Source organism: Mytilus galloprovincialis, chromosome 11, assembly GCF_965363235.1.
Source record: "Mytilus galloprovincialis chromosome 11, xbMytGall1.hap1.1, whole genome shotgun sequence".
Taxonomy (NCBI): Eukaryota; Metazoa; Mollusca; class Bivalvia; order Mytilida; family Mytilidae; genus Mytilus; species Mytilus galloprovincialis.
The window spans coordinates 40,763,042-40,833,775 of NC_134848.1; the positions used below are offsets into that span (position 1 = coordinate 40,763,042).

The 70,734-nt window shown below is 32.2% G+C and overlaps 1 protein-coding gene and 3 long non-coding RNA genes across 6 annotated transcripts; all 4 read right to left on the minus strand.

The window, feature by feature from the left end:
- Positions 1 to 3,279: 3,279 nt before the first annotated feature.
- On the minus strand, positions 3,280 to 10,254 carry LOC143052180 (uncharacterized). The gene is made up of 6 exons (XM_076225143.1): positions 10,171 to 10,254; positions 8,805 to 8,843; positions 8,009 to 8,091; positions 6,253 to 6,324; positions 5,171 to 5,303; positions 3,280 to 4,096 (listed from the first exon to the last, which is right to left on the minus strand). The coding sequence occupies exons 1-6, from the start codon at positions 10,178 to 10,180 to the stop codon at positions 3,942 to 3,944; spliced, it is 492 nt and encodes a 163-aa protein (XP_076081258.1). The 5' UTR covers positions 10,181 to 10,254; the 3' UTR covers positions 3,280 to 3,941.
- Positions 10,255 to 21,293: 11,039 nt separating this feature from the next.
- Positions 21,294 to 25,861, minus strand: LOC143052181 (uncharacterized). Its single transcript, XR_012971020.1, has 3 exons — positions 25,049 to 25,861; positions 23,260 to 23,377; positions 21,294 to 21,546 (listed from the first exon to the last, which is right to left on the minus strand). It is a non-coding gene; the product is annotated as an uncharacterized LOC143052181 (long non-coding RNA).
- Positions 25,862 to 30,303: 4,442 nt separating this feature from the next.
- LOC143052182 (uncharacterized) lies at positions 30,304 to 40,747 on the minus strand. Of its 2 annotated transcripts, none has more exons than XR_012971021.1 (5): positions 40,565 to 40,747; positions 34,321 to 34,383; positions 32,787 to 33,338; positions 31,587 to 31,715; positions 30,304 to 30,728 (listed from the first exon to the last, which is right to left on the minus strand). It is a non-coding gene; the product is annotated as an uncharacterized LOC143052182 (long non-coding RNA). The 2 variants fall into 2 exon arrangements; XR_012971022.1 differs by lacking the exon at positions 40,565 to 40,747 and adding an exon at positions 34,577 to 34,700.
- Positions 40,748 to 49,773: 9,026 nt separating this feature from the next.
- On the minus strand, positions 49,774 to 60,662 carry LOC143052184 (uncharacterized). Of its 2 annotated transcripts, none has more exons than XR_012971024.1 (3): positions 60,467 to 60,662; positions 52,592 to 52,656; positions 49,774 to 52,337 (listed from the first exon to the last, which is right to left on the minus strand). It is a non-coding gene; the product is annotated as an uncharacterized LOC143052184 (long non-coding RNA). The 2 variants fall into 2 exon arrangements; XR_012971025.1 differs by lacking the exon at positions 60,467 to 60,662 and adding an exon at positions 59,879 to 60,190.
- Positions 60,663 to 70,734: the final 10,072 nt, after the last annotated feature.

A 70,734-nucleotide genomic window follows, 5' to 3' on the forward strand; every position in this document is an offset into this window, starting at 1 on the left:
GTGTGCATTTCAAATTTTCAGAACATCCCATCACACCATTTGTTTTTTCCAGAAAATTAAGATATTTTGTCAAATGATATTAAACCTAAAACCGTGCAACAATGCCCTTTTGTACGTGTATCAAACATATTAGAAAGTACATAATCACAACTTACACGTGTAAGTTGAAAGACAAATTTCAAGTAAGCGCCACAAATACCTAGAATCAATCAAATAAGTTTTATTCGTGTACACAATTTTCTCTATTCTATATTTTACCATTATTTCTAATCTATATGTAGAAATTGACTATAAGGGTCGGTTGAAAACAAAACTTTACGACAAAAGAGATGCTTTCAGATTCCCAATTTTGACCTTTTCATTTTTTAAATGAAGATCGAGTTCAAAATGGTGAGGTTGACCGTTATGGAATATCCGTTATATATATGATATCGGATTTGTTCTTTATGTCATAACTACAATCCCGTTCTTCAAGAATGTGACCTACCGAATTAGGTTTTTTACCGACTTTGTAATAAGATGAGCAACACAACAGTTGCTACATGTGGAGCAGGATCTGCTTACCCTCCGGCCCACCTAAATCACTTACAGTTTGTGATGGGGTTCGTGTTGTTCTTGTACCTCATTTTATGACATTTTGAACATGCATCATTGTCAATATAATGAAATTTGATACGACTGTCGTACAAGTGAGAGGTTTAGCGCTATAAAACTAGGTTCCATCCACCATTTTCTACATTTAAAAATGCCTGTTCCAAGACAGATATATGGCAGTTGTTGTCCATTCGTTTGATGTGTTTAGTCATTTGATTTTGCCATTTCAAAGGACAGGTGAAACAATTGTATGAAACGAAAAAAAGATGAATCGTTCATTTATCCCATGACATGTATTTTAAATTCTCATTATGGAAATAAACAAAGAAGCTGAAATCGCAGGCAGCAATGCAAAACCTATTTCTGATTACAATTTATTATTACTTGTATAATCATAAATATGTTGACTTGTTACTCGTAGTATATATTGTACAATAATAATTGATGAAATGTTCTTTGAATTTAATTACAAAATATTACAGGAATATAATATACCTTTTTTCATTGAATTATTAAATTTATTGTAATTTCAAGCTATTGTTCATCGGGTGAAAGATCGCAAGAGACAATTTCATCATGTTAAAACCTTGTATTAACAGAACATTTTTTTTTCAAAGTTTATGATATTAAATAAAATTATGTTCAATCCAGTTTTGCATCATTATTTTAGATATAGATTATTGTGCTGGTGTTACGTGTTACAATGGTGGGACATGCATGAACGGATTGACGAGTTTCACATGTAATTGTGCAGAACATTATACAGGAAAACATTGTGAAATAGGTAAGTGGATAGTTGCTTTCTGAACAGTCATGCTAGTTATGTATCATGATAACATAAATTAAATCATATGTCACGAAACAAGTGAAACGTTTATTTGTTCGTCCTATGCGAACATAAGCTGTTGAGGTGTAGAGTAACATTTCCTCTTCCGTATTTTTCATATATAATTTAAAAGAGGGACGCAAGATACCAGAGTGACAGTCAAACTCGTAGACTGAAAATAAACTGAAAACCCAATGGCTAGAAATAAATAGAATAACAAACAAGTAATAGTACAGAAGACAAAACATAGAAAACTAAAGACTAAGCAACATGAAGCCCACCAAAACTGGGTGTGATCTCAGGTACTCTAGATGGGTAAGCGGATTCTGCTCCACATGTGGCACCCGTTGTGTATCTTATTTATAACAAATCAATAAAGTTTCAACTGCTTGGGAAATAGTTATATATTTATTGATAATGTTGATTTCAAAAATAGAATAAACCAAAGAATGAATTCATTCGTGCCTTAATTTTAATGTTCCCAAATAAAACATGCCTATGGAATACATAATATACAGAAAGAAACAAGCAGATAAACATAAAAACGGTTGGAAGTGGAAGTTCAAATTGTATGTTGTGAGTTGCGGTCTACTGTTAAACATATGTATACAATAGTATATAAAGCATGAATGAAATGTCGAAAGCAGTTTTTTAAACACCTTTTAGTTAACACATGTACTTTAACAATGAGCACAACTAATAAAATATAGTCAGTAGTAAAAGGCTTAAAAAACAATAGTTGAAACAAATGAAACAACGTATTTCTTACTAAAAAAAACCCAATACTCTTGCGGGGTTTATTATTGTTAATGAGCCCCCAAACCTCTCCAATATACAATACTTAGTATTGTTAACTTAGTAAAAACAGTATGAATTGATTGAATCATCACAATGACACGGATCACAAAACAAATTTGAATCAAAACAAAAGACTTAAAGTACCGGTAAAAGAAAACAAATTCGAAGACCACACTTAGTCTAACTAATGAGTTTATTATGTAATATGTGCCATGGTTGATATATATACTCATCTATTGGAATATGAGTGCTTTTACAGGAATCACTCATGTATAACAAGCTTAATTATTTGTTCAAATATTCATAGTGCTAGTTCTGTTTTTCTACTCATCCAGGAGTTCAGTGCAGCTTTTCCGTGATATGTGCGATCTTTAATGACCTGACAATGATATCGTAACTAAGTTGAGACTAGAATAGTTTTGAATAGTGAATACAAGTAGAGAGATACACTCTCTCAACGTAAGGTATGGAATTGGTTTTTATATAAGTAATATATAATTGCCACCGCTGATGTTGATAGATATTCAGAAATAGTGATACAAATTCGTATTTGTATACTCAGCAGACACTTTATGAAACAAGTGAAAATTACAACCTCAGTTAATACATTCATTTCAATCATTTCGAAGGAGTAAATTTTCTTTATAATTCAAATAATTTCTAGCTGTGTTTCAATAAAATACAAATTTTAATAGTTTTGTTTCATTGAAGGTTATGAATGAATAAAGACAACAGTATTATACCGCTGTTTAAAGGTGTAAAAATCAATTGAAAGGAAAAAAATTCGTGTTACAATTAAAATTGAAGGAAATACATATGAGTAAAACAACAAAACAACAAAAACACTAAACAATGAGAAAATTCATATTTTTTTCTTTTACTAAGACTGTTTCACACAGTTATGATTTATCAGCAAATTATTTTGCCGGATATTGAAGTGCGGATTCAATGTAAATATTCTAAACACCGGATGCTGAAAACAATCTTGTACTTTGTTGTCAGTACTAACATAGAATTAACAGCAAGAATTATATGGGACGACATAGATGTTATTTTCAAAGGTGACATGCTGACTCTTTCTCTCAATATCTTATTTTATTGAAGCTTAATCGCTATCCACAGTTTTTTAAAACGTTAATGAATGTTGTAGTTGTTCTTGTTCTGAAGATACACGCAATGTGTGCTACAAAATGGTAATTATTGACGATTTGTTTGCATTAATTGAAAATCAGATTTCATTTTTGGAAGAGATTCAAATAGAACTCATATTTTGCTCATGTTATTTAAAAGTAGTTTTCAATTTAAATTATACCACGCAATCAGAATAATATGTTCCAACTTAAGTGTAAGCGTATTATTTTTATTAACATATTAGACCTAAAATGGTAAAGTTTGTTATTATACAATCAAATGCATATATGAGCAACATGTTAATAACTTGATACATCATACTTAAGTCAACGGTGTATAGTACGCTACCGTTTTCAAACAAAACGTATTGAGTGATTTGGTTCTTTATATCTTTATATTTTGGAAAATATGAAAATGAGCTGTGGAGTAATTTTTTTCCATTTTATCCTGAACAAACGTGCCAGTTGAGCATCTCAAATATAGTGTACGAGATATGGTGTTGACTGTCAGAATCCTATCAAACTATAATAGTAAATGAGAAAATCCTTTTTTTTCTCACATAACCTAAGGGGTACTGCCTATTCTCAATTTTTTAAATACAATCACTGACCGTCCAAGATCCTTTTTTTGTTACCATGTCACAATAAACCTGTACAGCAGCTGCTGTCGCATCAGGGTATATATTATATACACCACTTGTTAGATTATCTCCTTTTATTTCCGAACATTCTCTTGGTAAAGCACTCCCTAAAAGGTTAAAGGAAATCAATATGAATAAAAAGATAATTTGCCATTGTATAACGCAAATTATGTGATAATTTGCATGAAATTTTGTGATAATGTGCATGAAATTATGTGGTTTTTATAGATATCAATGTAGGTTTTAAAAACTGAAATGCTCAACATTAACTTTCTTATCACACGTTACTTACATTAACTCCCATCAACTTGAGAGCTAGTGGGAGAGGGTCGTGAAAAAAAATCAGTGATCGACCAATTCTGAAATGCCCATTTTATTGAAATATGTAAATGTTGTCAAATCTTTTTTAAAGGCAAAACTAACATGTATATCAATCGTGGAATTTTTTTTTTTTTTTGCATGTGCATATGTTTAAATTGTTGCCTTAATTATTTAAGTCAAACTCATCTAGGAGAGGTCATCGTATAAAATACTTTCTATCTCTTGAATCGCTGCGCTTAAACTAAATATCTATTGGATTTTCTTACAAAAACTGCTTTCAATTAGCGGGTGAGCAAAATGAGGAATTGTTCAATATGATAGACCATGCTAAATATAATATGCTCAGATGGATTTTTTTTATTCTTAATTGTTTCAATGAGAAGCAGAAAAACCGAAAAGTTTTGAGCAAATAAGAAAATAATTTCGACAGTTAATGTTGATTCGTTTATAGACGATCCTCGCGTCTGGTGTACACATTGTTAAGCCAAATATCCCTTATGAGTTTATTTCCTATTTTGAAACAAAAATTATCTTGCACCTTCCCATAAACACCATAACGATTTTAGAAGAATAACAACTAAAACCAGGACACAATGTCTTCCTCCATTTTACAAATAGTTCGTTTCTATGTATGTTGGCGTTTAGTTTTGCTTGCACTTCAGTGTTCCTTTGCTTTACTATTATACTAGTAGTTATATTTTTATTTCCATCGGTTTTAGTTTGTAACTTGATTTTGCTTTCTCTCAGTCAATTTATGACTTTTGAACACCGGCAATACTACTGTTGTCTTTTTTACAGAATATCAAATCAAGATTGACATTTATGACTGCTCATTTACTCAAAACATTACATTCACTTACCGTTGTTTGTCGTCTGGTCGCACATTAAATAACGATTGCATAGTGAACCGTGACTACAACAACTTGTACACTTTATATGGCGACCTTCGTCTCGTCTTCCTATGACAGGAGCTGTATCTATGCGTCTACACGTCTGAAATAATTCCAATTTTTTAAACATCGATGTTCATTCTATTTTTCGTTAAAAAGAACAACATAAAGACTTTAAATGCATAGGAATCAATTGTTTTCAATTCCTGGTTGAACACGGTATTGTACTATTTTAAAAAGAAAGTTTACAATAACTTGTACAGAAGTATTAAACAGCGCAAATGTTTGTAGCAGTAAAGATCCTCCTCAACATATGTGTTTTTGATTTGGTTTTTTACTGAAGTTACTCCGACGATACCATAGAGTCTAAACATATATGATTATTTTAATGTTTCACAACGAGAGATAATCTGATATCTCTCAATATTAACTTTAGTTATACAATTTAAATATGATAACTAAATAACGAGATTTGATATCAAGATTTACACAATAATTTATCCGATTCTTAACTGTTGTTAAACACGTTTTTCCAATAGTGAACATCCACAGAGTGTTAAATGAAAACATGCCGCGAATTGTTGATCTAATATTTTGCTGTACCAGTATGACGACATATATCCTGTTCCGGCGTCATGAGACATTTAACAGTAGACAGTGGATGCCTTCAAATATAATATAATTTTACAAAAAGGTTTTTCAGGTAAAGCGTGTCTCGCTGCTAATTTACGAAGAGCCAATGGAAATGTCGTAACAATACCACATGCTGCTGTACAAGTCAATCAATTGACGCAGATTGAGTTACACTTTTTCGTACCTGATCACAACAAAAATTATAAAAAAGTAAGAAATCTGAAGAATATAAAAAGAAGATTTTTAAAACATTTGTTATATTGAAAGTTCCCTAACGAGAGAAAGTAGTAACAGATGAGGTGGATAGGGTATTTTGGTTCAATTTATAATGTTAATGTGCTAAACATCTGCACTCTATTCTCACTCAACGTACGGATTTTTTATTTAAACAGGATAATTCCTTCATAGTCAAGACTTACAGGCTGAGACGAACATCCATAATCATACAAGACTGATCCTGCTCCGTTCACATATTTGTGTTGGTAACAAATCTAAAATATTTAAATATAAAATAGATGTGATATCCCATAGCCATTCCAAAGGAAATCAACACTTTTTACCGATAATACGCTCATAGCATTTACAAATATGTCAATGATGTAGATATAAATATTTCCTTGGTGTGAATAATAATATATCAATAGTTATCAAAAGTACAAGGCTTATAATTTGTTTCGCCAGACGAGCATTTCGTCTACGTAAGCCTCATCATTGACGATCAGATCAAAATAAGTTCAAAGCCAAAGTACAAAGTTGAAGAGCATTAAGGACCCAACATTCCAAAAAAGTCGATCACTGTATTTAGATACGTTATGAATTGTTTATGTTTTTGTCTGTCTCTGTAAACAGTATGATATATCATTAGTTGGTGTGGTTATTGTCTATTTTGTTATATTGAGAAAAAGGTGAATTATTAAACCCTTGCATGATCTTGCATCAACTCTACGTGGGATTCGTAGATTCCAGTTTCTTTCATATTCCATCATTTCTAAGATATCAAGTATCAGTCTAAATTTTCCGTACGTGGTCATGGTCAACCTCTTTTGAAACCCAACATTATACATATTCATTATTTCAATTTGTTCGCGTGCAAAATATGAATAAAACATTTGATATTGAACCATACTAATGACTATCTATCTAAACTATCTATCTAATGACACACTCAGTCTAACTGAGCGAATTGTATATTTTTTTTTATAATGTTTAAAAGAGGGGCGATATATACCCGTGAGACTTTCAAACTCATAGATCGAAAATAAACTGACAAAACGATGGCTAAAACAGACAAAATAACAAATAATTCGTGGAAGAGCAGACCAGATTTTTTAATGGTTGAAGACTTGTAATCTTAGTTATCACACACAAAAAATTCTAATTTTTCGAAGATATGCATTTTTTTATCCAACTTGAAAGACTGTCGTCAAGTACTTTTAGTAAAAAAAAATAGCTATTCGAACACACCAACTCTGTTTTTATGATTCATTAGATAGATATTTCACTTGACCATATGTAACATCTTTTAGTACAGTAATTCAGTACTGTTATGTAATAAGGTCAACCTGATATATAAAAATGATACAATCTGAAGCGAGATGATGTATCAAATATTCTTGCTAGTTACGTTTTCAAGACAAAATATTCAACTCAAACACGCCATAACATAAAAAGGTGCACTCGATTGTCTCTTTCAGATACAATTGCTACCCTTTTTTTCTTTTTTTTTTTCTCGAGTCACATAATGGAAGGGCAGACACGAAAATTACTGAACTAATAGATCGATATGTTCTCCGTCCGTGGTAAAAAAAATCGGAGGTTATGCATTTTCTACAGCCACCTTGATAGATACCCATGTCGTCGACTTGATATCTAATTGTTCTGCTTAACTTTGTAATAGATAAATTGAAACCTTATGCAAATGGTGTTTTAACATAGAACACTTCTTACTTGAGAAAAAAAAATGTTATTTTATTTGTTTCTATTAACTTTTAAATTTGTTGTTACTATAGTTAACATTACAGTAAGCCTTTATCGCCTTTTCAAACAAAGAGCTTTGATTCTTTTGTTCTATTTCAACCGGGTTTCTGACTGACCCGTCCTGTTGGCCATGTCATTACAAACCCAGTAAATAGTAATGAATTAACCACTTGCTCACAAATCCTTTTATATAGTTACCTCATCATTCTCGCATGTCATAAACTGTTGACACTCTGTAGCATTCTCTACAGCGCTGCAATATAGACATTCTATGTTTCCATCTGAAAAAAAAAGATGTTTTGTCAAATCCATCAAAATTATACATACATGTATTGTGCATAACACGATAACAGAATAATAAAAAAGTTTCCAAATGGTATCCATGTAGATACGTTGACTATATCTTCGAATATTTTGTAACTTTTGTGACGAAAAAAAGGACTCGCTAGAATTTTGTTCATCTTATCTTGTTAACCGCAACATCATTATGTTTACACAAACAAAGAACGAACAAAAAAGTTATCACAACAGCTATGAACGGGAAAAAACAAAAATAACGACAGAACAGTCGTCTTTTTTAATGTATGCATCAACATCAACACCAAATCATATTAAGACATATATATATAAACAAGGCATAGGACAGATATATTAGAACATACAACCATAAGGGTACCTTAAGACATAAGACTGCAAACAAAAATGATACCATCATGCGATTTGAAATAAAGACTCGACTCTACATGTACCAATCTGTCACACAAATCAAAACCAGAAAAGAATCAGTTTGTCATTAAACTATTTTCTAGATTTGTTGTACATGCCTGTATATTGGTTTCTTACATTTATTGTACCTGCTTGGTCGATTCACTTTTAACTATCTATGTATATATAAAGATAGAAAATTTTGTGATCGTTGATAGCATTTTTAATTCTGTAAATCAAGATAAAATCTAGCCCTTCTTTTTGATCATTCTGGATTATAAATACTCACAACTTAAATCAGTTAGGAAACATACGACAAGTATATAACCTGAAAAAGTATTATTTAATTAACAAATATATGTACATTTGCTGTGTATCTTATCTTATCAAATACTTTGTCGTTAATATTCAGTAATTGAAACTCTGTGGTCAAGTTATTCTTCCTACGTTTGTAGGATCAACATTTTTATTGTGAATGGTGAAAAAAAAAAGAATCCAATACGATAAACATCTTCTACCATTATGTTTCAAGATAACGTTAGTTCTTATATTTTGAAATTATTTTCCATCGATTAGCTGACTAAAAGGTTAACATTTAGTTTGGCATCACGATCTTCAAACGCGTTAGGCTAATAAAGTGAGTAAAATACCTATTTGTCAAAGAAAAGAGGGACAAAAGATACCAAAGGGACAGTCAAACTCATAAATCTAAATTAACTGACAACGCCATGGCTAAAAATGAAAAAGTCAAACAGACAAACAGACAAACAATAGTACACATGACACAACATATAACTAACTAAAGAATAAACAACACGAATCCTACCAAAAACTAGGGGTGATCTCAGGTGCACTGGAAGGGTAACCAGATCCTGCTCCACATGTGGCACCCGTCGTGTAGCTTTTGTGATAACAAATCCGGTAAATAGTCAAATTCGGTAGGTCTCATTTATGAAAGGGAAGGGGATTGTAGTTACGACGTAAGGAACATATCCGATATCATTTGTGAAACGGTTATTCCATAACGGTCAACCAACTCGTCATGTCGTCCGTAAAATTTACAAAGGGATGATTTCAACTTCACCATTTGGAACTCTTGGTAAATGTCAGTTGATCAACACCTTCATTATTGTTTGTGACATGTTCTTCTTTACTATGGTATATTAGTCAATAACAAATAAGAACAGACATACCACTTTTATGTAGATATTTTAACCAAGATCAAACCTTTGTATAAATCAGTTATTATAAGAGAACCCACGCATTATTTATTACCAAATTAAGTTAGCAGTGAAATAAAGACCATTTGGAATAAAGTTGTCACATATTCATGATATCATACGTCTTTTTTTGTTGCTGTTTGCACTGGTGACAGCACTGCGTGTTAGTTGTCTATTGAGTTCAGGAAAGCTTTTATGAAGATAACATTTTTTAAAAGATTTATGCATCATGTACATTGTATATTCGATATGCACATAAAACGATGTTATTCATTAATCAATCTTATGATCTGTTTGTTCATGATGCATAAGGTTGAATGTATTATCCCTCTTAACATATAAGTGGACTATTCAAATTACATTTACGATGTTTTTTAAATGTTGAATCATTTTTTAATCGATCTCATTTCGTAAAAGCTAAGTGTGATATCTTACCAAACATCATCGAACGTTAGTCCACGTATAAAAACCGTGACGATATTGTCAGAGAATATAAGACGACTTACGTGTCAATGCCCTACAAATCAGACAAAACTTGATAAAGAAAAGTTGATAAAATAAAGTGCGTTAAGTGAAACGTATGACATATAGATCAAAAACAATATATAAATTGAAATCAAATAAATGGCCCGTATTAACGCGTAATCAAACAATGCACTTTGGATAAATGCATTTTTTGTTTTATAGAAAACAGTTAAATTTTGTAAGAAATCGCTTTATTCACAGATAATAATTAATATGTTTCTAGAGTTGTTACTTCAATCCTTTAACCTTTTCTCAAATATTACCTAACGAATAAGACTTATAACTGGTTTTGTAATAACACGAGCAGCACGACAATTGCTACATGTGAAGAGCGATCTGAATACCCCCTCCCCCGGGGCACATGAGATCATACCCAGATTTTTGTTGGTTTCATTTTGTTCAATCTGTAGTTTTCTATATTGTGTTTTGTGTATTAATGTTTGTCTTTTTTTTTCTTTTTTAATCATGGCGTTATTTATTTTTGACATATGAGTTAAAATACTCCGCTGGCATTTTTTCACCACTCTTATTCTGTACCGTACCCGTTTCCTTTTCTTTAAATATCCCCAATTGGATTTTTCTGTTTTCTGTACTATTGTTTGTCTATTTGGTTTTTTTTTTAAATCTTCAGCCATGGCATTGTATGTGTTTTTTGAACTTATGAGTTGAAACGTTCGTCTGGTATCTTCAGCCCCACTTTTGATAGACTCTATCCGTTTCCCTTCCTTTAAATTTACGGAGTTAGAATACGAATATGCACTTAAGAACCTATTTATATCACGAGGTTGTGATTTTTCTTAATGCAACAATAGTTAACCGGTGTGTTAAACCTTTCAACGATACCAACGTTTGAGCACATTTTCTGTCAATTCCTGTGACCGGGGTGACTGATCAACAATGCTGACGTGTCTACACCAAATCATTTGGACAAGAGAAATTTTGTTTGACTTCCCAGTTGAGAACTTTCCATTGCTATGTAGCAACATTTCAACATCAATAATTGTCCCGTATCTTTTCTTTGAATGAACCTTCCGAATTAAACTTATAAGCACCGGGTTTGTTCGAATATGTACAACATGTGGAACAGTACCCGAGATTCCGTCAATTTTTTATTGGGGTTTGTGTTGCTATGTCTTTGGTTTCTATGTTGTTTTTCGTGTAATGTTGGGTTTTTAAAAAAATTCTAGCCCTGGCGTTTTCATGTAATTGTCAATTTATTGGTTTGAATGCATCTTTGATAACATTCACCTCTCTTTTACACCTATCATCCAAACAGAGAAAGGGAAAAATGAAGCGATATCTTATCTAAAAAGATTTTGACGTATGGTATTATAATGTAAAGATTTAGCGTAAACCTTCCAGTGTAAACATCACTCGTTTTTGTTTTAAGATAGGATTAAAGTAACCTAACTTTTTGTATTTCTGTTTTAGATTTTTCTTTTGTTATTTTTAATTTCTTTCTTTTTCTATCTTATCTTATACATTATATCCTATCAGATGACCCTAGTCTACCTCTGTTGCGATTTAAATCTTTAAATTGTGTTTTTTTGGGCGTTTGCAGTTGGACACTATGTTGTCCGTGTTGCGGTCACTTCTTTTTTTCAAATTAATTTTACTGAGTTCTAACCACATTCATAAAGGGCACTAATTCCACTCATTCAAACCAAAAACACTTCCCAAAAATAAGTGGTACATTTTCAATTCAATCTTAACATAATTCGTAAAATATACTGATTTTACCTGTTATAGTGACATGTATCAAACAAAAAAGCTATATATATATAATGAATTAATTGTGAAAAAAAAAATGTTTTCAATTAAGAAAAAAGACGACAATTTACTGACAACAGCTGTTCCAAAAGCCTTAAATAGAAAAGCTGAAAAAAAGAAACACGTATCTTATCTGAATTTGACAACGATATGTTTTATGTACCAGTAAAACAAAAAAAAATATGCCCTATTTAACATCGATCTTATGTATTATTTTCATATTGATTATTGGATAACTGTATTGGATTTAATAATTTTTTAAAGACCTTTCAGAGCCAGATTCGCTCACGTAGCTGTACCTAACTTTTTAACAATGGATACTCTCCAACATTGAAGCATAATAATCCTTGACATAAATATCGTTCTTGTTGGTGTTGTATTGCTGATATTTTTATTTTATAATTGCTACATATACCGTGTTTCTCACAAACAAAGGTAATCATATCGCCATTTCGGTACAATCACTCCTATAAATAGTCTTCTTACGATTTGGACAATATTTTACTTGATTATAAATTGTGTCTTGCTGCTTAATTTTGAAATTCGAAGTGTGTATCTATCTATTATATGTTTCAAGATAATAGGAACATAAGGAAAAAGAAAAAGAAAAACAATGACAGACATCGTCATTCGAGTGAAGAACACCAGCAATACGTCGACTGACGATTCAGCTATGTAGATGTATTTGTAGATCTAATCTTGCAGATCTTTTTTAATATTTCTCAAAAAAAACAACAATAACTCTAATTACAAGTCGACTGGTTATTATAGCAACGTGACTAATCTGTAGATCTCATCTGGCTGATTGATTTTGCTAATCAAAGTTGCTACATATTTATTATAGTTTTCAAAAAAATATCATAAAACAAATGCAAAAAAAAAGTTAAAATTGTATTTTTTCTTTCAGCGGCGTTTGATGTGATTGACCATAACATTATCGAAGCTAGATTAGAATATGCTTTTGGAATTTCAGGTTCTGCTCTGAAATGGTTACTCTCTTACCTCCGAGATAGGACACAGCGTATAGCAGTAGGCTCGGCCCACTCCAACGAATTTCGTCTTAATTGCGGTGTGCCGCAGGGCTCCGTGCTTGGCCCAAAGCTATATACTATATTTTCAAAGCCGATCGGCGAAATCTGTAGACGTCACAACATGTCTTATCAATGCTACGCCGATGATACGCAGATCTATTTAGTTTTCGAACCTCTTGATAACTGGGAAAACACATCGAATCGAATTGAGGACTGTTTGGCCGATATAAGTTCCTGGATGTGTGAAAACATGCTTAAACTGAACGAGGACAAAACAGAACTGATGCTATTTGCTCCGAAAAACCGAGTGAAAGATTTGAAGGATTGCAATCTCACCTTTAAAGGAAACATCATTACAAGTTCTGAGTGTATTAAAAATCTGGGTGTTCATTTTGATAAGACTCTGTCAATGCACCAACAAGTCAGTTCAGTTTCGAGATCATGTTTTTATCAAATACGAAATATAGGCCGCATACGTCCGTATATCAACGAGGATGCATGTAAAACTCTGGTCAATTCGTTAATTATTTCTAGATTGGATTATGGCAACGCTTTACTTTATGGACTACCAGCTTACATGATTCAGAGACTACAAAGGGTTCAGAACACTGCTGCGCGAGTGGTTACAAGAAAAAAGAAATACGAACACATTACTTCGACACTTGAGTCTCTTCACTGGCTGCCTGTACAATACAGGGTGCAATACAAAATATTATTATATGTATTCAAGTCCGTGAAACATGAAGCGCCATTATATCTTAGTGAACTTGTAAATTTATGCAGGCCATCAAGATCATTAAGGTCTGAAAACAACTTAACACTCGTAACTCCTATTGTGCGAACCAAAACCTACGGCAATAGAAGATTTGATCAAGCAGCGGCCATCCTTTGGAATGCATTACCAAAAAAACTTCAAAATGCAAAGTCGGTGCCTGTATTCAAAAAGAACTTAAAAAACTCACTTTTTTCGACAAGCATTTTTAATCCCTTAAATTCGTTTCTGTGATACATTGTGCCATAGACGTTAGCCTGCTTTTGATTTATCGAACCTTTCTTTTAACTGGAGATATGTTTCATTTATAATATGTACATTGTATGTTTTTAGTAGCACACATATTTTTTCATTTCAGTAATTATATTTTTACATGGTAATATTCCTTTTTCATCTTTTGAATACGTTTTCAAATTTTTAACTTATATTTGATAATTTTTAATTGCAATCTTATTTTAAACTTTTTTGGCTATTTTATTTTACCAACTTTATTCAGTATAATTTTATTTTGATTCATTGATATATATATTCTACCTTTTTGTAAAAATTTCCACATTATTAATCCTTTTATCTAGAAAAGTTTTAACACTTAAATATTTATTTTGTGTGTTCATGTTCTATATTTGTATCACTGTCTGTGTGTATATTTCGTTTAACATGTGATGTAAAGCGCTTTGAGTAATATTGTTTTAGATTTAGCGCTATAGAAAAATTGTAATTGTAATTGTTGTTGTTTAAAGAGTAATTATTCCAGTAGCAAGTCGCTTAATGATTTCAGTTATTTTGACTTTATTGTAAATCGCCTATTGATTATCTTTTTAGCTGTTTAGAGTTCCTCTATATAGATAATACATTTAGGATAGAAAATAAACATAGAAAACATATGCTACAATCTGTCTTTTTAGTGCAGAACTCTAAAAAAAAAAAAAAAAAAAAAAACGCCGTCAACTAGTAAAACGAAAATGAACATTAGTATGTTTTACAAATTTTGTACACATTCAACAAATTAGCCCTAGTGTTTAATTTCCTTGTTTGTAGGGGGTAAAGGACTTTTCATTTTTCTAAATAAGAATATAAACTACTTTGATTGGCATACATGGAAAGGCTTTATATATCAGCTGAAAAGTATAAAAACAAAAATAATGAAAATTCAAAATATAATTCAAATTGCAGTTGAAAGCGAAAATTGAACTAAATACTGTTTACATGTAGTATTGTTGTCAATCTAAATAGTTCGAGGTGCTCCGTGAGATCTTTCTATATGATGTTGACCAATCTTCAGAGAATTATCAATCTGTAATATATAATATTTAAAAACTATTTGGGACGAACTATTTTCTGCAATTTATAAGCGACATATACCAAACCAGCATATGGGTTACGGGCTTTAGAACCTGTGTCGAAAGATTTATTTCCTAGACGAAAATCTTTTTTAATTAAGCAAAAATTTTGAATTAAACGTTGTTCTAAAGCAAGTGCGTAATCTTGGGGTTCTATGTGCATTTGATTGGCTGGTATAACAGTTAGTGGTGTCACGCAAAGGACAACTAGACCATCATAGCTTAAAACATTGTAGTATGTCTTCCATCTTCCATTTACACCGTTGTCAAGTTTCCATGTATGTGGATCAAGGTCGTCGAACTCAACATATCTTTTTGTCTTACGACGTTGTCGTACAAACGATTTGCCTACTGTACATTCGTCTATACAGAAGTTGGGTTTCATTTTCACATCAATGTCATCTAATATATTAGTAATTTGACATTGTAGATCAGAAGTAGCTTCTTCGAAAGATAAGCAGTGTAGACTTTTCAACCTGTCTTTCAAACAATACGACTTTGTTTTTCTTTTAATTAGTTCATTGTGTGTGCAACCAAAATGTTTAGCTGCTTTAAAGCACATTTTAGGAATATTTTCCTTTTTTGCTGCTTTGCATAGCATTCGCTGCAAAATCATTTCTGAAAAGAAACAAGAATGTACAAATTTACCATGTCAACAATTTCAGACAGTATCCAATTCAATTCATAGCCCGTCAGCTTTAGAAACTGGTATAGATGAATAACAAAACTGCACGATTAGAGACGGTAGTTATAGAGAAAACAAAAACAACATTAGACAAAAATTTCTTTGAGAATGAATGGGGTTAATGTATAAAAGAGAAGGTCCAGTAAAACCTCTTTTTGGCGCCAAAATATAGCAGTTTTACAAAATTGCTTAAACGTAAACTTTTAGTTGATTATTTCAAAGTAGAATGCTTCTGCTACATAAATGTGGGCTGGTTTTGATAATACAATGCACATATATCGTGTATTAGCATCATAAAGTCATGCTAAATTACTGAAATCTTCACAATTTTAGAATTTTAGTTAAATTATAGACGCTTTCCGTTTTAAATGAAAGTGGCCGCATTCTTAATATTGAAATGTAAGTTGTATTTGATGATAATAAATAAAATATATAAAGTTTGAGGATGAACACGGATGCGACCACTTTCATTTTTGACAAAAACCATCTGAAAAGTGACATTTTTTGGCATATTTGATAGATTTTTCATATTTAAGCTTGAATTGGAGTGTTTTTTTTATGACTTAAGAGGTTAAGTTCTTTCACAAAATATATTTGAATAAACTGAAATAGACACTTATGTGTTTAAAAAGTGGCAATAATCTTCTGTCAGATGAACCTGAAATTTGAGGCCAAAATCGGCCCTTACCGGGCCTACTCCTTTGTTGCAATAAATAGATATACCAGTATCTGGTGGTGTTTTTTTTTTTATTGTTCATTGATTTGTTTAGCAACTTAGTAGTCACTAGTGTTGTATTAAGTTTTGACTGCTGGAGCCCAAGTATTGCTATATTTACCTATTATATACATACACAAAAAGAAAATGTGATATGATTGCCAATGAGACAACTCTTCATAAGAGACCAAAATGAAACAGAAATTAACAATTGTAGGTTACCGTACAGACTTCATCAATTATTATGTCTATTTGAGGTACTCACTAGTTTTGTCAATATAACAGATATAATAGTATAGTCATAATATTCCTTCAAAAACATTGAAAGACTAAGGCGTGATCATTTGGCAGAAACGTATAAAACAATCTAAAACATCAATTTGGATAGCAATAGTCAGTGCTTCGGTACTGACATGATTTATAAGAAACATCTTGTGAAATATCCGCATATAAATTAATGAATTATTGAATAACTATGGTTCCTACTTCCTCAGAAAAAGTTGACATAGATAAATTTGACTACCAATTTAACGTCCCGTTGAGTCATATAGACATACACTACTATCGGTACTTATATATTCGTTGCTTTCAAATACTCACTCACCTATGAACGTTTCTGATGAAGATCAATCTAGGTAATCTCTTTTGATGTAACCTTGAAATACGGAATTATTATCCTGCATTTTACATGAACTGACTATTCCCAAAATGATCTGCAATATTGTTACTGTTAATTATTGATTTAATACATGTGTGATGTTTTTTTTTATTCATTTCCAAAATGAATAAAATATTCGGGGTGTTAATAGCAAAGTAAAATAGTTGATGGTTAGAAATGTTTTTTACTTTTTTTGCGAAACAGGAACTAAAAGTTGAAAAAGGCAGTGTTATCAAGATAAAACATATTGAAGAATTTGACATAGATATGATTGTTATTTTATAAAAAATAAAAATAGGATATAGTTAACCTTTGTCAAACATTTTGAACATCTGTGTATTAAAGATTAGATTAACTTTATGAAATAATGCAGGAAATTTTTAATTGAAAATATAACTATGTTGGCTTTTTTTATAAAACGCAATTACCATCCTCATTTATACAATAACCTATATATTTGTAAGAGTTATCATGGGTGCATCGGTCATTGCTTTGTAACTAACACGATGCATAACAAACTTGTATTGCATAGTTTGCTTATAAATCTATAAATTATTAAAAAAAATAAAGTTCTTATTACCTAGGACAAAGTTGACATTAGATGGATTTTGGATATGTTTATTTTTTCCGTTTGATGCAAAAAAGGGGCGACAGATACCAGAGGGACATTCAAACTCATAGATCGAAAACGAAACGCAATGGCTAAAAACGAAAAAAGACACATATACAAAAACTATTACACAAACTACTACATAGAAAACAAAGTATTAAGCAACACAAACCCCACCGAAAACTGGAGGTGATTCAGTGCACCTGCTTAATGTGTGGCACCTTCGTGTTGCTCATGCATGCAATTACAAACACGGTAAATGGCTTTTTTAGTAAGTCACATTCCTGAAAGTTCTTCACTAGTATCGGTACTAATATAACCTTTGTTTTCAAATATTTACCTTTTAGTGTTCCTAGTTAATTAAGAAAATTGCTACGTATGTATACAATGTACATGTAAGTGGTCAACGTTTTGTTCTCGTTGTTATAATTTCTTTCCCATTTTTGTGGTTTGATATTTATCTCCTACTCAACCGGTGAAAATTGGATCATCCCCCGTATTTAGTTGGGATCTTGATGTATACGGCTTGATACTGGATAATATAACTATTTTGATCTGAGCGTCACTCATGAGTCTTTTGTAGACGTAATACGCGTCTGGCGTATTATATTATTCTCCTGGTACCTTTGTTAGTAACAGCCTAACGACATCAGTGGAAAGTTTAACATACTATGAACGACATCAAACCGAAAGTTTGAAATACGATTAAATAATAGCATAACGACATCAAACCGAAAGTTTAATATACGATTAAGAATGTATTAAGTGATACAATTTGCATTTAGAGGAAAAACGAGTGTCTCTTTTGGATTCATTGAGATGTCGTTAGCACTTCCGGTGCAAATCGAATCATCCGAAAATTTTAGTGGGGATCTTTATGTTCACTGTCAAATACTTTATATGTATCTAGAAAGGTCTGAGTTAAGTCGCAATCTAAAATATAATGTTTAAGAATAACAGGATTTGTCAAAGGAATTCAGACAATGATTTAACGCTACACAAATATACATAACAATATTGTAAATTAATGTTCGCCTTGAAATGTGACATTTGTCTCAAAATTAACAGGAAGCCATTAATTCACCTTTAACATAATTTCTGAAAAGGTTTGCTATACTATCATAGTTTTTTCAATTGCGGAAGCTCGAAATACTCAGGAAGCTGCAAGTAAAGTAATCTGTTTGAAGTTTAAACATAAGTTTGCTTTGTTTTTTGAAATAGCTATAATAATTTTTTTTCACCTAAACGTAAAACAGGAACTAAAACTGTGACATGGTATTGTTATCAAGACAAAGTATATTGAGGAATTTGACAATAGACATGGATTTAGTTCATCTTGCTTCAAAATACGATTTAAGTAACCTTTCTTCAAAATATTTGATAACACGTGGATGAAAAAACGGAAATTGATCATCAGAAAATATCAATTAGATTTTTATCATAATTAATGTGTCGTAAAAATGTCTGTACATTGAAAACTGGTAAAATTCAATGGCACAGTTACAGAATAAAGAAGAGTACACAATACCATTAAAATATCATAGAAATCCAAAAAAATCCGTGAACAAGACAGAACAAAAGAAAATCAAATCAATTTATTAAACACTGTATAATGTAAAAATCCGGAGTGGAAAAGCTAGAACTACATTTATTATGATGGGATAAATTTGAAAAGCAATAAAACTCACTCTCAAGACTTAAAATACGATTTTTCAATTCCGATATGAATACCGTACTCTTATATGTAACTGAGACTTGGAAAATCAATAACAAAACTGCTTCAAAAACTTCAAGTCTTCATCAACTGTCTCAGACGCATCCTGAAATGACCTGCGAAGATACCAAACCATAATCTGTGAGAAGAGGCCAACCAATCCCCAGTTGATGAAGAGTGAAAAAGGAGAAAGTGGCGATGAATAGGCCACACACTGATGAAGCCAAAGAACAGCATTACATGGCAAGCCTTACCGTGCAACTCACAATGAAAGCGTGGAAGTGGTAGACCAAGATACACCCGGCGAGGAAACGTTGCAGCCGTACAAGTGGTACATCATGTGAGGCTAGTAAAATACAAAACAAGGTGGAGCCATGTCGGTTGTGGCCTATGGTAAACTGAGTGACAACAGGATTAAGCAGTGGTACCAAATTAAATTTCTTTTTGTTTTTCTGTGATAGACTTATTTTTAAATCGAAATAATAACGGCTTAGATATTATGACTTCATTTGAAAAACTAAGTGTTGAAACTGAATTTAAATACACCTTATCGCTATTTGGAAATCGGTCCCGCTTGACCCGAGAATCTGTCACGCCTGAATAATTGACGTCACACAACAATGACTGTGCCATTGTGGCGTCAATATTTTGCGGATTTTTTTTATGTCCAGTAACGACAGGCACATAGCGATAAAGTGTATAAATTGGTATTTATTTCCACTTGATTTATCTTTTCATGATACTGGACTCTCGTCGTTATACCAATAGCAAACATATGCATTGCGGAACAATCTTTATAGACTATTACTCTGGTAAGTTTGGTACAATTTGCTCAGATCGATTTGTATACAAGTATACCCCACCATATAACGTCAATTAGGCATTTAACGTTATATTGATTTATCGTCAATAAATATTATGAACATTAATGATGAGACAGCATATTTTGATTAAACAGGTTTACGACATCAAAAGGAAAGTTTAACCTACGATTTAATGATACAAATTGAGATAGAACCGGTGTCTTTTTTGGGTGCATTCTGTTGAAATAGAACGCAAGTTTACGGGTGGTAGATGGTAGAAAGAGCACTGGCTCTTCTGGTGCAAATGAGATCATCCCAATATCTAAGTGTGTTTCTGCCTGATGTTCATATGATGAAATCATAATCTTTCAGTCAGTTTATTTGAAGTCTGGAGCTGGCATGTCAGTTAACTGCTAGTAGTCTGTTGTTATTTATGTATTATTGTCATTTTGTTTTATTTTCTTTGGTTACATCTTCTGACATCAGACTCGGACTTCTCTTGAACTGAATTTTAATGTGCGTATTGTTATGCGTTTACTTTTCTACATTGGCTAGAGGTATAGTGGGAGGGTTGAGATCTCACAAACATGTTTAACCCCGCCGCATTTTTGCGCCTGTCCCAAGTCAGGAGCATCTAGCATTTGTTAGTCTTGTATTATTTTAATTTTAGTTTCTTGTGTACAATTTGGAAATTAGTATGGCGTTCATTATCACTGAACTAGTATATATTTGTTTAGGGGCCAGCTGAAGGACGCCTCCGGGTGCGGGAATTTCTCGCTACATTGAAGACCTGTTGGTGACCTTCTGCTGTTTTTTTTTTTTTTTTATGGTCTGGTTGTTGTCTCTTTGGCACATTCCCCATTTCCATTCTCAATTTTATTCTTTATGTACACTGTTTTATATTTTATATAAGGCAATAAAAAAACTAACCACAGTAAAAATAAAGTTTAACATACGATCAAAATACAATCTAAAGACTTAAAACGGAAGTTTTAAATAATAACCAAACATCATCAACCAGTATTTAACGCACTGCAAAGAATAAACAGTGTTTATTTTTATGCATTCAGATGAAAGAGAACATATGTTATATGAGCAGGATCATCGTTAGCTCTACATGTACGAGTGGGATCATCCCTAGATATTAATGGGGTTCTTGATGTTCACTTCCTAAAACTGTATATGTATCTGTAAAAGAAAAGCTCTTAATTCAGTTGTAATCTAGTTAACATGTTAATGAATAAAGGATTGGTGAGGAAAATGTCATTGGCTTGCGACAATAACCAAACGATACAGAAATCTACAAAAAAAAGTTTGTCAATTAATTTTCGACTTGAAACATGACATGATTGTCGTATAATTGATGTAAAACAATATAAATATTACCTTATAGGTAATTTCCAAAATGGTCTGTAATACTGTCGCTATTAACTATTGTTCAGCTACGCATGTTATGATATTTTTGTTAATTTTCATTTGCGAATGCTCGAAAAAATCAGGAAACTGCAAGTAAAGTTACCAGTGTGTCGTTTAAAATAAGTATGCTTGATTTTTTGAAATATATCTGTTTTGTTCACCTAAACATGAAACAGGAACTAAAAAATTATTATCAAGACAAAGTATATTGAGGAATTTGACAATATACATGGATTTAGTTCATGTTGCTTCAAATTATGATTAAAATAACCTTTTTTCAAAATTTTGATAAACGTTCTTGTCAGATTAGATGACGGAAATTGATCATCAGAAAATATCATTTAAATTTTTATCATAGCTAATGCGTCGTAAAAATTAATGTATTTTATTTCGTTTTATTTTTCCCGTTTGCTATTTGTAGTAATAATTTATAGATGGGAACTAGTATAACTAGTTCGGATACTGGTTTTGTAACAGTTTGTACTATTTATAATTTTGATGTTAGGTGCATAAGGCACGAGGAAAGTTTTGGCGGTTTTTACGGGTGGGGTTTAATGGTACTATATAAAGTTTGGCATTTAAATGTATAAGTATCGAAGGTGCTCGCAGTTACGTCGATTTGAAGTTGGTCACATAGGTATATATGCAGTTGCTGCTATGTTTAGTGTACGTACATGCGTTGGAGGTATTAGCCGAGAAAAAAGAAACGATGCGAAAGAGGAACAGTGTTATATGTCATTTATTTATATAATGTTTAAATCAAGAAATTTGTACAATAAAGTAAAATAAAATATTGTAGCGCAAGACAAAATAAGATATTACTGCGAGCAACCAATCCTATATCTGTGTTTGTCTTGTTTTTAGCCTATTAAATTTAGAGATTATATACTTTTAATTCGGACGAGCAGGGCGAGGAAGAATTTAAAGTACAAACAAAACTGGTAATATTAACTAGTACAGTATCAGAATAAAGAAGAGTACACTATACCATTAAAATATCATAGAAATCCATAAAAATCCGTGAACAAGACAGAACAAAAGAAAATTTAAACATAATCAATTTATGAAACACTGTAAAATGTACAAATCCGGAGTGGCAAAGCTAGAACTACATTTACTATGATGGGATAAATTTGGAAAGCAATAAAACTCACCCTCAAGACATAAAATACGATTTTCCAATTCCGATATGAATACCGTACTCTAATATGTAACTTAGACTTGGAAAATCAACAACAAACCTGCTTCAAAAACAATTTCATCAACAACTGTCTCAGGCGCATCCTGAGATGACCTGCGAAGATACCAAACAATGATCTGTGAGAAGAGACCAACCAATCCAAAGTTGATGAAGAGTCAAAAAAGAGAAAGTGGCAATGAATAGGGCGTACACTGATGAGGCAAAAGAACAGCATTACAAGGCAAGAGTTGTCTCATTGGCAATCATACCACATCTTCTTTTTTTATACTTGTAGTGGAACTCACAATGAAAGCGTAGCAGTGGCAGACCCAGATACACCCGGCGAAGGAACATCTACATCTACATCGTACGACGATCCATCAGCACATTGATGACTATATGTCGGCGCATCGCAAACAGACACTTAATAAAATATAACAATTGATGAGTGCATTAATTCAAAAATAATTTTGTGCAAAAACAAATAAAAATAAATAACACATTTACATATTTACAACAGGTTGGATATCTAAATATACTGACTTTGGATCAGTATTTTAAACTGATCCAGGGAGTTAACAGTGATAACTTTTTGTAAAAGTTAGTTCCACAGTACAACGAATGAAAAAAAGCTGTACTTTAAGTAATCTGTTTTTTGGCTAAATGTTTGGTATTATAATGAATAAGTGAATCTGGTGTTTTTGACTGGCTATGGTAAAAGGTAAAGGTTTGGATCTACTGTAATGGGTTTGTGTGATATTTTGTACATCATATTTACTCGATTTATGTTTCTGCGAGTTTCGAGATACTTGAAAGATGGTCAATTATGGAAGTGACACTACTGGTGTTGTGGTACATGTTGGTGACGTAGCGTGCTGCCCTTCATTGTACTTGTTCAATGTTGGGGTTTTTTTTGGGGGGGGGGGGTGAGGTGACCAAACTGAAGAGTAGTATTCTAAATTTGATCGTACCATGGATTTGTATGCCAAACTTTTTGTTTCTTCCTGGTTTATTTTAAAGTTTCTTTTGAGAAAGCCTAAATGGAGAAAGACGGATACAAGTGCTACTTCATGAGAGGCTAGCTAAATACAAAACAAGGTGGCAAAATATCGGTTTTGGCCTATGTTAAACCGAGATACCACGGACTTAAGCAAAGCCAGCTTGTATTCGAAAGACAAAAAAAGTTTCACCCTTGACTTAAAACTCCTCTTGTGTGCTCCTGATATCTAATTCCTTTATTTAAGATATTATGTGCGTTAAGGATGTTCGCTAATCAGTTTACAAATAACAATCTTTCTAAGACCGTCATAACTTGATTCTTTATAAATAACGAAACTTATGTATTAAGGTAGAAAGAAAATAAAGGGTCCATGTCAGTGTTTTAAGTCATAGAAACTGATCCTGTAATGATTCTCTCTAGACTTTTCATACACTTATCATTGGCATCTTTTTTCTTTCAAAAACTATTAAAAAAACAAGATTTTTAAATACAGTTTTATAAACTATATGATGTAACGCTACAAAGAGATGTAACAACAGTAGGTGTTATCAGGCAAACTTTTATTGGCCCAACTTGTATAAAACCGGACTTTTCCGAATATCTGACAATACTTTAAAAAAAGAAGAGAGGAGCAAACATCATTAAACAAACGTCAAACGTAACTGTAATATATAGCGAGTAAAGATACCAAAATATATCGTTAAACATCTTCGACAACCGTATTTTGCCGTTTCCTATTTATGTTGAAGATGAATGCATATGTTCAAATATAAATTTCATCAGTTTGAATACTAATGCGTAATGTTCTTAAAGTGTGAAAGTAAATAAAACGTACTGAACTCTGAGGAAAATACGACAAGTCCATAATCAAATGGCAAAATCAAATAATAAAATACATCAAACGAATGGATAACAACTGTCATATTCCTGACTTGGTCCAGGCATTTTCAAATGTAGAAAATGGTGAATTGAACCTGTTTTTATAGCGCGAAACCTCTCACTTGTATGACAGTCGCTTCAAATTTGATTATTATTTACGTTTCATCTATAATTTGTCAGGAAATATTTCATGTATAGTTTATTTCAATACTCACCTTCATAATAAAAAATCAAATATACAGCAACCCGACCAAAGGGCAGAAAACAACCGAAGGCCACCAATGGGTTTTCAATACAGCAAGGAAATTCTAGATCAGTGATAATGGACGTCAAACTAAAATCCAAAATATATAAATGAACTAAATTCAAAGATCATACAAGGTTAACAGAGGCCAAAGGCTGCGAACAGGCGCAAAAATGCGATAAGGTTAAGCATCATTTGTTTTTGAACTTCCTGGCTATACGTACAAAAAAAAACGTTATAATAAATAAAGATGGTTCAACTTGACGACAAATCTCAAAAGTTATTTTGGTCGCCCAATTATTGGCAATCTTTTGATTTTTCATTCTTGTTTTTCCTTTCTGCAAACTTTTATTCGATAAACATAATTTAAAGTTTAAGTACCTTGATAGTCTGTTCTCATGAACATGTTGGAACCAGTAATTAAGTGTCAAAGTAAAGCTCATGTATGAATATATGATGTTCTTAGACATAAAAAAAAAAAAGAAGAAGAACTGAAGTTTACAAAAATAGTCATTTCAACAATTCAAATTTTGTTATTTCAACTTACATAACAGAAAGAGAATGGCACGACTTGTATGTGCATGGTTTGAGTATATTGCAGGAACAAGAACAAGAAGAATATTAAAAACCAATTGTTCAGAGAACAATTGAAGGTCTTTCCATCAAAACAATGTATTTTGATATGAAAAGTTGTGAAACTAAGTTTAAAATGTCATTTCAATCGTCAAATGATAGCTCCTAGTAAGCTGATTCCAAAAATATATTGTTTCCATACATTTTTTTTTAAATAAGGGAGATAATTTGTTATTTCCGGTTTGAAAAATGTTACTTCCGATTATATTTGAATATTTACTTGACACTGATTCCAAAAATATCTGGTTTTATATACTTTTATATTAAAAAGTACAAAAAAATAGCTATTTCCGGTTTACAAAAGGTCACTTCCGGTTGTTTTTTACAAGGTTAAATGGTTTGATATCTTTTTCTAAAAGTTGTATATCTTTATCATGTATACATATAGAATAAAAGCAAAGGTCAAAATCTAGAACGTCAAATTAAGCTATGACCTTGAGATCAGTTTCAAGGTCATAAACCAAGGACCTCAAATCAAAAGACCATAGGTCTTTATTATATTTAGTTAATGAGTTATATCACCAAACGCGTATTTTTAAATACAAGAGGGGAGAAAACTCCCTTTTACATTCAACGTACGCTTGCAATCAAAATTTACATCTTACGACATGTCGCAACTAACCATTTAGTAAAAATAATTTGTTGATATCTTATACAGTCTTTGGATATAAGTGAAAATAAGCCAAATTCAAATATTAGAATATGACCTTGACCTTTGACCTTGACCTAATTTTCATTTTTTGGGACCAAGGACCTCAAATCAAAAGATCCTAGGTCTCTATCACTTATGATTTATAAGATAGAAATTCATATCACTTATATCAGATGCATAAGGGGAAATAACTCTCATATGGAGCGGTCATATCGCTTCGGTCAAAATAGGACAAATCATGCGAAGGATATAACGAGCAATTTTGTAAAATAAATTTGTCATAATCTTTTACGGTTGCGAAGGAGATGCGCTAACAAGGAAAACAGTGTTTGGGGAGATAACTCCTACAAAGAAAAGTATTCGTTTACGCAGGGTAAATTTCAAAAGTGCATAAACTGTTCGATATCATATACCAAATATCTAAGCGACATATTGCGAAACAAATGTTTATCGCAAGAACAAAATTAGGCGGAAGAAAAAAAAAAAAAAATTAAAAACCAATTGTTCAGAGAACAATTGAAGGTCTTTCCACTGAAAACAATGTATTTTAATATGAAAGTTGTAAAATTAAGTTTAAAATGTCATTTCAATCGTCAACTGATAGGTTATTGTACGCTGATTCCAGAAATGTATGGTTTCTATACAATATGTTTTAAATAAGGGAGATAATTTGTTACTTCCGGTTTGAAAAATGTTACTTCCGATAATATTTGAATATTAAATTGACACTGATTCCAAAAAGATCTGGTTCTATATACTTTTTTATTAATAAAGTACAAAAAATAGCTACTTCCGGTTTACACAAGGTCACTTCCAGTTGTTTTTTTCAAGGTTAAATGGTTTGATACCTTTCGCCAAAAGTCTCATGGCTATATCATGTATACATATGAGCTGAAAGCAAAGGTCAAAAACTAGAACGTCAAATTAATCCATGACCTTGAGATCAATTTCAAGGTCATAAACCAAGGACCTCAAATCAAAAGACCATAGGTCTTTATTATATTTGGTTAATCAGTTATATCACCATACGCGTATTTTAAAATACAAGAGGGGAGAAAACTCACTTTTACGTTCAACGTACCCTTGCAATCAAAATTTACGTGTTACAAAATGACGCAACTAACAATTTAGAAAAAATAATTTGTCGATATCTTATACGGTTTCTGGAAATTAGTGGAAATAAGTCAAATTCAAAAATTAGCATATGACCTTGACCTTTGACCTTGACCTATTATTTTTTTGGACAAAGGACCTCAAATCAAAAGATCCTTGGTCTCTAGCACTCGTGGTTTACAAGATAGAAATGCATATCACTTATATCAAATGCATAAGGGGAAATAACTCTCATATGGAGCATTCCTATCACTTCGGTCAAAATAGGACAAATCATGCGAAGGATATAACGAGCAATTTTGTAAAATAAATTTGTCATAATATTTTACGGTTGCGAAGGAGATGCGCTAACAAGGAAATCAGTGTTTGGGGAGATAACTCCTACAAAGAAAAGTATTCGTTTACGCAGGGTAAATTTCAAAAGCGCATAAACTGTTCGATATCATATACCAAATATCTAAGCGACATATTGCGAAACAAATGTTTATCGCAAGAACAAAATTAGGCGGAAGAAAAAAAAAAAAAAAAATAATCAGAAGAAAAACAATAGGTCTTTCCACAGAAAAGTGGAAAGACCTAATAATCAGAAGAAAAACAATAGGTCTTTCCACAGAAAAGTGGAAAGACCTAATTAGCCTAATTTCAACTATACAGTACCGTTTAGTATATTTATATAGCAGCTCGCCTGCTTAGAACTATCAAGGATACATATAACAAGCGTCTTACATCAAATTAAAAAAAATGCGTCCTTTTGGCTGTAAGTATGATAACGTAGTTGAGCTCAAAGAATGAATATACACATACCAACATGGCTGCTTTGATTTTGCACTTTAGTTATGTAGTAATTGCTAGTGGCTTAAATCTCTTGTCATGAATACCGTTGAAGATGACTACTATAAATTCTGAATCTGTTAAATAAACTTTTCAAGCAAACATAACACAACCATAACATTATTAAGTTTGAGAATTATCCAAAAATGGCTCAAAAAATTTATTCAATAAAATTACTTTAAAATTTTAGTTTTTTTGTTAAAATCATGTTTATGTCTCTTATTGGTTAAATATTTGCATTCTTGAACGTTCTGATTAGCCTTTCTAGTCCATGCCCTTTGGAAGTATAGTGCTTTAATATCAGATCTTACTTGAATTTGGAGTTAGTTTTTATGTTATTTGTTTCATCCGTGTAACCTGAATTGCTTTATATAGAAACTGGCCGAGTATATAGCAAAGATTAATGAAAGACGAACTAACAACAACATTCAATCAACTAATGTACACGTTTGGTCATGGATGTAGTCCGTAAACTTTATCTTATAAACATTAGGTGTCGTGAACTCGAACGTTCAAATGTAAAATCCTTTTTTTTAAGATTCGTTATCACCTGAATCTGTCTCAGACATTTTCATCTTATTTACGTTCTCTGATTTGTATTGTGATTTGTTCTCTTATTTTTTAGTGTAAATTCATATTGCGATAAGACATGTTACGGTACTTGTCTATCCCAAATTCATGTATTTGGTTTTGATGTTATATTTGTTATTCTCGTGGGATTTTGTCTGATGCTTGGTCCGTTTCTGTGTGTGTTACATTGTAGTGTTGTGTCGTTGTTCTCCTCTTATGTTTAATGCGTTTCCCTCAGTTTTGGTTTGTAACCCCGATTTTGTTTTTTTTTCCATGGATTTATGAGTTTGAACATCGGTATACTACTGTTGCCTTTATTTAATTGTGCTTACGCTTTGATCGAATATTTATTATCTGAAAAGTAAATTATCACATTAAATCTGATCTATATACTTCAATCTAACGTTAGTTGGATATTGTTCAGTAATAGGTATTACGAAAAACATGATGAAATCTTTATAAGTGTAAATAAACTGCATTTATAGCTGAAATTCCTTTGGTTTATTGTAATGATTGCATTACAAAGTATTTTGCTTATTGTATTACTATTTTTTTTAATGCATTTAAGAAATATCTTGCTTAGTCGTCTGTCATCTATCTGCTACTTTCCGTCAATCATTGAATAGATAATTAATGTAGTTATTATTTAGTCTTTTTGTTTTTGTTTTATAGCTTTTTAACTATGTTAAGTTTTATGCATGACATCTTTTGTTTGTCACTTTTCGGATTTAATGTTCTTGTTGAAGGTTAATCCAGATGCATGAAATTTATTAAGTGCATTTTCATTTTTCTTTTAACAGTTAACAGCCTCTGCGGAAATCAATTAAGTAGAACTATACAAAATCATAATATATCAATACACATCATATATACAATGGATTAATAATGTGCAACCACAAGCGATAGAGAACCAAAGCGTCATGCATTTGTTAAACACTAAAGCCAAGTTTATAGTATAAAAGTGCAGTTTTTCATTTAAATACGCAACACATACATGTACATAAATACCAAGCAAAAACTATAAAAACAACAAATATATGAATTAAATAATTGTACCATTAAACTATTTTAGTGATGGAAGACATATATAAGGCTACCGCAGACACTAATTTTTTTAGACAAAAGAAGGAATTAAACAAAAATAACTCGTTATATTATTTTTAAAATATTTTTACTGCATTTAATTATATTATTTTAAAGAAATGGCAACAACAAATATTTACATTAACATTTCAATTACATTCTAGAGAATGATTTAAATGAATAGAAATTATTGCTCTATTATAGAACTGTTTCACCACTCCCTTGTCGTAGGCAAACGATTTAGCAGTTGTTTTCTAATCGTTTGGTGTGTCTGGGCATTTGAGTTTACCTTTTCTGGTTTTCATTCTCCTTGTAGTTTGGTACTTTTTTTAACAATACTTTAAAAAAAAAAACGGAAATCACGTTTAAAGATTTGTATTGTCTTTCTAGTATGCCATTGGATGTCTTCTTTTGTTGCATGGTGCTTTTTTTTTTTTTTTTTTTTGTGTATTGGTACTAGCTAACATCAAGTCACTTGTTGTTATTTTTTCTACTTTTATGATAGTGCTGGCGTTTGTCATTGCGTGTAAGAACACGGGATGATTCGTGTTTGTTATTATCCTTTTTCTATGTATATTTAGTATTACTGTCTCATTTGTGATACCACAACATTGTCTTACATGTATGATTTCATAACAAAGTATACATATACCAGTTGTTTCACAAAGTATGCCTGTAAAATCTTTTTCACATTGACATACAAAACTCGTCAAACCGTCCATACATGTTCCTCCATTGTAACAGATAATACCAATACAGTAATCTATATCTGAAACCACAAAATGTGGAACTGATTTTACTGTCTGCGATTAGTTACGTGAAATACAGTACCGTTTAATTTTAAGTAACACATTGTGCCAATACAAAACGATGAAAGGCTATCAAATGTTTGTGCTTTTTCTATGGAGGGGTTTGTAATTATAACTATAATGAGTTATTTTTTGTAGGGTTTAGTAGAGAAGGCCAATTTTTATCTCACCGTTTTATTTCATTTTTTCTACGGTATTTCTTTTTTTTTTTAATTTGGGGTTTTGATGAATCAAAGTATAAACAGGCGAAAGTTTAAAGGTCCATAGTAAACCGTTCTAAAATTACATTTGAACGAATGTACGCAGATACTGAAAACATTCGTAGCGTCGTAGTAAAAATTACCAGCTCAAATTGCATTATGATGTAAACTTCTTATTTTCAACCCTTTCCTTCAAGATTAGGCAACTGCGATGAACATTTCATTATCAAGCGTACAAATGTACCTCTCTTATGAACTTTGTTTGATTAAGATATGTTTTATTATAACAAATGAATATATATTTATATCATAATTGTACTTCGGGGTTTTTGAGTATGCATAAATCTACATCTTTATGTTTCATGCCAATCGACCGGGAGTTAATGTTCGAAATTATGTTAACACCATCGAAATAGCATATGGGAACAAAACATATACGACTTGACTCGGAAAACGCATTGTACATTAAGGACAAAGATTTAATATTTGAATTGTTGCGTACAATATAAAACTATTTCTCATTCAAAAAAATATTTTTATACATATAATTTATGCATGCTATTCATGTTATTCTCTATATTTAGTTTTTTTATTGTCTGTTTATAGAAGATAACTAACCTGTCTGACAGTTATGATCAGTGTAGCCAGTTTGACACAGACACGTGTACTTCGAGCCACCAGTCCCAACACACGTGCCATTGTTACGACATGGCTGTGAATTTCGATCACATTGATTAGTCAGTACATCTGAAATGCTCTACTCATATATAAAACATTCAACAACATAGACAAGGAAGGGCTATCACAATGAATAAAAAAGAAGTTTCTAAAACATTATATAAAATAAAACTTTATAAAAATGAAAATTTGAAAATTATTTTTGTTATTGTGTTGGGTTTTGTTTTCGTTAATTTTTTGCCTTATATGTAATTTATGCCTGTTGTCATAATTGTGATGATTTGGCCTTTGTTTTTCGATTCATAAATTGTTTTCATCATTTAATTCCTAAGCATGCTTCTATTTTGGAAGTATGTTTTTGTCAAAAACTAAAGGTATTAGAAAGTTGACGATTTTGATTGTTATTAAAAATCCATAGATTAAGATTTCTTTATATTACATGTATCACTTTTTTTCTCATTTATCTACTGATTGTTACAAAGATATTATTCTACTAGGGAAATAGTTGTACTCCGCAAATTATTGGGATTTATTTAGTTTCTTTTGAATTTCATATTGTAAAGTCTTATAAAAGGCGACCAATCTGCTGACGTCACATATAAAAATACACATTGTTGCAAATAGGTAGGATACAAATCATCTGAAAAACCGATCCTACCACTTTAACTCGGAAATATCGATATTTTTCGCTCTCAACAATACATTTTTTGTATTATCAAACGATTGTCAATTTTCAAATATTTTCACTTTGTGTACATTACAAATGTGTAATGTTACAAAGTGATTTTCATAATTCATAATCGGTTAAACCATACAAAAATTTCAAATTGTATCGATTTCAAAATATAAAATTTTAGATTAGCATTTCTTTATTTTCGCATTTTTATGTAGTCTATCATGCTGTGGTGTATTATTATTGGTATTTTATTCATTTTCAAAGATTGAACAAATGTTATTCATTGTCCTAAAACAGTTTTTTGACCAAAAAAATTGTCATATGATATAAAACGTATAAAATAATTAAACAAGAACAGGTAAGTAACTATACGTCAGTGCTTCTACAACAATAATAAACTTTTCGTTGGTTATATGAGGGAATAAATTAAACATGACTAGTACTTCTTATTTTTGAATACTTACCAATGCAAATCTGTGATTTTATGTTATTGTATCCATGGCCCACTAAATCAGAGTAGCTTGACATCATAAATACATAACTGTCATTTGTTGCTATTTTATTGAGCTGGTTCCTATTCACACCATTTCCAAAACCTATTGCATACACAATTACTCCATTATTATGTAGTAAAGTTCCACCGTCTTGAATTGGAGATTGACCGTCAGTAAAAAACATCAAGATTTTAAGAGAGAAGTCACGGTTTCCGTTATTAGTTTGAAACATACTGTTTCTAGCGAAAGCTAAAGCCATTTCAAAATCTTCACCGCCACTCTTAAATGATATACTGTTGATATTCGATTTAATGCTGGCTTTATTGTTGCAGCAACTAAAATAAAAACCATCCCCTATAAGCTCATGGAATGCAAATGTACTAATTTTCACAGAAATGTTTCCAATATCAAAATCATCCACAATTTTTGTGACTAAATCTAGATTAATTTTAAAATTAGTTGCACCAACGCTTCCTGATTCGTCTATTAGAAATCCAATATCTACTGGCTGATTAGAGCAAACTGTAAAAAAGGGTTGATGTTATGGCTAGTGATGAGCTTCAGTGTATCAATAGCTGTTAAAAGTCTTATACACATACATGACATAGTTACAATGACATTTATCACAACCAGTTAAGGGCTAATAAACTGCGTTTCACCGTAACGTTTTTTTTTAAACTCTTTTGGATTCGAGCGTCACTGATGAGTCTTTTGTAGACGAAACGTCTGGCGTATATACAATATTTAGTCCTGATATCTATGATGAGTTTATTTCCAACCACTGGGTGGATGCCACTGGTGGTGGAGATTTATGTCCCCGAGGGTATCACAAGCCCAGTAGTCAGCACTTTTTGTGCTGACATGATTTGTCATTGATATTGTTATATTTATAAATTAACTGTTTACAAAATTTTGAATTTTTTGATATAATAAGGCTTATCTACCTCAGGCATAGATTACCTTAGCTGTATTTTGCAACACTTTAAGGAATTTTGGATCTCAATGCTATTCAACTTTGTACTTTATTTGGCTTTTTTAAAACTTTTTTTGGATTCAAGCGTCACTGATGAGTATTTTGTAGACGAAACGCGCGTCTGGCGTATATACAAAATTTAGTCCTGGTATCTATGATGAGTTTATTTGTCAGATTTTCAAACAACATTATGCATCAAATTTGCATTTACACATTTTACATGTTTAATGAGATTTCACCACTCTTCCAACTAAGTCCCGATAACATTTTCAATTGTAAAACAAATAACGATTAAACCCTAAGAAGGAATTTCATTTTAATCTGATATATTGTAATAACAGATAAAAAAGATACAGAAAAATAACAAATTATTTCAAATCAAAAATGCTTTCTGTACCCAAAAGATAATCAACGTGTCTATTTAGCCCCTTTTCGTTCAACTAGTGATGTCTGTCCAAGTTAACTTATGTATGTAAATAAGCTTATTTCTTCAAATCACAAAACTGCAAATTTCAAGAGAAAAAAACATACCTTCAATAGCCTGAATTTCTGATAGAAGAAGAACACAAACTATCGTCGTTTTCGCAAACATTGCTAAAAGTAAAAACAACATCATGTTATTCCGATGGGTCATAAAACAGAACATGTAAAAAAATTATAATAAGTCTGAAATTGTCCACGAAAATATGTTGTGTTTCAGTCTATTTCCGATACATAGTATCAACGTTATTTACATCGCAAGGGCGACATTTTCTTGCACCTCAAGTACCAGAAAGCACAAACATACCTTCCGGATTAGAATGAATTGAGTAACCACATATGTTTCAAACATTTCAAAATACTGTATGATCTTTTCTCCTTAATTAGCAACCATCTACTAAGTCTTGAATTTTGAAGTTACCAAGTATTTTAATGTTTAAACCGAATAACACATTGTCGCGTAGATTATATGACGTATATGTTTACTCAGTTTATCATATTTCAAGTTTATGTAAACCACTTGTTCAATATTTATTGATAAATTGTCATTGAAAAAAACTAATTCTACCTCTTGAGACAAACAGGTGCCTGCCATGTTTTACTGTTTTGTGTGAATTAAAACGGCAGAAGTTTACCGATTGTCAATCTTAAATGTCGATAAGCAGAAAACATTTGACTACAGACAAAAAATCAAGAAACTGTAGGCTTTCAACCTTTCAAGGTCTCTACATGATGAGCAGAAAAACAGCTGGTATACAAGTAGTCAAACTTTATTTAAATACTTTAGCATCAATGAAAATTATGCACTTAATATAGAGACAAAGCTAAAAAAAACTATTTATGCAAAAAAATGCAATCAAAATATGATTTAATATGGCATTGAAATTACTTAACAAAATTCCGTATCAGTGCTCACGAATTTGAGATTGAGAGGGGAAGGTACAACAATCTGACAGTGTCAGAACGTATCGGTAAATTGTGCGGTACTGAAGTTGAAGATGAAATTCATTTTCTTCTGCAGTGCCACAAACTTTCCAATATTCGTCTGAACTTTTTAAATGAAATAAAACTACGGTTTAAAAATTTTAGTGGTGTAGATATTAAATTACAATTTATTTGGTTTGTGTCTTCTGAAAATATTTTCATACTCCAGAAACTGGGAGAATTATTGGAAAAATATATCCTCATATTGGAAAGTTTCTTTAAATGATATATTGTTGTAGTAATGCCCAGTGACCTCCCTTTTCTTAACCTTGTTATATTTTTAAACACTGTGTTTGTTGTATTCTTCTGCTTGTCTTAATTTCTTTTTATATAATATTGTATCTTGATCATATTGAATCACTTGTAATCATTTGTATGTAATTAATGTTGATTTGTCAGCTCCTTGTGGGCGTTGTGATGAGCAACAAAATATATTTGACTTGATTTGATTTGAATTGTAGGGAATTCAAACAGGAGTAAAATCGCGTGAATTGGGCAGGTTAAATTGGTGAGATATGGATGCGTCAAACTCAATACCTAAATTTTACAAATCAATAGGTTTTCTTATCGATCTTGATTCACAAACCTGCATTAGTTTTCAAATACGCAGCAGTCATGCAAACTGTCGTTTGTAATTCATTCAACCTACGAGGGTCTGCACCCATACGATATACAATGAAAAGAAAAGAAATTCCTCACAATCACATAAAAGTAGCCCGTATAAGTCTGAGACGATGTTATTGTATAAGGAATGGGTTGCAGTCAGAAATAAACAAGTACTAAAATATTTCAAAATAATTTTCAGTTGTATTCCATTTTTTTAATGCAAATATTACTGGACTGTAAAAATAAAACCGGAAACTGACATTATTGTACTTTAAAAGGATAAAACCGAGAAAGGTATCACACATCTCTGATTGGTCTATATTATTATTTAAAACACCGAAATCATATAAATTATGTCATAAAAATACTTCAGTCATAAATAGTTAAAACATTTTGAAGAAAAACAAATAATTAAAATATATATATTTACATGACAAACAAGAGTATCAGTGGGAAATGACAAAATGGTAATGTTTTACTTAGAACTTAGTACAATAAGAGAACCACATGATCATATTTTATTTTAACAACATGTGTGCGAGTTGCTACTATAACATTACAATGTCCGTTAACCAGTGAAACTAATGTTCATACAAATCAACAATACTGATGCCGACAAGGAATGTAATTGTAGGTTAAAAAAGTAATCAATTATCAGTTCAGTACAATATATCTAGTAAGAGGCCAATTGAACTAGCTTTAACTGACTAAACTTTAATATGTGGGGTAATTTAGTCTTGTTAAAGATATGGATTTAATAATGCTACCTTGTTTTCCATTAGAGATATGATTTAACATAGAATTAATTAAACATTCATAACCACAAAACGTAACGTATTATACAAGATGGACCATCAAGGCGCGTATTCCGTATTTGTAAAAAGTAAACGCACACTACCTTATCATAGTAAACGAATCGTTTCGCCGAAACACTTACCGACTAAAAAATCAAGTGTACACGTATAATGATTTACGATAACAATGTATGACACGTATTAAATCAATTCAAAACTGTACATACGTAACAAAAGAACATTTCTTCCGGAAGAATATTTTTTATCATTAGAGATTAATTTTAAAACGATGACATGGCCGAAATACAATTGTCGTTAAGAATATTATCAACAGTTTATCGCGTCTGGCGTAAATACAAAAGTAATCCTTGTATCTATGATGAGTTTATTTACAACCACAAGGTCGATGTCAATGCAGGTGGAGTTTTAATTCCCAGAAGTTCTCACCAGCCCAGTAGTCAGCGCTTCTGTGCTGACATGAATTATCATTGATATGGTCATATTCATAAATAAACTGTTTACAAAACTTTTGAATTTTTGAAATACTACGATTTTCCTACCTCAGAAATTAGCTTTGCAATATACCGTAGCTATAAGTGGCTAAACTTGTATGAATTGTGGTCCTCAATGCTCTTCAATCGTATTTTATTTGGCCTTTTAACTTCTTGGATTCGAGCGTCACTGATGAGCTTTTTGTAGACGAACCGCGCGTCTGAGGTAAATACAAATTTTGATCCTGGTATATATGATGAGTTTATTTACACATGGCGCAATTTTTAATCTAGTACAGTTTTCCATTAAATTGTTAAGTTTGACATTTGTTTTTATTCACATATTACGCATGACCATAATATTATCTATACATGTATATATATTATATATAGTAGTGAAAATTTAAAACTAATGTCATACTATACCTGCTTTATAAACTAAGTGAAAAGTCTCCCACCTAATCCTCAATTTTAGACTGAATTAAGTTACAACGTATTGTTAGAGTTATACCCGACAATGCATTGTTACACATATAATATATATACGGTTACACAATTCAAGCTATTTATAAATGTATTTTCTAAAGAACGAACTAATGTTTCCGACTAGAGACAAAAAAAGGATGACTTTTCTACTGTATGATGGAATACTTTGCAAGTCATTTGAGTCTCATTTGGCCACCTGCATCCCTTGTAGAAAATGCAGTCAAAACAAATGACAATTAAAAGATGTCATCGATACCCTACGTGAAATTGAAGTCATATAATTAACAAATAAAAAGGAAATGTTTAACAAAGAAAAAACATCTGTACTATTCTGTTTCTATATAAGATCTGTTGCACTCAGAAGTATAATGAATTTGAGGGATTGAAAGAGTTTAAAAGCTGTAATTCACTTTTGTTAAATATTTCTATATATAATTACTGAACTGTCAGAAAAGTAACTAAAATAACGAATATGTCTTCTAAGAAATCATCTGCGAAACACTAAAAGAATAATACTGTATTATACTTGATATAAGATTAGGACAAAAATGTCAGTTTTAGATTTAAATGTGTCTTATGATATTCTTTAACTTATTACAATTTTAATGACCTTTATTCTTTGAAAATTTGTCAGTTTTTAAAAACATAAGGGAGGGCTACTTTTCCTCGGCTTTGAGCATTCCTGATAAAGGTACACCCAGAAAAGCGCAACGAACGAAAATATTTAATTGGTTGACATAATTTGGTTTAAATAAGTATATCCGTAATTATATTCGAAGAATACAATTACCTTAATTTTTAGAACATGTAAAGACTCGCTAGATTTCTCATTTTTCGTCAACTAGAAAAAATGTCATTATGGAAGTAAAGTTTTTTTTCAAATAGGAAATCAGATTGTTTCGACAACACTTACTTTTTATCTAAGTCTAAATATTTCTTGCCTCCTTCAAAACACTATATAACTATGATTGATAGAAAACAAATAAGATTATCCTCTTATATTTCATTTGATTCCCGAAGTTTAAGTTTGTAAATTTTTTAATTTCTAACAGCGGTATACTACTGTTGGCTTTATAAAAAGTACGGGGAAATAAAACATTTAATCGATGTGCCAAATCTATTAAGATTATAGTGTGGTTGGCACTTAGCTTCTTTTATGTTGTAATGCGTATCTCCAGTTGCAAGTATTACACATTTTGCTGTCAAAATATTACCCATATCTTTAAATAAATTCAATAAACCAGATACTTATGATTAAAAGTTTGAGTTAAGTCAAGACAACATATTTCTTATTGGATTGAGCATGTAGATCAAATGATACATATCAGTTATTAATGTACAGATTAGGTTATATAACTTAACACTGTCTGGCAGTATAACTGATTATTTATTATCTCTTTCAATATTCTTTAACTTGCGTAAACATCAATGTTTGTTTTCTATATATTCTGCACAATCATTTGTGATCTGAATATCTTAAACTATTGTATAACTTAATCGTTCACTCTTTCTTCTTCTGATCATAAAATATGTCCAAATGCCTCACTTTTTTTAAATCTCATTTAAGAAAAATGACGTATATAAGTTTTCATTGATTCCGTACATATCGCTTTAGCCATATAATGAGGATAAATAAGGGATATTGTTAAGCAAAAGACCTAAAATCTGCCTAATTTTCCTTATAACAGATATGTCATTCATGTCATTCGTATTAAAAGATAAACATGCAGTTCATTTTCTTACTTATTAAGGTATATATGTTGTGGCACCCAAACAGAAGTACGTGTAGGACATAGGAAAAAGAGCATTTTTCAATGGTTGACACTTTAAGCTTATCTTAGTTACTCTCCCACTTCTGTACCGTCAGATCATCTATGTTCAGCAGCAAAACTTACAAAACATGAGAAATGGCTATGTCCCGGAAAAAAATGACACGATACATTTTTAGATAAGAACAAATTCGTTGCAACCTGTATCAACCCTCGGAAATGATTGACATCAGAAAGTTATAAACATCGGCCCCTTATTGATCATTAAACATATTTGAGGTTCCTAAATACTATTTTTTTTTAATATTGTTTTACCTATTTACATAATTAGTACATGTAATAAATGAGCTATTAGTAATGATATAAAATTCCGTGGACCGGTAGATAATACTAGTTTATAATTTTGAGGGTTTTACAATCATAAAACAACGAAATGCAATACATGAAATGGTCATAAGTTTTGATTTCCATTTAATAATTGTTTTACCGAGCGAGTACTTGAGTATTGCACGGTAAATCCAACGAGTAATCGATAAGTAAATCTTTACCGAAATATTGTCCATAGTTTATAACATGACATAGTATGACGATTAGCTTCGGTGATTGGCTGCAACACCTGGGTATTGAACATCAAAGTGTTTATTGTTACCCCTGTCAGATATTCTTGTTTGCTAAAAAGGGTATTGCACTAAATAACTGTCTACTTGTAAGGAGCCATAATAAAGCATTGATAGGTTTTAATATCAATGACCTCTTCCTCTTGTTTGATATAAATTCGACATGATCAAGTTCTTTTTTTTTATTTCCACCTTTTTATTTCATTTTTCTCTGTGGTCTTGTCAGAAATAGAAGTGCATTATTCATATACTTCTTGAGCCATAGATAATATTATATGTTGTAATATTTAAATTTTTATTTGTAAGAAAAATCAGGGTTAATCGATACTGTTTTCCTGATGTATACATACAATTTTGAATATCGTTGTATTTAGATAAACTGATGATAGGAACTATTCAACGCTTACGAACACTTTTATTCTTGTTAACACAACTAAACTCACTAATTACAAATGAACATCTGCTATGTCCCGATGGATTTACATTTCACTGTACCTTCATTGATTACGCTTCTTGCATCTTAAATATATATCAAAAGTATAACTTACCTGCAGTTTAAATCGAATAAGACTTGTTAGATCTGTGACTCTTATTTTTTTCAGAATTTCTTTTACTAAATACTAAATACGGAAGTAATGTATTTCAAAAAATACATTGTTTACCAGATATCTATTACGTATCTTTTTATAGTTATACCTAATCGCCGTCAAGTACATGTACAAACATTTTAAAGATTTGTCGATAGTATTTGTTTCATACGAGTATAGAAAAATACACTTATTTTTCATGTCAAGGTCTTTTTAAGCCGACTAACATCATTTTAAAGGAATCTGTTTATGTATAAACGGGAGCAATTCCCTTAAACAATATAAAAGTCTAAATAACTTAAATGATATTTTTGGGTGTGACTTGGTCAAGTTTATACACCAATAAATTCTTTTAAAACGCGTTTAATCTTTATAATTATCCACAATTGAATATGTTAATTTCCCCAATTGCAACCTCTATCATACGTAAATTGTACATTTGTGTCATGGAATTGGCTTGGCTCATGAATAATCATTTTAGTTAACACAAAAGAAATCCTAAATGATTAAAACTTGAACAACAAAAATATCACACTATCATTCAAATGAATGTTTTGTGTTTATTTTAAAATTCAACGATGAACGTAAAGTGCAAATAAATATCATAAGGATGTTCGCTTGTCATGTTTTGGGATTTTTTACAGATTTTCGGAATCCTCTGGTTTCATCCATTTAAATAGATTATAATGATATATGTGGTATGACCTTAAAACTACTGTATAACTTACCTGCTTTTTGAGCTAAATTTAAAAGTAACTGAGTAATGACGTGTTGTAAAATTAATAATCAACAATATGTGTTTTAAGATATTATATAATATATCTGCTTACACAACTAATAGGCAGGTTCATTCATGAACATACACGATACAATATTTAAACATATATTTTCTGAGAACTGATGATAACTAGAGATAATTGGAATGATGACTTTTCCACTGCAAGATTTAAATATTCGTTAAACTTTTGGTTTTCTTTTAAATTTTTATCGTGCTTATTAACTGCATAACTGTTACAAAACACAGTAAAGCAAAATGACGTTGATACGATTTCAATGATACACTTCGTGTCAATGAAGCCGTAAAATAAACTATCAAACAAAAAAGTTTAACTGTGTACATTTTCCAATATAATTTTTAATAAGAAATTGTTTCAGGTCAGTAGTAAAATGTACTTATAGATTTCACAAAAATTCATTAGTAGTTACCAACATTTGTAACATATGCATTATTGAAGTGCCTGAAAAGTAAAAGAACAATCCTGAATTGATTGCATGGAAATCATTTGATAAAGTGTCAGAAAGTATTTGAACTGGTGTTTACAATGTTTAAAATTATTATTTTTCCTTGAATGCTTGTCACGTTTCAAATTAATAATCAGGGGCTAATTCTCTTATTCAATAGTTGTAATATCAGTTTTTTAGTTTACTTTTAATTCAGATAAGATTACGATCAAATTTCCTTTCCAAGTTAATTATTTATCATACAAAAAAGGATGTGGTATGACTAACAAGAAAAACTTTCCACAAGAGACCAAATGACACAGAAATTAAAAACTATAGGTCATTGTACCGCTGTCAACAATGAGCAAACCCCATACCGCATTGTCAATTATAAAATGGACCGAAAAAACTATTCAAACGAGAAAACTAACGGTCTTATTTAGGTACAAAAAATTAACAAAAAACAAATATGTAACACATCAACAAACGACAACTACTGTATAAAAGGCTCATGACTTTGGACAGGCACATACATGCAAACATAATGTGGCTGTGTTTAAGATGTTAGCGGGATCACAAACCTCACCCTATCCTTGGACAGTGGTGTAAAAAAAAGTATAATCACAAAAATACTGAACTTAGAGGAAAATCAATTGGGAAAGTCCATAATCACATGGCAAAATCAAATAACAAAACGCAACAGTACAACATAAAACGAACTATAAAAATCAGTTGGCAAAGGCTTAACTCATCAGATGGATACTACACAGAATGAAAGTGGGTGACTAGATGACTTGATGACTAAATTGTGATTTTGCCATTCTAATTTGCCATTTTGCAAATGTTCGTAAATTTTAGACGGTATGGGCACGTAAAATATGTTCTATATTCTGTAGAAAATATTAGTAATTTATTGAATTAGTTGCAGATTAAAGGCAAACGCTGCAGTTTCTGTTTATATGTAGCAGTATCTAGATACATCCAAATACAAAACAAAATATAAAATTTAACAGGAAATATCAAGGAAAATTTCTCTTTTCAGAGTTAAACACTTGAAAATGAATAGGCACTTGTTTTATGTTCTCGGAAAAACAATAAATCTTCTTCTTTGTGTGACATGAAACAAAAACCAGGAAACTTAACGATTAAAAGGAGGACACTTAACATAAGCTTAAAATTGCTTAGTCCTGTCACGATCTTATTATTTATATAATTATCAAAAACCGTTATTATACAAAGTGTTCCTAATATAATAGTTTAAATTGTATAGGAATAGTACTGTTATAATATATAATTTTATTGAAACTGGAAACATGTTTACACTTAACAAATATATATGCAATAAATACTAATAAATATCACAAATACACGGGTAAAGAGACTAACCCATATTTATTACGCGTATGCAAATACGAACGAATGAACAAAAGAAGTAGTCAACAGAACAATATATCGTCTGCTCACAAATTGTATTGGTTTTATCTGTTTATGAAACAAATATATTTGTATTTATTTCCCTAATAACTAACGATTCCTTTTTTATCTGTAACATGTAAAAGTTATGCTAACTGTAAAGATTATAATGAAATCGTATGATAAAGTTCTATTTGGTTTGTTAATTACTCTTTCAATTACAAATGCCTATAACTCTTACTTCTCCAGGATTGCATATACATTTCCTTAGCTGTGCGTATTTGGCCATTTTCAACTTCATATGTTTAACTTCTTTGATTCGAGTGTCATTCTTGAGTCTTTTGAAGACTAAACGCACGTGTACCGTACAAATATTAATCTTGGTACTTTTCATGAGTTTATTTACATATTGAATTCATTACTTTAATGTTTATATAGTTTTCCCCAAAATAACAATATCTATAAAATTTATTCGGAAAAAATGGCACATACAATTTATAAACAAATGTTCTAACCGAAATTGATTGAGGTAAAGTTTTATGTCAATTTTCGATTTTGTTTAAAAGAAGACACATGGTCGATTTATCAGATTTAATCGATGGAAGATGATTTCAAATTGTCCATTGGAATCATTGGAAGTTTAAAATTAAAACCATTGAATGGAATTGCGCATGCTCGAGAGTTATGGTAGTGGTTTTTTGCTCCTGCAAAAAAATGAAAATATGATACTGTAAACTTTATCTTTGAATTGGAGAATTCTGTTTTAGTCTTCTTGGAACTCAGGATGACATTTTAGTGATGAGTGATATCTAAAAAATGATTTAAAGAGTTGGAATTCAGTGTATTGGACACTTCAATTTCTTTCATGTGAGTTCTATTCAGTTTAAAAACACATTGTACAAACTCAATATAATCACTTGACATATCTCCCACACCTGTGTGTGATATATAAACAATAACAAAAACAACAACAACAACAATAGTTACAATTAGGTTTATTAACATCAGGTCAATGCAGACCGCTGAACAATCAAAACGACTACGAAGAGACAGTAGACCAACACCACCTCAACAAGAACACAACAAAATTTACGTAATGTCATCAACAAAAGACAACGACACATGTACGTCACCTGTCCGTATTGATCCGTCAGTAATCCACCATTCTCCCGTGCCGGTCTAAGCTCTCTAGAACACCAATCCATATCAGAAACATCCCATGTCGCAACAAGACATTACACATATTGCGATGCAGTTGAAAGATATGCTTCACGGAGAGAATGACTATACTATCAAGGCTACAATCAATCAATACAAACAAGAAACTGATACTCTTACTAAAGAAAACTAAAAATTGCGTGACGACTTAGATGCAGTAGAACAGTATAGTCGCCGGGACCTTCTACGCATTAACGGTCTCAGCAATAAAGAAACGGATACTCAAATGTAAACGGCATCTGAAGGAAAAACGTGAAACCCAAAAAATCCATATAAACGAAGATCTAACAAAAACTCGCAATAATATTGCTTATAAAGCAAGGCAAATCAAAATAGAACGCATGATCAAAGATACGTGGTCAGTTGACGGAAAAATCCTAGTCAAAGACAATCAAGATCAAGTACACGTTGTCAATACTATGGCCGCATTTATGGAGTTCTGCTTTCTGTACTGCTATCCAGGGACTATAGACTTTCTTGGGAGACTTGAGCTCCAGGCTAGAGTTAGGCGGCTTGAAATAGAATCTCGACAAGCTCAAAAAGACAAACTTATAACATATGCCGAATCTGAAGCCGCAAAAAAATCCGGCGCCAACGGCCAATCTTAATTCATGTGTTCTTTATGATTTATGTTTGTATCTTATATAGCTATCTTTTACATGTTTTATTTTTTTAAGTCATAGTCTCAGTATTAATACCATGCGAATGTACATTCACTATTTCCTTCTCACTACTATTACGGTCTCTTATCTCATCAGTAATTAATCATACAAAGTTCCATCTTTTGAACAGCGATTATTTAACATGTCTATCTCAAAATTGTCAATGTCATCATAATAGATATCCTTTTTTATACACCATCTTGCCACGATATTGTAAGGTGATAAACGTATAATAGCACCTTCATACTGTTATCCGCAACTACGTTGAACCGTAAGATTACAACAGCAGTTTTATGTGGTACATCTATACAACATGATTAAGAAGTGTATATATACAACCTGATTATTGTTTTTTCGTTTTTGGTTCAGACTCATTTCATTTTTTGTTGATCTTGCATTTGCGTAGTGTAAGAATTACAAATGGTAATTTTCAAGTCTTTTCATAGATATAAATACCTAGAATACAGCGTGTATTTGTACTAATTGATCTTTTGAATTAAACCCTTACATGTTTGTTTTCAATTTACTGATAAAATGTGCATGTATGTTTTGATATTGCTCCTTCTGTATATATACTACATGTTATGAACCACAATTCAACGTAGTAAAAAACACCAACCATACGTAATATTTATCAACAGTATCAAGGTGAAAAAGTAAATAGTATTGACTACCTGTACAATGGTATAAACTAATTGATTACCGCTGTATAATAATTAAATCTCCTCCAATATCACCCATTTCTCCATACATATCATGTATCTGTATAGCATTACCGTTCTTTATTGTAATCTTCAGTTCTTACAATTTTGTTAATTATTTTCCTCAATTGTGTACATATATTTTTTTGAAAGACGAAATGCAGATAGGTATAGTCATACGACTTTGTCGTTCTCAGTGCGACACAATCCCTGGTACAGGAGTAACATAGTACAATGGGAGTGAGCAATGAGCAGTATCGCATGAGAATCGGCAATTTCAATAATAGTATAGGCCTAAAAGGAAAACTCTCTTTACTTGACATTTTTTGTATCATGCTGATAGCTACCAGTAAGAACAAACCTTAAGCATTAGCACTCGTTTTATTGATTCATCTGGTTTTTGAAGTACCGTAAGGGAAACAACCCAAATCTAATAATACCAATTTTTTTATGAATACCCGTCAACAAAGTGTAGAAATAATAGGCATTTCTTTTATACTACTTGTGTTACAAATATTACTGATTCTTAGTGGCATTGAAACAAATCCAGGTCCATCTGATTACGAAGCATCGCCAGATAGTTCTATCAACTCGAACGACTTGTCAAATTTTTACGATTTGTTCTCGAAATCTTTATCTTTCCTACATTTAAACATCCAGAGTTTAGCTCCTAAGAGAGACTTAATTGCAGCTGAATATGAAATATTCGATATATTAGCATTTACTGAGTATTGGTTAAATAGTAGTCATACTGACGATTCAATAAACTTATTAAACTTTCATAGTCCTTTCCGTCGCGACAGCGGCCCTCAAAAACTAGGAGAAGGGGTGGTAGTGTATGTTAAAAATAATTTGAATGTACGACGTCGCCCTGATTTAGAAATTGACGAGCTTGAAGCTATCTGGTTGGAGCTTAAAGTACAAAACAAAAACATTTTATTTGGTACCTTTTACATTCCTCCAAATAGTGGACACGAAACATGGGATAAAGTTGAAACAAGCTTAGATATGGCATTAAATGAAATTAAAAAGATAATATAATAGTATCAGGGGACTCCAACGAGAACCAACTGAATACCTCTAACTCTAAAGTCAAATCTCTACTAAACTAGTTCAGTCTAACCCAAATGATAGATGAACCAACACATTTTACAGAAAATTCTATTTCACTGATAGACCTTATAATGACAAGTAACGTAAATGAGATTTCGTACTGTTGCGTTGGTCCACCGTTGACGGACCAAATTTGGTATCACTGTCCAGTTATTGGCTTTTTGAACTTCTTAAAAACTCCACATAAAGCTTTTAAACGTACAATATGGTTATATGACATAGGCAATTATGATTTATTTAGAAATACTCTAAATGAAGCGGACTGGAACACGATAATAGCATCCGACATTGTAGACGAAGTAACTGAGAATATAACAAATACGATACTTCAATAGCTGCTATAAGTATCCCCAATAAAATTATTACAGTTCGGAAAAACAGCTCTGTATGGCTAAAAATTTATATAAAAACAGGATGAGTTAAAAAAAATAGAATTCACAGAAAGGCTAAACAATTTAATAAACAATCTGACTGGAATAAGTTTAAAAAAAAATAAGAAACAAAGTCACTTGACTTGTTAGAAAATCTAAAGAAGATTACAATAATAGCCTTATAAACAAAAGTATGATTGGTAATCCGTCTAGCACTAACTGGTGGAAAACAGTTAAACAATGTTCTGGTATTAAACCTAGCGATAATGGTATACCACCTTTTGAACGAAACGGAACATTAATCTTTGATGATATTGAAAAAGCAAATGAATTTAACTCTTACTTTGCTTCACAATCTAATTTAGACGACATAGAGACCGATAACCTAAGTAACCTTAACGATGCTGCTAACAACTTACACGAAATTGAATTGAATAAAACAGAAATTGAGGATGCCTTGAATGTTCTAAATACGTCTAAAGCATCTGGATTTGACATGTTAAATCCACGTTTATTAAAAGAAGCTTCATCGGTCAAAACATTTCCTCTTTGCAAATTATTTAATTTGTCATTAAGGAAAGATGAATTTCCTAGCCAATGGAAAAAAGCTAATGTCCTACCTGTCTTTAAAAATAGTTCACCAAACGAAGTAAAAAAATTACAGACCTATATCTCTTCTCAGTGTCTTATCAAAATGTATGGAACGCTGTATTTATAAACATATTTATAATTACCTAAGACAGAGTAATATTCTAACACAAAACCAGTCGGGCTTCAACAGGGGGGACTCTCCTGTAATCAGTTAGTAGACATTACGAATGATTTTGGTAAAGCTTTGGATAGTGGCAAAGAAATACGGGTTGTGTTCTGTGACATAAGTAAGGCGTTTGATAGAGTTTGGCATAAAGGTCTTCTCATCAAATTACAGAGATATGGTATATCTGGAAAACCTACTTAAATGGATAGAAAATTATTTGAATGGGAGGTCTCAAAGAGCAGTTATAAATGGTTCAAATTCTGACTGGTTATCTACTAATGCTGGCGTCCCACAAGGTTCTATATTAGGTCCCCTTTTGTTTTTGGTATTTATTAATGATATAGTCACTGATATTGAAGCCCAAAATTAAGCTTTTTGCTGACGATACAAGTTTATATTTAACTGCTGATAATCCAATAGAGGGCGCTGAAATTTTAAATAGCGATTTGAATAAAATTCACGAATGGTCCCAGAAATGGCTTGTAAAATCCAACCCCAAGAAAAACTGAAACCATGACTATTTCCCGTAAAATTGCAAAACCTTATCACCCACCTTTAAACATGAATAACGAAGAACTACGTGTAGTGGCAAAGCACAAGCACTTAGGAGTCATATATTGTACAGAAATCATACAAAAGACTTAATATATTAAGGAAAATAAAACACACTTTAGATAGAATGACCCTGGAAAAAAATATATATCGTTTATAAGACCTATCATTGAATATGCTGATGTTATCTAGGATTCAGTTAATCAATCTTTAATGAATAAACTTGAAAACATCCAGTTGGACGCCGCTCGTATAGTTACAGGGGGGACTAAGCTCACAAGTACATGTACGTCGATGTTATATAAAGAAACCCAATGAGAGAAACTTCCAGATCGAAGAAGTAACCACAAATCAATATTGCTTCATAAAATTGTAAATAATAAAACCCCAAATTATTTGCAAGAGCTATTGCCTGGTTATGTCAGAGGTCGACACGACCATAGTACAAGACAAAGTAACAATCTATTACATGTTAAATCACGTACTAAACTTTTTTATTCAGATAATTACCTTCCGTCATACATCAAATTATGGAATCATTTACCGTTAAGTATTAGAAATTGTGAATCTCTCTCTGTATTTAAGAAACAAATTTGTAATCAGAACGATCGCGTCCCTTTATCTTTTTATGCTGGATGTCGAAAAGGCCAAATTCTTCACGCGCGACCTAGAATGAATAGTAGTTCTTGAAACTGTCACTTGTTTCCAAGAAACTTAGTTTCTTCCCCTAAATGTTGCTATGGTGACTTAGAAACTAGCTCACATTTTTTATTATTTTGCCCATTATACTCGGACATAAGACAAGAACTGATAATATCATTTGGAAGCCTGAAATAACCGGTACCAATGGACACTGAATTTCTATTAAATGGCTCAAATACAATTTCAAATGAAGAATAAAGGCAACAGTAGTATACCGCTGTTCAAACTCATAAATCCATGGACAAAAAAAAATCAAATACCATTTCAAATTAAGAAAACATTAGTTTATTTCTCATGGTACAAAGGTTCATTATCAAAACTAAAAGGTTTATTAATTAATGATTCACACAATAAACCTGTTAGCATTTCGTCTTATCAGTTGCATTTTTCTTTACTTTTCAGTTCATTGTGTAACTCAATTGACATTATCTAATATTAATATTTTTATTATGTAACAGAGCATGTAGTTTTGATTTATTTGTGTATAATGTATTTAATTTATCAAGGAGACAGATTAATATAAGCCATTGTTGCTTGTTTCTGGATCCTTATTGTGAATGTGTTTATAATTATACTTGTATTTATAACAAAATATTGTTTACACTCAAACCATGTAAAAATAACAAACATATCCATCTCTGATTTTTTTCTACGATTGGACTGTTGCATCAACAACACCCGTTAAGCAGTGACATTAAAAATTGGAATATATTGATGCTGATTGGTGGATATTGCTATTTCATACACCATTCGGTAACGTCTTTACTTTGTATAAAGTTTAGCTTGCATGCACCATTATCAATTTTAATACATATAAAAGCAATATTGATATTAAAAAAATCACAAATTTAAAAAACATGTTTATATTGAAATTATTCAATTAAAATATAATACAATCTATCAAATATCATAGATAAACTAAATTTGTAATCTAAGCTCAATTTTGCATAACCCTAACAAATACTTACATATAAAAAGTTAACAATACAAAATATTAAAGTTTTGGAGGATATGCTGAAATTAAGCCTGATAGTTCGGACAAGGTGCTCAATAGATAGTTCACGGTGCAAAGAATTCCACTCAGGCCGGTGCTAGGGGCAGTCTTAAACTTGCAGTACAATTTGAGTTTGGTTTGTTTTGCCCCGTGTTGATTCCTCACTGTGACTTTGAGATGAAGAATAACAATAAAAGCGCTGTTCCCAGGCTTTTTGTGTGTTTTGCTGTGCGTGTTCTATTTTTGTGTCATGATTGGAAACCCCACATATCTTTTGTGTTTTTATTTTGTTTGAGAGTACCAAACTGTCAGTATATTGGGCTAATGTCATATTTAAATATCTTCAATCAAACAAGCTCTTTTTTTTCATTTACAATTGGTATAAAATATGTAAAATAAATTTAAAAAAATCTCTCTTTCCATGTTTGAGAATATAAATTTTAACTCGTAAACTTAAAATTTGATATAACGTCACCAACATTTACAGCGCCTTGTGGTCTTCGTAACACCAGTCCATAATTTATCACGTAACTGCTTACTCATCATAATATAAACTGTAAAGTTCAGGGAGAATCCAATAATCAAAATGAGGTCTTGATATCTCTTGATTATGCCCTTATATCTCAAATCAGAACGTGTATACACGGAAGGATTGAAAGACATCAGCATGTTGATAAAAAAAGTTATTATAAGCGGTAACTCTGATAACAAAAATATAATACAAATTAACACAACTGTTATAGCTGAAATTCGAGTTCTTCTCTGAAGAACAGCACTATCGGTCCACGGTAGTTTTCTTCTCAATACCGTTAACTTGCATATTATATATATTGTACATAAAGATACAATCAAACATGCTAGCAGGATGCATACGTTAAATGAAGTAAGGTGATGCACTAATAATTCATGATCAATATTGTCATGTCGTATGCAACATCTGCCGTGGAAATTTTTAAACTTAGATGCACCATCATAGAAAACTCGAGAATATATGCAAATGGCAATGGCAAACGTTAAAACAGAACAAACAATACTGACGCTGTTATTAAGATGTATTTTGGTCCAGATTGTAAATAATAGAGCTGCAGTTTTCTGGAGACATAACAGTAAGGTTATTAGGATTGATATAACATGGAAAGCATATCTAAAGGCAGCAGAAAAATCAATAATAAAACATTCTGGAAATTCTAAAATAAATAACCAGGAATATCCATTTTGATGATACCTGCGGTTATCATATATTTGATCGGCGATAAAAAGCGGAACGGTCATAAGGAGTGCAGCAGTAGTATCAGATAGAGCCAAAGCTGACAGAAGAATGGTGACGGGTGTTCTGTTGTCTTTTTGTAAAAATATCAAAAGAACAAAGATATTCACAACTGTCACTTCCACTGCTATTGCTAGTTGCACATACGTTGTTGTTACACCTGGTATTGCAAATATCATATCATTGTACTCTGGTGATGGACATGGAAATAGAATATCAAAACAATTGTTTTCTTTACTGAAGTTGTTTAAATTATCAATATTGAGAATGAACGTGTCAGTTGAGGTCGTATGGAAGCCACTTAGATAAACATATTGGATAAATTCTTCTTTACACGATGGGTGCTTTGGTGTGAAATGGATCGGAAAGTTAGATTTTTTGTGGTACAGTGCAAATTCGTAATCATATTTGTACAATGTAACGCAGAACTGGTTATTGAAGAAAGCATATTCCCAGCAAGTTGAATTATGCGACATAAAATGGTATATGTCATCATTTGTTAATATATTGTTTTTCGCTTTAATGAATTCTTTGAAACGACATGTACAATTGTTAATACCGTCTGCAAAATATATTCGTACATCGGAAAAGTACGGAATAATGTCATCAATAAAACTTATATTGTACGTCAAAGAAGGGTCCAATAATAACTTTTGAATCGTCGTTTTATTTTGGCAATCTTGATGAATGTCTTTTAAATGTGTTCCATTCCATAAACTAGTTGACTCTTGTAAAAGGCGAGAGCTATTCTTACTGTCAGCAACTGAAAAAAAAGTATAATAAACTATGAGGGACTTGAATCTTTTACAGGGTAAAAAGGCAATACATACTCGATCAAATTTCTGACTTTTCATGTTACCATATGATGTAAAGAACATTGTAGTTGGTTTAAGCAGAGTTAATTTATTTAGGTGGAGTATATAGAGAGGTTTACTTTTTCGATCTTATTGGCAATAAAACCATCTTTTTTTTTAAATAAAGCACATAGTATTACTTGAATATATATTAAGTACATACCTTCATTTGCCCGAATACTTGATAGAAGTAGTGGAAGAAAAACAGAAACTAACATCATTAGAAACCTGGTTTAAAAAAAGATACATAATTTTATTTCCATTGCAAATAACAGTAGTATGTGCCAAATAAACATCAAATCTTAACTTTCTATTGAAAATGTCGTAACATCGTAAGTAATGGTTACTAAGTACAGTCTAATATTATTAATTTGTATATTTTAACAAATTTGATTCGTTTAGGGATAGTCACATGTTAAACTATATGTTCGAAGGTAGAGGGAAAACGCCGGATAGGAAAAAGCATATTGCACGACAAAAAGCATATTGCACGGTTATTTTTAGAAAATCTAAAAACCGATATACTTTGTGACGTCATGTAATGAATTTCAGGATATTGTTAAACGATCGTAACGTTTTGAGACAGATGATATCTGTGATCGATTATTTGACGGTAAAAATCTTCAAATACATAAGATGACAAACAAACAAAAAAAAGCAATTGAAATAACAACTAATATTCTGTATTGTTAAGGAGACAATATGATATCTATAAAATTCCAACAAAATCAAATGACGATTTTGATACAAATATGGTCGGAATTTATTAATATAACATATATAGCCTTTGTATGAGGTCAATGCAGGATATATCGACCCAAGGAAGTATATCGACCTCGGACTTCGTCCTCAGTCAATATATCCTTGTATCGGCCTCATACAAAGGCTATATTTGTATAGTATTGACTTAACAATAACTACTCAGTCTTCTGTATTGTCATGTGTTCTATTTCCTGTCTGTTTGTCCTTTTCCTACTATCACCATGGAGATTTCAGATTCTTTTCAATTTATTAGTTTGAATGTACCTTTGATACCCTTCGCCTCTCTCTCTCTCTCTCTCTCTCTCTCTCTCTCTCTCTCTCTCTCTCTCTCTCTCTCTCTCTCTCTCTCTCTCTCTCTCTCTCTTTCCCTGGTTATATAACTTCTGATGGTTTTTTTTTACTATTAACCTCATATATAGACTTCGTATATGTATCACATTTAATCAAAGAGAAAGTTTAGGTGAAGTAAATAATATATTCAATGAGTACATAGTTTAAATAGTTAAAATTTAAGGACGAAATAGACACAATTATGATTTTCTTGGTCAGAGTGAACAGTTATGATGTCACAATGACATCACACATGTTCTTGAGCGTCAGTGGCAATATTGACTATCGTTAACGTACTTCTTTAAATATCAAATGAAATATGATAAATGAAAAATGTACCCGCATTTAACACAAGTATCCCTCGATGAATACTCTGAGAGGGGTCGCCTCGATACTTAATTGATAGAAGGTGCCGCTTGAGTCCTGTTATCCCTCTCTTTTCGTTTAATATAGATCATAATAAGGTATATTTTTCATAAATGGCGAAGGTAATAATGTGACCTTTTTCCTTTTTAAGATGGGTCTCATGTGGTGAGTTAAAAAGTGGAAAATCAGTGTCAAACGAGGAAACATGTGTCGAAACAAACACAGCCGGGATACACGCCAGATAAAGTGAGAGGTCAAATGGCAGTGACGTCGACATCTCAAAATTCCGAATGCTTTAGCCATATACAGGTTTCTAAGAAATCGGCTGATGTCAGATTGGGAAATTTTTGATCCGCTGTTTTCTTCAAAGTTATTGGATTTCTAAAATTCCAAAGTTCGTCATGTTTGGTGAAATTGTTCTTTTACACACAAACATCATACATCAACAACAAAATTCAAACATTTGCTCTCGAAAGATGTTTTCCATTTCTACATTATATATCGATTGATTCAAAAAACAGTGAACTGTATTTTTCACCTACAAGTGGATACCTATATACATGTACTGTTAGACAATGGATATGAGTACTTGTTGTCATTCACCTGTTGATTTAATAAATACTGAACTACAAAACTGTGCGTTACAGCAATCACACGAAAGTTTTTCGAATAACTTTATTTGTCATGATTCGCAATCTAGTCTAATAAATGAATCGCAACAGTTAGCGAAATACTTTCTTAACGACGCAAGTGATACAAACTTAGTCTCCTTCCCAGATCCAACTCAAATCATAACTGATCGTATTGACTCTGAATGTAATGGTCTACCCAAAAATTCGTTTATTGCTTCTTTACTAAAAATATGCCAAAATGACACTGATACGCTTGAACAACTTAGATTATACTATTTCAAAGTTGCAAAATGTAGAGAAGACTTCCCTATTCAATGTCCAGTTTTGAAACGGAGAGTTAATCTGAAAAGAAAAACTGGTGAACCACTAGTAAATAAACTTTGGTGCGATTGTTACGCGCTTCGGCTAGCATCAAGGGTGAATTTTGCAATGATCTTAAAGAAACTTTTAGCTCTAGATCCGTGTCGACCAATTTTTCAAATATCGACGTTGATGTCACTACTTCAGCACCAAACTTCGACACCATTCTCCATGAAAAACTTATCCAATTAGAAAGTACTGTCCTCGAAATGAAAGCATCTAACTCTAAAACTGTCTCAAACCTTTTTTACCGAATAGACGGATTGTACACTGAGAACAAAAAGCTACATACTGAGTTGAATAAGTAAAAGGAACGTTACATAAACATTCAAAGTCAGCTAAATATAATTCGCTCAAAAAACAATATGTTGAATGACGCTGTTGCCAATTTTGAAAAGACACAGAAAACAAATATTGATAATCTAACAGAACTATCCCAATATAAAAAAACGAAGGCACTATGCGTGGCACCATCGAGTCAATGAACAAGCTTACGTCAGTTGTTGGTCAAAATAAAAATAAGATCAACAACATAAAAACCAAACTAGATAAAACTACAACATTATCGAATGAAACAAAATCTAGACTTGATTCTGAAATAATCAGAATTACAAAGATTAACCGACAGTTGTGCATCTCGATTATGTAACCTCAAGTCTAAAGTGTATATTATGTCTAATGATCTTAAAGAGATAAATACGTCCGTTCTTAGTTTTGATAACAATACGTTGTCCAACAACCAATTTGTAACAGAACTCCGAAAACGTATGAACGCGTTGGAGAAAAACGTCAAGCAACTAACATGCTCCAACCAAATATATTTATTATTCTATTAATTTATTTACCAGCTACAACTCAACCTCATCAATTGTACCAGTATAATGTCGAACTTTTGCATGAAATTTGTTTTATATATAAAGATATGGGATCTGTCATACTAATGGGCGACTTCAATACAAAGATTCAAGGCACCGCGTTATAAATTTAATCCCGATGAACAAGTAGGCTATGTATTCCTTAATACAAGAGTACGAATTGTTTTCAGTAAATACGCAGATGTTTTGCCATGGACCAGTTACAACGTTTCAATCATACGATAATGGTCCGTCTACTTGTATCGATCATATGCTTATGCCACTATCAGAAATTGGAAAGGTGTCAAACGCAAAAGTTATAGACAGTCACAGTTTTCACTCATACTGAAAGTGAACAATCAACTCGTTCCGTTTCGTGGGATCGAGCACGCAAGTATGGTTACATAAATGATTATTCGTTCGCATTATCACAACACTTGTGGACGGCCGAATTTCCAAGACACGAAATTAATAAACTAATTATTGAGGATTACTACAACAAGATAGTGTCTGCAATTAAGCAAGCCGAACAAGAGACATTGCCGTACTCTATATTCAAACCTTATCAAAAGCCATATTGGAATAAAAGTCTCACTCATTTGCGCGACATGATGCGTTTGAACAGAATCGAATGGTTAAACAACTGTAACTGCCATGATTTAAAATGCGATGCGTTCAATCATTACAAGCAGGCGAAAAGGGCTTTTCGTGACGTTCAAAGATCCGCAATTGACGAATATGAAAGTGCTATTGCGCAGAAAATTGAAAATGACATTAACGTTGACCAAAAATCCGTATGGATCATTCTTAATAAGCGGAAACAGAAGCCACACACTTGTACAGCTCTAAAGAAAGATGGCACTTTATTTACGGATAGTAACGATCTAATGAGTACTAGTATATGGTATGACCATTTTCAAAACATTTTTTCGCAATCTATGTACAGTGAACCAGACCGTGAAACCTACGTATCAGACCGCGTATCAACCATTCGTGAAATAAATAGAACTCTCAACGAGAAGGATGATTTACAATTTAGTTACTCTGATGTCATTAACATTTGTTCGCATCTGAAAAACAACAAAGCGTGTGGCCATGATCGTATCGCATATGAGCACATCAAATACGGAGGAAAACTACTCTTGAGACATCTACATCATTTGTTCAACATGATAATACAATGCGGATATATACCTGGTGAGTGGCGAAAAAGCATTATTTTCCTTCTTTTTAAAGGTGGAAAAAAACCTCGCACTGATACTAACTCATATCGTGGGATATCTCTAGTGCCAAATATCGCTAAAATATTTGAAAAACTGCTTGAGAACGAACTTACAAAATTGAGACCCGATTTTCCGAATCACCAGCAAGTTGCTTACCAAAAACAATTAAGTAGCATGAATGCATCATACAATTTACAAGAAGTTAAATTTCATCACATTGAAAAAGGTGGACCCGTCAAAATCGTTCTATTAGACAGTACTAAGGCGTTTGACACTGTCCCACACGACGGTTTGCGCATCAAATTATACGAATATAGCCTTCCCGCAAAATTATGGTGTCTTCTTGATAATGTAACGTGTACACAGGGTAAGCGTGTCATTTAGAATGTGTTCGTTACCAGTTTGATACTGGATCCAAAATTGTTCTATTTACAAAATATATAAGAAACAATCTTTATTTATAAATTAACGTCAATGAACCAAAATATGTACAACTGCTCTTTGCAATCTTTAATACACTATTTATAAATACTCTACTCAAAATATATACACTGGTACAAATTTGTACTCTCTTACAAATTTGTCCTGGGTCAGGAACAAACTTGTCCTCCTGGTATAATAATGTACCCTACAAGTTTACACACTTCGTCTTTGTTCCTCTGGTACAATTATGTACTTTACAAGGTGGTCACACAGACTCACACTTGTCCTATACGGTGCAATACGGTTCCGCTTGTAAATGTACAAGTCCGTATTTATAACAGGCACCGACCTGTTCTTTATTACACTTAGTAATAATAACTATAATACCTTATATATACAAGACAGCGATCTCGAATATCGACGTACCGTAGCTTGGTCTTATGTCTACGAAGACTTATGACAACCGACCCTGAGCTAGGAATCTCTCCTGCTTATATACCCCAATGGTAGCCGTACCATTATTGAAGGAGGGGTGTTCTTCCAAAGTATCTCATTACTCGTATCTGAGTTTCATAAGGAACACCCCTTTACATTCGACCTGACCCAAAGTTTACCCGCGAAATATCTTACTCATTTCTATGTTTAATTAAAGTATATACAGATGCATTAAATAAGGCTTCTGCAGAACAGAAACTAATATAAACAATATAGCCTTAGATACCAATTCATCACAATAATATGTACTAGTATTTTGATCTCACGAGTATTCTCTGGTGGAAAGTTGTCAAATTGGTTCAAGTTGCATCGTGGTGTTAGGCAAGGAAGTATTCTTTCAGCAAAACTGTACTTTATTTTTATCAACGACCTCATTGACAAAGTAGAGTCCAGCCAACAGGTCCGAGACCACAATTATTTCGTAATGCATTTCTTTTAGAACATAAATGAAAATAAAAAAAAAATCCCACCTGCACTTTCTAAAAGAAACTTTTACAGTGTGTTGTACTACTTTTGGGACAAATTATATCAAAATTATAGAAAACTTCATCCGCTCTAACTCAAAATATGGACAATTTTATGTTTAGGGCGTCTTGAAATCTTTTGACAGCTTCCGAAGTGCTAATTTTAAACCTTTTTCAGCTGGACCAAATCACTACTTTCCTTTACAATTTTGGACCCAAATTTTTTTACAGTGTAATTTCACCCCCCCCCCCCCCCCCCCCCCATAATTGCAATTTAAGGCATTAAACATGGAGAAATAAATTTGTAAGGGGTATAAAAATTAATGGCAAGTAACCCACTGTCAACACTAGGGACTATATTTGTGAACAACGAAAATCAAGGGACGACAATTGTGGTCTCGGACCAACAAGGTGCTTTTATACATGACCTCAACGCTAGCACACCTGTTCAAGCTGACGATATTTCAATAATCGCAACTGATCGCCAATAATCACAAGTTATGGTCAAAATTTGAGTACAGCATCCGTTGGAGCTTTGCGTTCTCAGCAGGGAAAAGTCAGCTCTTACATTTTGGTAAACCTACAACTGGAACCGATGTGCTTCTATATAATGAACCAATATCGACAGTTAAGATAGCAAAACATTGTGGAATTAATCTTTATACGTGCCTTAAGTCGATGGATCGTACAATAGACAGCTATTTTAAACCCTATTGTTTGTTCAAAATTCGTAAAACAAGTGTGTTATCCGAAGGCGTTGTACGGATGTGAACTATGGGGTTAACTTACTTCAACTGAATGGTTAATGTTGGAAAGAACTCAGCACTACATTTGCAAAAATATTCAAGGTTTACCACGGCGCACACGAAGTGATATGTGCCTTCCAATGATCGGTTGGTTTAGCATTGAAAGTTATGTGGACGAGTAGAAACTTTTATTTCTAGGACGGATATGTAATCTTCCGTGCGAAAGTGTATCTTTCCGTATATTGATTCGTAGAGTTAACGACTTTAAATACAACGACGGAAGCCATTCAAATTTGGGATTTACTGTTGACATTATAAACATTTTGAGGAAGTATGAGTTATCAACCTATTTTAACGATTTCTGTGAAACAGGACTTTTCCCAACACATCTAATATGGAAGCGTATTGTGAAAACAACAGTGGCCGCTTTCGAGATTGTTAATTGGACAAGACGTATTAACATTGATGATGATTTTGTTGCTTTTAAAATGATCAAAAAAGAATATGCACCTCACCCTGCATGGACTATAGCATTGAAGCATCCAAACCTACGAAAATAAGCACAATATTTAACTTCTGTTTGCTGTTTAGTAAGAGAGAATGACAATGGGCAATACATTCTCTGTGACAGATGTGGTAAAATGTTTTTGAATCCATTAGTTCACGCTACTGCTTCATGTGACTATCTCGACGAAACACGTGATAACTTTTGGTGTGATATTATAAACATCAATCCAATTACTTTTAGTATCTTCCTAGCAAACATGTCTGATGAAGAACTATTTTATTACTTACTTTCTTGCTATTCGAACAATTTTCCACTAGAAACCGACCAATTAGAGACATTCCAAGCTATATGTGTTCGATATATCCATAACTTTGGAACTTTACTACAAGATTAATATAACTGTAATATCCGTTACTGACAATTACTCACTTCAACTGATCATGACATTTTCTGATTTTATTTGCCTATGTTGTTCAATTATTTAATTTTTGTGTTTATCATGTTTATTATTTTCACTCTCCTCCTGGAGGCAATAAAAATATATATTGCTGATAGGTTTCCCCACCTTTTCACGTAATGTAAAGCTGGAAAATAGTATCTATTCCGGCATGTCTTAACACCTAATATATATATATATATATATATATATATATATATATATATATATATATATATATATATATATATGAAGTTCAACCCCAACCCACAAGGATGATAATCGCATATTAATCTCATTATCTACAATGGGGATACATAATATTATATTACTTTGTGTTGCCAGTTGCTTTTTCTATTTAGCTTCTTAATAAACATGTTTGCTCTTCTAGATGTGTATATACTTTCTATAACATTTTAACAATACAATATAAACATACCTGCTATCAAACTGGATAAAAAGTTTTAACGTAATTCCAACTCAACTTAAGAATTAATTTGGTTACAAAGTAATGTTATATTTATACCCAGTAAATTCATGAATTAAGTGTTCTGGGAATTATGTTTACATCAATTAAGTTACACCTACTACATATTGTACAATAAGTATATTTGAAGTGTCTCTGTAAAATACAACTTCATCCGAATACAAACAATAGTAAACCGGAAATATTCAGAAAAATTCTATTTTTACGAGACAGGTAAACATTGGTATAATCTCTTTTTTTCTCTCTCGGTATATTAATTTTAACTTATTATGATTAAAGGTGGTACCCAACACTTTCACTAAAATTAATTTGGCTCGTTTAATTTTCATAAAATGTCAAAGTATTTACTTTATCATTGAGAAGTTTAATATTCCTTTTTCAACACAACGTAATTAAAAGTTAAGCTGACTTTGCATAGTTATCTCCCTGTAGTGTTAGCATGGTTAGGTACCACCTTAAAAAGGAGTGTTTGCTCTTTGTCTGTTTGCATTATCACTTTATTTTGTACAACTTTATCGTGATTTATAGTTGTGAATAAATTAACAATTGTCTCTTTAGTATAATAATTAGCTTGAAGCCTCGAAAAACTTATTACAAACCTTTTGACTCTTTTTACATAAAAAATTGTACCTATAGTGGTGACATATTTTTCATATAACTGTAAACAAATATACGTCCATAACTTGTGTTTGATGTGAATGCGTATGTATTTTTTTTATATATACATATTAAGCAATTTATTGAATAATTGACAAGCATAATATCTCCCACTATAATACAAAGGTTGCAGTATCGGCATTTATCAATGTATATTGCGGTATTCAGACATGTCCAAATAAACACATTTTAAAATTAAGTCATACAGGAAATAGCAAGGATAGGTTTATTTCTAAGAGAGGGATACTTGAAAATGAATATGACGTAGTGTATTTTAAAATTAAGTCATAGAGGCAACAGCAAGGATAGGTTTATTTCTAAGAGAGGGGTACTTGAAAATGAATATGACGTAGTGTTTTTTTCTCTCTTGATATTCATTTCTATTCGTCTTTTAGTGAAACTGAAACGAAAACCAGTAAAATTCACGATTAAAAGAGGAATACTTCATATCACTTAAGATTTTGAAGATGGCACTTACAGCTTCTTAGCTTACACTATGATTTGTATTTAGTTCGTCTCAAATTTAGCTTAACAATGTTAGATATGTGCCGTGTTTTGTTCTTCCCTCAACGAGATTCGAACCCTTGCATCTTGGACATCGTGACATCAGCGCCCTAGACCACTCGAACAACGATAGTTTCGTACATCAAGCTTTCATCATCAGCTTTATCTAAGGTTGTAACAAATTACATTATGTAGTGACAAAATGATATGCAGTCATATCAAAACTTTAACTTTTTTTACAGACGTCATAATGTATGACAACTTTAAAGACAACGGTTCTCCACGTGATAAAATTTAACCGTCAAGTTGGACTAGTAGAACCATATCGGTGACATCCCATTAGTCCGACAACCATTATTCCGACAGCCCACTACTCCGACAGCCCATTATTCCGACAACGCATCTGTCTTGTGTGTATGGGTAAATTTTCTCTAAAAAGACCAACTCTGTTCTCTTTAATATTTGGGGTTGTCCGTTTAGATTCTAATTATTCTTTCCATGCGGGAAACATTTGTTTCATTATATTGGAGTTGATACACATGCTAATTGCAACTGCTCAGTCCTTACCTTCGTCCCTCTTTCGTTTTACGGGTCTGGGTATTTTATTTGTCTTTATATTTCGTCGGTTGTGTGTCCACTGTCAGTCAGTCTGTGCTGTTCTAGTTCGCTGTTTTTTTTTTGTGTGTCTTGACCTACCTTCTTTCACTAGATCTTCGGTTTCCCCCTTTCACGTATCAGGGGAGTGAGATTTCACCACAATTAACTACATAAATACATATATTGGAGTTGGATTACACTACCCGCCCTCTTTGGTCGCAACACTTTCTACTCCTTGTATCACTCATCTGAGTTTTATTTAAATTAATTTTGTGGCAGAAATAATGGACTAATGTAGCGTCAGTCATTCAAAATGAGAATCAAAGCGCGAAAGCGCTGTAAAGGCAGTTAATTACAGGTTGTGTGTATTCCTAGTCCAGTTATATCATTATCTTCCATAGAACAGAGGTGGTTTGTAGAATTTAAGATTTAGAGTTCTTTTGTACCTAGTTCACCTATATCTATAGTCTACTGTTTACAGTATATTTTCTGTGCCTCGCTATGAAATGCATTTTTAGCCATGACCTTGTCAGTTTGCTTTAAATTTATGAGTTTGACTGTCCCTTTGGTGTCTTTCGTCCCTCTTCTTTAGACATATAAGAACTTTTCCTTTTCAATATAAATAGACTATTTTTAATTATTGATTGTATACGCATATTCTATGACTCCCATAAAAAATAGTTCACAAAGATTGACTAGTCTCTGTACTGTGTGTATAGCAAGAACATCAAGTAACATAATGGTAAATGTACATAGTAACACATCAACTTTTTGATGACCATACCTGCCAACTGTCAGTATTTGCAGAGTATTTCCCCCATCGAGCTCGAGGCTCCCAAATGGAAATTTAGTAAGAGCAATTTTGTCGACTATTTTAAAGAAAACAATTAATTCAACAATGGCAATGAGCTTGTTTATGCACGAAGAAGCCAAAAACCACATTAGAATATATTTGAAGGGAATCCATGACAAATCGCCCCATTAGCAGATAGCCCCACTTTTTCACTAACTCGCCCCACTTAAAAAAAAAAACTGCCCCAACCTGGATAACCAAATCGCCCCACTTGTGAAATGTGTTATATCCCTTAATATTACTCCTGCCAACTTGCCCCACCTAATAGAAAACGACAATATCTAGATAAATATATTATTAACCAGGAAGAATTTACTAATGCCAACTCGCCCCACTCATGTAAAAAGATGTTATCCCGTTGTATATAAGTTAAATTCCGTTAATATTACTCCTGCTAACTGGTCCCACCTAATGGAAATCGGTGAAATCTAGATAAATATATTATTAACCAGGATGAATTTAGTAATGCCAACTCTCCCCACTTATGGAAAAAGATGTTATCCCGTTGAATATGAGTTAAATTCCTTATATTGCATTTGATACAATTAACAGGTTTCTTTTCAATTGTTATGCAAATAACTAAGCTTCAAAACTTAGTTATTCTTCAACAATACATTTTTTTTTAGAATTATAATTTCAGTATATCAATAATAGTAATTAAATAAATTTCGGTTTGTTTGTATTCTGTGTAGATTAGTTTTCATTAAAGTGGTGCGAGTTTTTATTTTTAATTTAATCTAAATATTACCGTTTTTTATAAGTAGGGCGGGTTATTAGTGGCAAGGTTTCGGTGCAAAATATAGTTGACATGCATTTTGTGTCCGGACACATGGACACAACGATAAATTACAAATATTGAATATAGTATTTCAGTTTAACATAGATGCTTGATTTAATATAAATGACCAAATGACAAATGACACAATTGAAACTTCAATCAGATTCAATTTTCTTAAATAAATAAATTATAGGTATCAGGTCCGTTCGTGCCCAATATACTTTCGCACCCTACACGTTCGCACCTCGCACGTTCGCACCCAAGGTCCGTTCGCACTCTACACGTTCGCGCCCAATTTTAATTTGAGACAAACTTGCGTTGACCAAATTCTTGCAACTTTTACTGTAATGAACTTAAAATACGCAATGCGCAGGCGTACGTACAATCTATTTATCCAGGGTACAGGGGAACCACTTGAAGGTGTAGAGCCGACTTTTAAATTGGTCCTCATGACTATTGATAATAAAATCAAATGGCAATGCAACTATTTCAAAGTAAGAATATATATTATATTCCTAGATAATTATCAGATATCTATGCGTATTAGACGTTTCACACTCGCCTGGCGTTAATGTTCATAATTATAGCGAAAAAATGGGGGAAATAAAATATTTATAGCAGTATATGTAGTATAACACTAAATGATATAAAATATTTTAGTATAACATAATTTCATACTACTAAAAATATTTTATTTCCTCCTTTCCGCTATATTAAAGAAATTGTCAGGCGGCTGTTGCATATCTGTCAACTGACCTGTATCCTGTGGGTGTTTCACAATTCTGAGGGTTACCCGTGATACCCGCTAGGCGGCGTTTTGCATTTGCGCCGATCTGCATTTCATTTGCGCCGATTTTTTTTTTCATTTGCGCCGATTTTTTTACAGGTAAATTGCAGGTGGATAGATATAAGAAGATGTGGTATGAGTGCAAATAAGAGAACTCTCAATCCAAGTCATGTTATTTTTCATTCATCATTTTAGACCTCTTCCATTAGCCATTTGTACAAATGTAATGAATTGTCAATCATAACATTTATATAACTGTTGTCCCCTGCTCACTATGGGGAGATGGAAGAAGGCCTACAAGATACACCTCCAGACTTTTTCCTTGACAGTACCCGTAGTTCTTTAACCTCTGTCTTTCGGACATCTGCCACATGTTTATGCTCGATCAGTGTTTTGACAATAAAATCCGTGGTGATTCTGGCTTTACACGATTTATGGTACATTTGAAAGATATGTTGTTATGTTTCAGGACACTAACCTTCCTTTATGTATGCCCCTCGATGATTAAAGAATTGACTCCTCTGTTCGTTTTAGTGTGTAATATGTCCATCATGTACAACGAAGTTCCAGAACAATATGAATCAAAACTAACTTAAACATAAATGAACAACCAGATTTTATCAATGGTATAGTACAGTACATGTACAAATATTAACTTACCTGTAAATCTAATTAGGAGCAAATATAAAATCGGCGCAAATGAAAAAATGAAATCGGCGCAAATGAAAGAATGAAAATTTTGAAAATCGGCGCAAATGTCACACGCCCCCGCTAGGTCGTTAAATAACCCAGGAATTCCGAAAATGATCCGTTTTCATTATGATTCCTAAGCCATCAGACTGATTTCATAAGTAATTTTCCTTTGAAATACGGCGGCAAATTCGTAATTCTAGCTACCATGAACAGGAAGGGCCGTTTAACTATAGCTGTGTGTGCTGTCAAATTAACTGACCCATTAAATGTATGGCTTCACTTGACAGCTTTTGTGTCAAACACACTAATTACCTTAGCTTTAGGTCGTAAATAAATTGTGTATTTCAATAATAAAAAGAATATGTGGTATGCGGATTGCCAATTCCGACCGTGCATGCGAGGGCTGTATAGCCAGTCAAGGTCGTTAACCACTTCCATTTGTTGGATTGCCAATGAGACAATTCTCCACAAGAGACCAAATGACACATAAATTAGGTTACCGTACGGTCTTTAACAATGAGTAAAGCCCATACCGCATAGTCAGCTATAAAAGGCCCCGAAATGACAATTCAAAACATAGATGTCAAAACAATACAAACGAGAAAAATAATATAACGGCCTAGTGTATGTACGAAAGTGGTTTACAACAATTTGAGTTACTTCCTCTTTTTGTCACCTTTCAAAACAAACTCCTTGAATTTACGTTTATATAATTTGTAAAATAGACTAAACGAATTTAAAACAAATTGAATTTAAAATACATATTACTTTTCATTATTTTTCTACTTTAGTACACTTACAGCGTGTAGAACACCACATGCTGGATGTCGGCTATGCTTGACATGGGGTGGCGGTTTCGAGCGGAGAAAAACGATCCCGGCAAGTTCAAGTACCAACATTTCTTTTTTGAGAGTTGTTAGTACCAAATAATATATTGTACGGAAGGAACCGAACCGTAATCTGTTTCCTGCAAGCAATAGTAGACGTTTCCAGTGGCCTGTTTTCTCAAAGACCTCTCCCTAGTTCTTCAAATGCAAGTTTCAGGATGAAATAATTCTTTTGACGATATTTTCATGTACAATTTACTTAGAAATGAAGTCCAATCATGGAATTTAACCAAATGCCAGCTTAAGGATGTATTCTTCTGACATTTCAGTCTCGTTCAGTCTCACTGAAATCTCGTTCTAGAATTATTTCCAAAACATGTGATATAAGTGAAAATAGCAACGAATTTGATAATTATCCTATAATCAAACTTAACTCTGTGAAAGAATTGTGTATTTCTAATAAGTAGTTTTTGAGTAATGAAATTTTCAAATTTTATTACGAATCAAGTTAGTCTTTTTTAGTGAAATTTTGAGAAAAATGGGAGAGGGGTACAAAAAAATAATTTACCAGAAACATAAACATTCCATATAACTTTTTCTTTTCAAATTTCATAGATATGTATTTTTTTAATCATTTATAACAAGAGATTTGAAAAAATATGCATTTTGTTCTTTATAGAGAGAAAAATCAAAAATTTACAAAATTGTCAATATGGAAAATTTGACATGAAAAAGCATCAAAGTCTGATAAAACTTTCTTACATTAACACCTACCTAGTTTTTGTGAGTTGAATTTACTCAGATTGGTCCCCTTCATCTTTATTGAGAGTATGAAAAAAAGTTTAATTGTGGAACTGCGATTTTTTTCACGATAGTAGCCCAAAAATGGGTAAAAACTGATTAAAAATGGAAAAATCTTCAAAATTGCGTACTTTCAGAGGGCTGTAGCAAAAAAAAAGAAGCGCACCACCATATGATTTTTTTCTTCACCAATTTGTTCGGGTGGGGGACAGAAGGATTTATATAGTTTAATATAGAAATTGCGTTGTGTCCACTTGTGTCCGCCTGTATCGGATATTATCCCCTCATTTCTAGAAGTTTTATATAGAAATTACGTTGTGTCCACTTGTGTCCGCCTGTATCCCCTCATTTCTAGAAGTTTTATATAGAAATAATGTTGTGTCCAGCTTTGTCCACCTGTAGCCAGCATATTTTATAAGTTTTATATAGAAATTACGTTGTGTCCACTTGTGTCCGCCTGTATCCCCTCATTTCTAGAAGTTTTATATAGAAATAATGTTGTGTCCAGCTGTGTCCACCTGTAGCCAGCATATTTTATAAGTTTTATATAGAAATTACGTTGTGTCCACTTGTGTCCGCCTGTGTCCCCTCATTTCTAGAAGTTTTATATAGAAATAGCACTGTGTCCAGCTGTGTCCACCTGTAGCCAGTAAATTTTATAAGTTTTATATAGAAATTGCGTTGTGTCCAATTGTGTCCGCCTGTAGCCCCTCATTTCTAGAAGTTTTATATAGAAATAGCATTGTGTCCAGCTGTGTCCACCTGTAGCCAGCATAGTTTATAAGTTTTATATAGAAATTACGTTGTGTCCACTTGTGTCCGTCTGTAGCACCCCATATTCAGAAGTTTTATATAGTAATAACGTTGTGTCCAGATGTGTCCACCTGTAGCCAGCATATTTATCAGTTTAATATAGAAATTACGTTGTGTCCACTTGTGTCCACCTGTAGCCCCATATTCAAAAGTTTTATATAGAAATAACGTTGTGTCCAGTTGTGTCCGCCTGTAGCCCCATATTCAGAAGTTTTATATATAGAAATAACGTTGTGTCCAGTTGTGTCCACCTGTAGCCCCCATATTCAGAAGTTTCATATAAAAATAACGTTGTGTCCAGTTGTGTCCGCCTGTAGCCCCCCCATATTCAGAAGTTTTATATAGGATTAGAACTGTGTACAGCTGTGTCCACCTGTAGCCAGCAGATTTTTAAGTTTTAAATAGAAATAACGTTGTGTCCAGCTGTGTCCGCCTAAATCACAAGTTTTATATAACACTGGGCTACTGTAACCACTATAATCATGATAATAGACATTGATTGTTTATTTGTTTATATAGTTATATATATGCGTGTCCATGTATCCCCGGACACAAAATGCATGCTAACTATATTTTGCACCGAAAATAGGACATATCTCGGGCGGGTTGGCAGGAGTAATATTTAACATGATTTAACCAATTTCACATGTGGGGCGATTTGATAAATCAGTTTGTGGCGGTTTTTTTAAAAGTGGGCGATTAGCCAGTGGGGCGACTTGTCCTGCTTCCATTTGAAGGCCCCCTTGAAGGTTTTGTATGACTATATGAACCATCTTTCACGTAAAACCCTCATGTGCATTTTGAAAAGTTGGCAGATATGTTTCTAACTCCAGGCAAAATCTACCGGTATGAATGAAAAAGAAGTTTTCAATTAAGGCTCTGTGGCCATAACTGCTGTCTCATTAGCATTTTAACCACTTCCCATATTTGCAATTAAAACAATAGAAGAAAATTATTCAACGCAAAAACAAAACTTACTTGCAAATATGAAATTCTCTTTACGGTATGAGTTTTTCTCATTGTTTGAGATTGTACAGTAGTACCTGTAACTGCTTATACCTATTTCTTATTCACCTTTGCTTGATAAACTCACTAAATATCATGTATATACATTGTACCACATCTCCTTATTTTTATATGCATTCCAATAACATGAACAATTGTAATTCAATTCTATATACCAAAGCAAAATGAACTGCACCACTTTCATTCACTAGTATGCATCTTTTGGCAAAATACAAGTTCTTAAATGACACAAGATATATTTATTGATAAAAAAATAAAATTTAGTATACAACATTTTAACAGGTATATAAAAAAAAAGCACAGCTGTGTCATAACTTGTGAAATCTGTGCTGAAAACATAGACATTGATGGTATTTGAGTAATTCCATATGTGAAGCTCAACATTAGCTCGTCAGTTGGTGGTGGACAGTTATAGTTCCTTTCTGCAGGCTAGGATCGGTACCTTGAATGACCGAATAACACTGTTATTATCCGAATAACACTTGTAATGACCGAATAACACTTGAAATTTTAATATTAGCACAATTTGGTGACTTTTAAACATTGATTATTAATTATTAGTATATTATCGATGTATTTTGTAACTTAACAATGATTTACAGAAAGCAGATAAGTTCATAAAAAACTTAAAAAATTTAGTATGTAGATCCAATATTGTGACCACGGAAATCACAATGGCCGCCAAGTTCGATGTACACACTAAATTTAAAATGATCTTTATGAACTTATCTGCTTTCTGTAAATCATTTTTAAGTTATTAAATTCATCGATAATATATTATTATTCAATAATCAATTTTTAAAAGTCACCAAAATGTGCTAATATTAAAATGTCAAGTGTTATTCGGTCATTACAAGTGTTTTTTCGGATAATAACAGTGTTATTCGGTCATTGGTGTTACTCGGCTAGGATGAATGACTTTTCAGGAAAACCAATTTCACAAATCAAAACTTTCCTCTAGATTTCTCCTACAATATTCATCCAGTTTAGTTCTTTTGGTTTAATTGGACACCGTCCTGATTTTTAATTTTGCAAACAATTCAGTCTCTTGCTTGCAAATGGTGCATGAAAATAGGATGGGCATGGCAGTAGACAAGTCTCTTTAAAGTGGGTTTGTGCCCTGAAAAAAAGTTTTATAACTTAAGTTTTTTTGAAACTTGTGCAACACACATACCTAAATAACTATAACATAGAAGAGAGCATCATTCGTGTCAATGTTTTGTACCTGTTTACATTGTCATTGATATTTTTTCAGAAAGCCTGAGGCATAGCTCATGAATTCCTGTCATTACATCCTAAATTAACATAATTACTGCTAGAATAATTATCAGTATGATATACGTACACTATCATTGTACAGCCCAAGTCTTCAGTATATATAATTGTTGCATTCATTCACTCGTGTTCAGTCGTTCAAAAATATTTAAACATCAACAAATGAACTTTAACCACATCTTCCTTTATCTATTTAATAAGGACAAGAAAACACTAGAAAAGATACGTACATACAACCCGTGTTTAAGTGTATTTGAAAGAGAAATATATCTGGTTAAACGATGTATAAAGGAGGAAAAAATTGTAGATATTGCATTACGATGCTTTCTACCTAATAGCACGTGGAAATGTTTACATATTTAGACTTGACCCAGTATGACCCGTACCTTGTAGGTCACCGCCGTCGTTTAAAAACTAGACTACAGTCGTGTATAAGACAATAAAATGCTTAAGCCTGTACTATTTGTGTGAAGTAAATGTGTTTTTTCTGTACATTTAAATTGTTTTACCTGATAGCAAGGACGTATATCTATCCATTTCCTTCTCAATTCACTTTGTCAATTTCTTCGAGCTTCTTCAAAACATACGTATTACTGCGCCCAGAAGTGA

Excerpts from the sequence above, each read along its gene's own strand:
- LOC143052180 (XM_076225143.1), bottom strand. Across the intron at positions 6,325-8,008 it reads TGACATGCGAGAATGATGAG|ATTTGTTACCAACACAAATA; the intron begins GTAACTATATAA and ends TAAATATTTTAG. Across the intron at positions 4,097-5,170 it reads CGACCAGACGACAAACAACG|GGAGTGCTTTACCAAGAGAA; the intron begins GTAAGTGAATGT and ends TTAACCTTTTAG.